This window comes from Protopterus annectens, chromosome 10.part0 (assembly GCF_019279795.1).
Source record: "Protopterus annectens isolate FY-2018-M chromosome 10.part0, PAN1.0, whole genome shotgun sequence".
Taxonomy (NCBI): Eukaryota; Metazoa; Chordata; order Ceratodontiformes; family Protopteridae; genus Protopterus; species Protopterus annectens.
In genome coordinates, this window is record NC_056744.1 from 205765846 (window position 1) to 205837934 (window position 72089).

Here is a 72089-nt window from a genome sequence, read left to right on the forward strand (position 1 = left end):
TTTCATATTATGTTGGAAATAGGAAAATGTACAGTTGCACCAATCGGTCAAACTGTGTTTAGACAGGGTGATTTTGAAATTAAATGAATCTGTGGCCTAAATGATACCAGCTGTTAGAATGCATTGCTGTCAGCTATTCTGCATACTTATGCTACCACAACATGAACGGTCACTAATTCCACACCATAAATATATAACGTATAATTTATTCATTATGATGAGCTAATACAGCGCCATAGCAGACTGTACTCATTACTTTTTGCATTGTTGTTGCGGGCATAATTGCACTGAGAAGTGTAAATTCAGTGACAAGTACAGAAATTTCTTTAATTTTCTTATAATTAATGATACAAAAAAAATATATTTTATGTTCATCCAAAGTGACCAGATGAGCGAAATAGCTTATTGTTCTATACAATGCAATAAAAAGAAGTGTCGATGTTGAATTTTATTGTATTGTAGAGCTGGTAATTTTTTTTCAGCTTTGCCTCCCTAGGCAGAAATCTGGTGAATTGATACTGGAATGTTGAAATCACACAACACAGAGTAGGCCCTTACACTCCAGACCATTACCAAATTAATAAAATACAAAAACTGAACATTGTACATGGTATATTGTGTATCGCTTAGTTTGTTGCTCATCATGCATCAGTGATACTGAGAGCTATGCAGTTGGCAGGGTAACCTTTAGCAGGGTCTCCCAAGGTGGAAAGGTGACAGGTGAGGAGCCTGATTAAGACAAACCATCCATACTGGACAGCAGTGGTATGAGATAGTGCTGGCCATGGGGATCAGATTTTTGAGACAATAGCAACAATGTTAATGTTATCCATGGAAGAAACATCTGCTAATGTAGTTCTATATCTTGCTATGAAAAATCTGTAAATGGACAGTACCATTATAATGAATTGTATTATAGTGTTGCAAAAAATGCTCCTCGGGTTGAAAAAGACACTCAACAAGCTACAGGGGAAAGGCATTATAATCTTCAGAGTAAAGTCATTGTATAGGATGCACTTGAATCAAAGCCTTCAGTACATCTAACTGCTAATACTGCTGTGAAGGAAATAAGAGCTAGTAGTTACAAAGGTGTTTTACATATTATGACATGGAATACATGAAATACGAATTGGGGAAAGCTGGTTGTAGTTAAGGGTGACATTAAATGAAATGAATGCAACATGGATGACAGCAACACAAAACCTAGGAGCAAAGAAGAAAGTCAAACAGTTTGAAACTATGGACTTGGTAATAGTAACGGTGCCAGTGAGCATTTCACAGAATTTTATAAGACAATAAAATTATTTGTGTTAAACAACTTCTTTCAGCTGCATAAGTAGCTGCTGCACACAGGAACTTTATCATGTTCATTGTATAGAAATCAAACTTACTATGTTTGTGAAAGTAAACTGTAGAAAAGCTCAGTAAAGTCAATAAAAAGAAAACCTGGGTCAGACGGTAATACAAATCACCTGGTATTTTAATATATCTCTCAACCTGTCAGACCAAGAAATCTGGACAGAGTCAGAGCCATAAATAATGGGGGAACAAAGGCCCCAAATTTGGGGCAGATTTTAAATATTGCTCCTATAAACTTAGTTGCTAGAATAACAGGGTTTGTATTATTATATATTTTCGCATGGGTTTCCTCCCACATCCTAAAGACATGCAGTAGGTGGATTGGACACTATAAATTGGCCCTAGGTGTGAGTATGTGCATGTGTGTGCCTTCTGTGGAAGGTTGGGCGCGAGGCTGGCAACTCGACACCGTAAAACTCCACTGCCAATCATGAGCAGACAGATGATCCGCTGTGGCGACCCCTAACCGGGAAAAGCCAAAAGAAGAAGAAGAAGAAGTATTATTATGTATTTTCTGAAGGATATAAAGTCTTAAATTCAAATGTCTTTAGTTATTTATTATTATTCAGTGACATGACTTTAATGATGGTAATCTTCAGTGATTTTCCAGAAAAACACACATCTCTTAAAGAACAGACCAACAATTTGAGGCAAAAATCTGAACATTCTGCAAAAATCTGGACAGTTGAGAGGTATATCAGGTAATGGTATCCAAAATCAAGTTAAAAATGAAAAAGCGTATGCCAGCCAGGTCCCTAAGAAGTTTCAGTCTGAGAACATACCACGAGCATTCACACCCTCCTTGTGAGACTGATTTGCTGCATTAAATACATGTGTACAAAAAGAATTATTGGAAACATTATATCAAGAAATTTGTTTTTGAAGAAAAGTGAAAATTAAAAAGGGTCAAAATGATTAACTAATAACATACAATACTGCTAAGTAATCTAGAAACTGAAGCCAGAAGAGAGAGGGTGCAGTTTTTGAATTTTACTGAAATTTCCAATGCATCACAAAACAAGTGAAATAGAATTATTACAATGATGTGCACAATTAGATAAAACTGGAATCTAGTAGAGGATGAACATCAATTTTCTTAGAACCATAAGAACCAAAGAGGAAATTCAATCGTCAATTAGAATTTTAAAGAAACCAATGGATCTCTGTTGAATGATGGTGAAAATTTTAAGAAAATGTAGAATTCAATACTGAGCCATTATACAGTAAAATTCAAACAGATCAACAACTGTTTCAACCTCTACCTTATGAGCCAGGATTCATAATGCTGGATGAAGAAGAAGAAGCAACATTACAAGTTCTACTAAAGAACAAAACACCAGGCATTGATAGGATGCAGCTGATAACAATACTTACAAAGCTCTGCCAGGAAGTGTGGAAGCCAGAATCTTGGAAATTATCACTGAGTTAACACTGATCCTATATGCTAACTATATTCTTCTCAAGATTATTGAATGGAGGTTACATCTATATTGGTAATGGGTTGCAGAAGTACAAGCAGCTCTTTAGAAACATCAAGGAGCAGGAAAAGAGAGACATTGATGTAGATGTAAGATAGAGCTTTAAAAATACAAAAGAATATCAGGAGGTTACCTACATGTTTCATTGATAATAACTAGGCCTTTAACTGCACTCACCATGAAAAGCTCTGTGCTGCACTTAACACCTGATAGTTGCAATGTATCACATCAACCAAGAATTAGCAGCTGAAACAGAATGAAGAGAATTGGTAAACATGCATGTCAAGGCTAAATACTGTCCCCCGTACCTATCTAATTTATGCACTGAACAAGCCATCACAGAAGCAGGATGATGTGAAGAAAACTAAGGTGTGAAACAATAGGGGGAGAGCTATCAATAACAAGTACCACATTACTGGCAGAAAGACAAATATCATGACAGCTGATAAAATTAATATACTTATTCTTGATAGGGAATAAGCAGAAATAATAAGCAAATTTTGCTTGCTTGGTTCAATAGTAAAATGAAAAGCATCTATGTATGGGAAACCAAAAATTGACCCTAGGACTTCCCCCTGTACTACTAATGGACAGAGGCAGCTCCTAAATGCTTTATCCCATACATGGGTCTCCTCAGGTTATCTATGGTATAATCCCAGTTATTCTCATTAGGGGTAGCATATAATTATCATCCATGGGATGGGTAAGGCCAATCTCTAACCAAAGGGGATAGCTTAATTAGAGCACACAAAGGGAAACTGGCTAAGCTTAAAATGGCCTGCAAGGGCAGTTAGCCTAGTACTTACCTATGAACTTATAAGCAGTCAGAAAATCAGATGACAAATTGCTCTTGGTCAAATATCCTTGAAGAATTAGATAAAAGATTTCAGTGCAGAAATCTACATTCTCATATCAAGACTTGGCTCATCCAAACAATGGTATTTTAGTACAATCATATGGATGTAAAAGTTGGACAATGAAGAAGCAGGATAAGAATTTATGTGTTTGAATTATTGCATTGTTTACAGAATGTTCGATACACCATGGCCTGCCTGAAAAACAAATCCGCCGGTATTGGAGGAGATAAAAACCTATGTATTCCGTGGGAGATCTTATGACAAGACTTTCATTTTCATTTGTTGCACATTCATCTGAAGAGAAAGGTCATTATACAAAAAGTCCTGCTCAGTAAGATAAAGGTCACTGCTAATAGTAGGAAAGAGGTTGTTTGATAGCTTGCTTTAATAATTACAGAAATGAATGCTCTTCTATAAGTAGTTTTATGGCCAAATGCTAAACACATTTCTGGGCAACTACCAGCTGGGTGACCATGAGTCCACACTGACTTGATGGGATTTAATTAAAAACAATTTTGCTTCAGTATATGGTATCCTCATTGATGTAATACATGGTATGCATACTTTAGTATACTTTTTTTTTTGCTTTTTGAATAAGAGTTACCTTCTAATTTGCTTGATTCACTTGGTGCTGTGAAATTAGTTCACTGATCCTATTTTGGGTTTACTGTGTTATTGCTAGGTAACTGTGGACTAAATAATAGAAAACAGAAATGTGCTGAGATTAGGTAATTAATTACCTGTTTTAACTAGTGTGTCTTATCTGCTTTTTCCATATCTCATACTAACAACATTATTTATCCTATGCAACTTTATTGAAATTTCCAATCCATCGTGAAACAAGACAAAGAGAATTACTACAATGATACATGCAAGGAGATAAAATTGGAATATTGTACAACATGAATAAGATCAGTTTCCCTAAAACTATAAAAGCTAAAGAGGAAATTCAATCCTCAAATTAGAATTTTAAACTTATTTGGCAGTTTTGATTTTACAGCTTTCTCAATAAGGCTGCTGCAGGTATTCCACATCTCCTGTGAAACAATATTTTCTTATTTCACTCTTAAGTGGGCTACCTTATATATTTAAAAGTTCTGAGTCAGAGCTGTCTGCCCAATATGTGGGATGTAGTGTGAATGGTAACTTGTATGCTATACTTAGATATACATGACTTAATAATGGTTGCTTCTAAACTGCACATCTCAATATGTGCTCAGTGAACACCAGACTGTACAAAGGACCACACCCAACAGAAAAATCACTGTGTACTATTCATTCTGTCAACGTACTAAGCACAAATATGAAGATGGTACACAAGTCCTCAGGAGGACTACTACATTGCCCAGCAGGATAGCATGCAACAGTGCATGTCGTTGCCTCTGAAGCCACTGGGTTACCTGACCATGCTTAACTTTTCAAGAACTCCACAACAATGACATTGTGCACTGGTACTATGTAGATAGGGACACCATGCCAAGAACTGTATGAGCCTCATCTACAGCCCCCTGGGAGTCATGGAGACCCTGTCCCAGTGGACACTAAGGTACAAGTGTCCTATCCCAGTGGACACTAAGGTATGTGTCTTTACATATATTAGCTTAAGGGACCTTTCAGTGATCTATTGGTGACACAGTGTGGGGTATCTCAGGCATCTGCCTCACAAATACTCCATCAGTTTCTCGGTGGCATTCTTCAGCATGTAGGAGAGCATATGTAGTTCCCACATACCATAAAGGAGAGAGGCAATACTGTGCAGGATTTCCTTGATATAGCCATTTCCCTGAGGTACTTGGGGCCATAGACTCTACCCACACCCACATTGAAATAACTGAACTGGGAAGAATGTAAGTGAATCGTACAATTGCCAGGTAGTCTATAATGTACAAGATATCATCTACAATGTGCAAGTATGCCACCCAGGCACTTATCATGAGTCCCATATATGGCACATATGTGACCTGTACCAATGTTTTGAGAGGATTGACTTCCTTGGGGACATCTTATTGTGATGCCAGCTATACCCTGAAACCCTGGCTAATAACACCCATAAGAAATTCATAAAATAAAACATAACAGGGGTACAAGCAAGCATGCCTAGTAACAGAAAAGGAACATTATTGAGCATGTGTTTGGGTTTCTGAAGGCACAGTTTCACTATCTGAATTTTTCCAGTGGTACCCTGCAGTATGACTCTGGCACATGTACAAAAATGCTGTGTTACACAAGATTATACTTTGCAGTAAGTTATCACAGGTTGGGCACTTGTACCAGCAGCAGTTAACAGCACACTGGGCAGCAGAGACTGAATCAGATGAGGAGTTAGTGGAGGAGCCAGCAGCAGGGGATGACCATGCCAGACAGAGGTGAGTGTAGTATGCTGTAACACTGGCAAAAAGACAGTCATCTACAAAGAGCTTCAGATCATAGTAGGCATGAGTAAACCAGATAAATTACAGTAAAAGTGATGCATGCAAAGGCAACTCCAGGCTGTGCTTACCCTTGCACATGTTGGCCATGCTGTGTATCAGACATATGCAACCCATTTAACAGTATTCACAGGGCAAGGCATAGGTGGGGAAGGACGCACACGTGTGTCTTCCACCGGGAAATGTGTGAGTGCTAGATACTATTAAATTGAACTATGTCATTTTGTGTGTTACCTTTTAGCGTGTTGGGGGTGGTGCTTAATGCAAAATACTTTGTGAAAGACCATTGTCACTAGAAGTATAATTAACATACTAGGGATGTGTCAGTGTGAGTTTGTGTCTGCTGTGATACAGTCTCAGCAGTATTTGCAGGACTGTGGCTTGTTGCACTGGACAGGTCCAGACCATGCATGGTAGAGTTTTGAGCATCCCATACACACAGTCACCCATGACAGCTGGCTCTACCAGGAGTTGCACTGGTTGTACCAGTACCATGATCCTGGCTAGAAGTAGGCATACTAAATGACCATGATTGAAATCTGTTATGAGACGTACCCCTAGTGTGATAGTCACAACCATGGAGAAGTCCTTTCCAGGGTGTAGTCACCTCCACAGCAGATGCAGACATGGAAGCAGCATGATCTAGGTCATCCATACCATTGATGGTTTCCATCTGTGGAGAAAGCAGTGGAATGCACTCCAATCAGTCATCTCGAACACACTGCATTATCCTTACTATCTCTGCCATGGTTGTGGTGATACTATCCTGTGTATCCACAATGACCTTACACATATGCTGAGTTGTGGCCTCTGACAAACCAACTTTGGGGAAGGGTGGTAGCCATGTTGCCAGCAATCACCATTACCCATCCCTCCTGTATGTATGTATCTTTCCACTCAGGGCTAATGGGGCAGATTCTGACACATGTCTACTGGGAGTATCACACTTCCCTGACTGCTAGTGTCCCCAAAACCCATCCTCCCTGTGTGGCATTTGTCTAGTGGCTGTCCACAGGCAAAGAGGCTGTGTTGATGGTCTCTGTTGGGGATGCGGTGGTCAAATTCCCTGTGTCCAGCATGCACTCTGTACTCCTTGAGTATGTCAGCTCATCCCTGCTATCATTATCAGAGGCTGCATATCCTCTGTCAACAGGCAGTATTGGGTCCAAAGTGCTGATTCTGGATAAAAAGTCACCTGTGAATACACCAAAGCACAATATCCTGTGCAAGTATAACCCAGAATCAGAAGTATACATGAAATGGAGGTGTATAAATCTTAACATGAAAAAAATATATATTTTAATTGCACACATTGTACAAATGCCTGTGCATGGGAAATCTCTGATGCTCCTGTATATCATAAATCAGACAGCTTTAATAAGTTGGACAGTGACTTAAACAGGAAGAAGTCTGCATACATGACGCATCTCCAATAGATAGCCTTGTTGGTCACTCAGGCTTTTCTCTAACATCCATCACTGCACTGTGAAACCACTTGAAATTATCACTGCCTTTGACAGATGCCAGAAACAACTCCATCTCTGTGAGACTGGATCACTTGACAGACCAGTGCCCATCTATCTACCTTCCAGAGACAAGTGGGCAGCTCTTACTTCATTATTACATGTTATGCCAGTGGCCCAGGAGGTGTTCCATTTCATAACTATGGTTCTAGCCAATGGCTGCATTAATGTCAACCCCCAGCCTGATAGGTTCAGTCAGCAGCATTCGGGTAAAAGAGCCAATGGTCATGCAGACTGAGGGTCTGGAGTAGCACCTCATTCTCTGCATCAGAGAATTTTGGTTTCCATGTTGTCTTTTTACCAGGGCTTACAGTGAGTTTCTGATTTCCCATTTTATAGGCATTGCTCTATATGTCTAGAAAATAGTGGAATTAACATGCTGTTCATGAGCAACCCTGAAAACTCCTTACACCGCCAGTCTCCCCATTTGGAGGCATAGTATGCTTTTTGTGCCTAATAGTTATATATCTGTATCCCCACTCTAATAGCAGGCACATATGTTTATTGAGCAAATGATACAATACCCAAAAATTGCATGTAACCAAGTTGAAATGACTGTGTTTTTTTTTCTCAGTGTTAAAGTATTGAACAACTTATGTCAAATGATATCAACAAATACAAAAGCAGTTAAAAGCAGTTTTATACTTAACAAAATATTCTTGTAAAATATGGCCCTTACCTTATACAAGCAAAGCCTAACTTTCTCCTAACAATTACTCTCAGGTGCAGCTGTTGCAGGCTCAGAAGTTGCTGCTCTATGACTTCTTCCTTAGTGAGATAGTTCCCCATGCATTCCCTCGCACTTATATCACACATATTCAGCTGGATGGGTATGATAATTACACTAATTAGAACTCAGCTCACTACTGTTTCTGAATTGCTCAAGTTGTGTATCAAGAAAACCTACTAAACTCATACTCAGTTGTGCTCAATGCTGAGCCCATGCCTGGTTCCCTGCGAGCAGCCCTGTACATACGTAGTCTACATCATTCCTCAAGGGTGAGATTTGTAATTCCATACATCACCTCATGGAAACTGAGTCACTGCAGTGCCCACTTTCTTAACTGTATAAACAGGACTACCATGTTTTACATCTTAAAGTCCCATCATGAGCCATTCTATTACAGTACCTATAAGAGGCCAACCCACTATCTGCCACACAAATGAGCTGGCCATCTATACCCATTGTTATGTGACAGATGGTATGGATGAGATTCCCTCTAAGCATGAATTTTTTGACATTTTGCCCTACAATTCTTCATGTGGAGACATCATGGCTGAAGAAAGAGAGGATAGATCTCCTTTAAGAGTATAGAGGTGATGTTTGGAGGAGCCAAAAATCTTTTTCCACCTCTTCCATAAGGACTACAGTGAAAGGCTCCTGCAGGAGGGCTATTAAGGGCCTCAGTATCAGATTGGAGTCTGGAATAGTTTATCTTGGGCTGTCTCCCATGCCACACTGGCATGTTAAGCATGGGACAGAGTGCTGTCCCATTATAGTGACATGAGGTGATGCAATCCAGGCATTCTAGGTGCATGAGAGGAAAAAGCCAGACAGCAGGCACCACCTATGTATTGTAAGCTGAAATTATGTCAGCTACACATGCAACCTGACAGTGCATACCATGTGCAGATCGTACATATTATTTGCCTCTCTATAGCCCCTCAAGAGATTGCAGAGAATAGGCAATTGTGTGTGTGTGTGTGTGTGTGTGTGTGTGTGTGTGTGTGTGTGTGTGTGTGTGTGTGTGTGTGTGTGTGTGTGTTTGAAAAAGTAGCTACTGATAAAGATAGCTGCTCTCACACTGTAATAATGCTTGGAGGGGATCAAGTTCCCCGCCCCCATGTCTGTTCTGATATAATTTTTGATGTGTCTCTCTTATTACAGTAACTACAAGATTGGACATGAAAAATACTTATGAGTGACATTTCCTTTTGGGTGGATATTTGGGTCGCACAAACTCTTTGTCAAAATACTTTTCCTTTGCTTATCCTACCCATTTTTATCTCTTTTCTATACTGCCATTTCCACCCTTCAAGTTGGTTAAAATAAATAAATACACCTCACTCATGGCCATTTAAGGATTCCAAATCCCTTCTTGCTTGTACTGTGCATGGGGTGTCATATGAGCACCATCTATGTGCAGGGACAACCAAGGAGCACCGGTGCACTCATCTTGTAGCAAGGATCTAGGCTGCCATAATTCACACCTCCATCTAATATGTGCAATCACTATCATATAGTACTTATACTGTTCTCTTTCATCAATTGGCGCAGATGAAATTGGGCATGATTGCAAATTTTGAAGTATTTATCTTACTAAACTATTACAGTGCTAACTATAGCTTGGGAGGAGTAGTATTGATTCCAAAGGTGGTGTCCTGAGGAGCTAAAAATATTCTTTCACCTCCTCCACCAGAATTACAGTCCAAGACTGCTTGATAAGCAGTACTAAAGAAAAAAATACAAGTCAGAGGAATGCAACAGCATAGTACAAAATGTTATACATGCTAGAGGCATACCTTGTAATAGTGAACAATGCCACCACTATTATAGCAATCTAAAACATAAAAATACCAATCTCCTGAGCCAATGAGAGACCAACTTGAGAAAGCAGCCACCATGTATGTATTGTAAATACATCATGGCTTAAACCTCAACATGCAAGCAGCTAATGTCTGACATGCAATGCTTAGGGGACTCACGTTTCTTTCTCCACAGCTCGTGAACAGATTGAAGAAAATGTGCAGTTACACAGCAGGAAGCTTGATATGATAGTAGATCCGTCATTTTGCCATATCAGTAATCAGGTTAGGTACTTTATTCCCCAGGGCTGTCACATTATCAGATGTACAGAGTAGTCGTTAATTTTTAGATATGTATGAGTTGCCAGCAGGGTCATAGACCTCACATAAATCGTTGCCATCCAAACAGATATGTTGTACACTGTCAAGTTGTTTAGGATCTATCCTATAATGCTAAGTAGGTTAAATGCTACACTTATAGTTTACTGCATGTGCAGCAGGTGTGTTAGGAAATACAACTGCCAATACAGGAAGTGATGAGCATAAAAGGAGAAAGATGTCACACTTTGCTATATATAGTACTGGCACTTAGGTGGTACATTCAGTATTGAATGAGAACAGTATAGGGTTGATTACATAGATAATACTGTTTGTAGGCTTTGATGCATTAAGACATATAGTTTGACATGTTGAGATGCTGCTGCTCTCATGTAATGCTCTCAGTAGGTTTAGTTTCCTACTTAGTTGAGTCTTTGTTCTCCAAGGGTGCATCAAAAGCATTACTGTGCATTTCAGTGGAAGTTTTTTAGACTGCGGCTGTAGCTCAACATGTAAATGAAGCTCAACATGTAAATGAAGCTCAAGTTACATATGGTAAATGTTGTGGGTTTGAGTTTCCTAGGAGTTGCATATTGTTGTCTCTTTCAGTCTACAAGTGTATGACATACCCTATTAATTTGTGTTTTCCTGTAGACTACTCTCAGGCTGATGTATCTCAGTATATAAATTATGTGCTTTTTAGACTGCAGGTTCAATCAATAATAAATAATAAGTAAATAGTAATTCAACAGGCTGACAAAGGAGGTGGAATTGTGGTGATGAACACAGACTATTATGTTAATGTGATGAACCACCAACTTAAAACAGATGAATATAAACAGATTGACCAACTAGTAATTAATTGGATCACAACTGAGGTCTCAGGAAAACTACAGTAGATGTTTTCTTTAGGATGTATTGATGATGAATTATATAAATATTTACATACAATAGACTTCAAAATTCCATTTATCTATGGAATCCCTAAATTACACAAATCCACCACTGTGCCTGCATTAAGGACCATAGTGTTATCTCATGGATGGTTCGCAGAGCCCATCTCAAAATACTTAGATTCTGAACTCAAGAAACATCTTTCAGCAGCATATATTCTTGTAAAAGACTCTCAAGATATTCACCAACTGTCAGAGTGTTCCTCTTCAAACAGTTATAAGGATTTTGTCTTTTCCACCTTAGTAGACTCTTTATTTACAGTGATTCCTACATTCATCGGTTGAGTCATTTATGACATCTGTAAGTGGATTGCTTTTATTCTCCCCTTGTTCTGTCCTCTATGGCTTTGCACTCCTTCCTGATGAATGTATGTGGTTCAAATTATCCCCATGCACAATAATAAAAAACTTAGAAGGGGATTTCTGTGTCTATAATTTCTCTAATTGCAACATCAGTGTAAATTGTTGTAATCTCTTCAAAAAATGTCTCACTTTCATTCCTAATAAGGGAGCAGGCCTTGCCTCAGCCCTTATGGATTTGAAACTATACACAAGAAAGCTCAACTTCAAATTTTTATTTTGTAATGTTGATGTGGTTATAACCCCCCTACATATATCCAGTACTTTTAACCCACCAATCCATCCTGCAATTCAATGCTATGAAATAATTTGTGAACTGGCTATTAGGAATATGGTTAAGAACTGCAAAATAGGAAACACTTCGGTGAGTAATGCTGATAATTTATCAACATATAAAAAAGGGAAGTTACATGAAGTATGGTACAATAATAATATCAGAATTATGAAGCCCCAATAAGGAGGGGCGGGCTCATAGTTATGGATAAATGTGACTATGTAAAAAAGATGGAAGAAGGACTTGGGGATGGCACTTATGAAAAGGTTTCATTAAATGAGCTTAATACAGCCTATAGAAACATTTGCATTAACTTGAAAGATCATCTTATTTATGGACAGTGTCAATTGAGGATTACTACTGAGTGTAAACAAACCAATTACACCAACTATTTTGGGAGTGCCCAAGCTCCATAAGAATATTTGTCAACCACCTTTTCACCTCATAGCTGATGCTAGAGGTTCAATCACACATTCCATCGCAAAATATCTGGATATTAAACTTAAAAGATTCATTCATCTAGAACCTTACATTTGCCATGATTCATGGGAATTCCTATGAAAAACTAGCAAAATCCCATTTGATGAATCATTCAATTTTATTACTATTGATGTTAAAGACTTGCACTCTTCTATTCCACATGGACTGGGTATCGAAAGGTTCTGTGCATATCTGTTGGACAAAAGAGTGGAGCAGAATGAAATTAATCTGTATGAAAACTTACTCAAACTAGTCTTAAAAACAACTTTATCACTTTTGGGAAGAAAATTTTCCTACAAGTGGAAGGGGTGGCCATGGGCTCAGCATATGGGGGCTGTTTGCCAATACAGTAATGATGCAATGGAAGAAAAAAAATTGTTCAATTCTGAATTTTAAGGGGAATGCAAGTTCTATACTAGATATCTGGATGACATCTTTATATTGCAGGGAGGTGCTAAGCAGCTAAGCAGCCACTTTTTGACATATTTAAACAACACAGCAACATTTTCGCAATTCACTTCCCAAGTCCATGATACTAGTATTTCATATCTGGACATATGGCTTATGAAAGACTCCATGAAGAAATCTTTTATTTCTAAGATCCATCATAAAGAAACCTATTCAAACAACTTTTTCCACTTTTCCATTGCCCACCCTACATGCCCAGAAGAAAGCAGTGGTAAAGGGAAAATTTGTCCAAGCCGCATGTATGATTAAAAATGAACAAGACTTTTGGGATGAATGTCTTCTTTTGAGAAGTATGTTTCTGAAATGAGGATATCCTTTTTCTTTTTAAATGAGATTATTATGGAAGTTTTGAATAAATGGAAGGCAAAACATTTTTTCCTATTTTGAATACCCTGAATCAAGTGACTTTGAATGGACTACCTATGAATACACAATTAATGGGAACTCAACCAACAGAGAACAGAGGTCATTTAAGATCTTTTATAACAACATTTTCTGTTGACAGTTAATCAGTTTTGGACATTCTTACAAAGAACTGGATAATACTAACGAATGATAGTAATATCTGTGAACATGTTGGTTCAGTACCTAAAACTGTCTTGAGGAAAGGCAAAATTTTAAAATACCTCTTTGAAAGTAAATTAAAGAATGGCAATCCTAATCATGGTATGAATAAATGTGGGGGTTGCCCTTACTGTAAATTAATCTAGGAAGGAAATGAGTTTAAAATTAATGACACATTTCTCAGATTAAAAGGCTGTTTCAACTGTAATTGCAATAGGGTCATATATTATCTCTGTAATCATTAACAGATAACTAGTCTCTATAATCATTAGCAGATCAATCTCAGAACAAAAGGTACCACTTCTCTGGAAAATCTGCTACATCATACCAATTCACAAAGGGGGCAACTCCACTGATCTAACAAACTACCACCCTATTACTTTCCCCACTGGCTAAAATTCTGCAAAAATGTATCCATACCCAGGTCCTAACACATCTCCTCTTCAACAATCTTCTTGCCGAAACTCAACATGGATTCCACCCCAACCATAGCACTACCACTGCACTCATCAATTTTAGTAACCTAGTAAATTGCAATGCAACAATGGCCAACTAGTGTCTGCAGTTTTCCTTGACTTATCAAAGGCGTTTGATACAGTCTCCCATACAAAGCTAATAACATCACTCTCAGAATTAAAAGTAACTACCCCCACTTTATTATGGTTTCAAGACTATCTCTCCGAATGCCAGCAAGCTGTTCAGTGGAAAAACTCCCTTTACCCCCTACTTCCAGTAAAACTAGGAGTACCCCAAGGATCAATCCTAGGACCCCTACTTTTCACTATCTTTACAAATAATCTTCAAAAAGCCACCCCTCTGGCAAAAAAAAAAATATGCTGATGACTCTACCTTAATCTGCTCTGTCCCACCCTCCAAAAACTTCAAATCAAGACCAAAGAAGCCTTTGGAGCCATTGAAACTTGGCTTACAAACTATCAGCTAATACTAAATCCTACAAATACCCAACTTGTGCTCTTTCATACTTCCAAAGCAGCAGCACCTACTACCCATTCTCTATTTCTGCATCCAATAATACCCTTATCTCCCCCATCATACAAACCAAATTACTAGGGGTCATTATTGACAATAATATGAAATTTGGCAAACACATAACTCATACAATAAACAAAATCAACAAAAAAAACTAGGTACTCTTTACAGATGTAAAAACTTCCTAACCAACAACAGTAAAGTTACTCTAGCTTGTACCCATTTTCTCTCTACCTTACTGTATGCTTTTCCTGTCCTAATTAATCTAAACAAGAATGATTTAAACAATCTATCAGTATGCAACAACAAAATAGCTAAATTCACCACAAATTCCTCCTAACACACCCACCACTGTCAGGCCCTAAAACAGCTTTCCTGGTTGCATCTCCCTAACACCTTAGCTCTTAACTAACTTCTTCTTCTAGCTCAGCAAATACTATACCAACCTGACAAAACTCCAGCCTTACAAGACCTGATAACCCTCTACTCCAATAACCTCAAACTTACATCCACTAAAGGCACTAATCGCAATCTCCAAAAGCCATTGCAGCTCTGGGGACTCCCTGTATTCTAGCAACATTGCCAAGACTTGGAACTCCCTACCACTACAAACCGGGTTATACCCTAACAAAACTGTCTTCAAAAAACATCTTATTTCCCACTTAAATAACTCCTGGACATGTAACTTCCTAGCACCTAGCTGATATATTCTAACTCTTTTCCCCTACCCACTATCCAACCACTTTAAAGCTCCCACAGATGCACTATATATTGTCACACGTTACTTACCAACTCACTGTCGCCTACTCCCTACTGTCCCATCTATACCCACTAATTCTCCCCTAGACTAAGTTGAAAAGCTTTTCCTTAAAATGTCAATGCATCTCATATGAACTTGTCTATATTCTTTTCCTTTTTTAGTTTTTCTTTCTTGTCTTATCTTCAGTACAGCTTCAAGATTATCTTTACTAAAGATATTGTATGAACAACCACCATATGTTACTACCTGCTATACTTTTAATTGTATGTCTATATCTCTATGCTTATGTAAATATCTTATGCAATCATATGTTATTATCTGCTATATTGTTATAAGTGAATGTGTAAACCACAATGCTCATGCAAATGTCTTTGTATAGTATATTAGCAATTGTTCTGCAGCCTTTCTCCCTGAGCCTCCACTGAAAACGGACAGCTCTATCCAGTCGGACCTCCTCAGTAAACAAATGTAAAAATAAATAAATAAAATAAATAAATAAATATTTTGCCATATGCTCTACCTGTCCTTGTTTCTATATAGGAAAAACAGAGACAAGACTTTGTGACAGGATTTATGAGTACATATACAACATCAGAACAAAAAGACTTAACAGTGCACTGCAGAACATTTAGTGCACACTTTCATTTTTTTGTCGTAGATCAGATTGAACTGGATGAAAGAAACAAACCATGGACTTTACATTTAGAAAAAAACAGAATTACAATGTCAACTGAGACTTAATGCAAGAAATTGGCCCAGTTTGAATGAGCAAATTTCAGTTATTTTCCTATTAAAACTAAAAGCATTGGATAGATAAAAACCTGAGCTTACAAGCATAAACAATAATAAGTAAGCTTGTTTGTTACTCTGGTCCTTTCTCCTTATACAATTGGTCAACTTGGAAACCTATGATGATTAAGTATTTCCTGGTTAAATTTGGTTACCGTCTAGAGGGGCTCGACAGTCATGTGACTGCTTTGACAAAGTTGATTGGACTATAAAAAAGTATCGGATTTTGAAATGTACCATCTGAAGAAGTTTTCAAGTGAAGACAAAAGCACTTACTGGTGGCTTTATATTTAGATATTCATGTTTTTTTTATTAGGACTTTCTTTTGCTGAGCATTTTAGTCATTAATAAAGTAAGTTTTTAATGTTAAAGATTCTCTGGCCATTTCCTGCACATACTTGGTGTTCTTCTGACTTAGGATGTTTGTGTCATTGGGGCATCTGTGATAGCTCTCAATTTGCAGTCATCTGTGAACTTGATTAGCCAAAGTCCCTTGACATTAGCTTTTACCTCTGAGAAGGAGATGCCAAATAGGAATGGTCCCAGAGTGGAGCCCTGAGGTACCCGCTGGTGACTAGTTCTCTTAGTGTAGGTAGTATCACCAATCCTAACTTCTTGTGTCCTGTCTGTGAGCCAGGTGGCAATCAAGTGAGTTATGTAGGAGTTTATACCCAATTCAGTGAGTTTGACAACTATACCCAAGAGGGGTATTGTATCAAACACCTTAGCCAGGTCTAGGTAGGTGGTATGCATTCTTTCCCCCCCCATCCATTGCCTTGGTGGCCTTCTCAAAGAAATCCACCAGGCTCAGTATGCATGATCTTCCCTTGACAAAGCCAGCTTCGGTTGAGTCCTGTTTCTGAAGGTTTTGTATGTCTTTGTTGATCATTTTCACGATAATTTGTTCCATTGCTTTGCACATTAGACTAGTCAAACTGATAGGCCTATAGTTCCTGGGTTCAGTTGATGGCCTCCCCTTGTGAAGTAGGATAACCATTGCATTCTAACGGTACAAAGCCTGTCTTGAGGCTATAGTTGAAAAGTGACACACGTGGTCCTGATAGGTCATGTTTTCAGCTATTTAGGGAGCATCTTGGGATATTGTAGTGGTCCACTGACACTGTGTTTCTGGCCTTAGTGAGTGCTACCAGGACCTTCTTACTGTTAACAATTGGGAGATTATGCTTGTAGGTATTTCATGGAGGGAGGCAGATAGGGGAGTGGTGGTAACATTTGGGCTGAATTTGTCAGCCAGCAAATTCACTATGTTGCTCTGCTTAGTGAAGGTGGCACTATTGACTGCTGATGCCTGCTTCCTTTGAGGTTTCAGACATAGTAGAAGTAGAATGCCGTATGGTTGTCTTTAGCCTGGGAGGCTGTCTTGACCTCATAACTGGCCTTGTTGGACTTAATTAGTCCTCTTACTTTTCTATTTAGTTTAATTAGAGAGCTCCTATCACTATGGGAGTTGCTCTTCCTGATTTTAGCCACAACTTTTTTTCCCTTTTGTTATATACCCTGTTAAGGTTAAGATTTTACCAGTGTGGTTTGTTTTAGAGTTTTATGGGGGCTTACTTCTAGTGGATACAGCAACCTTTATACAGCCATTTACATGATTGTACAGGATCTCTGTGAACAATTCAGTATAAGAGCATAATTTGCTGTGAACTTGGGGTTGGGAGACACTGAAGTTTGATAAACTATCACTTAATTTGGTATAGCTTGCTTTGGAATACTGTCACAGGGTTTGCTGGGGTTACCAAGCTGATTTTTATTTTGAAGGAGATAGCTTTAGTCCAACCTCACCGGTAAGGATGTGACATGTGGTAGAGGTACAGGTCTCTACCTATATTGATGAGTAACAGGTCCAATATGTTTGAATCTCTGGTGGGTATGTGCTCTGGTCAAGGGTAGTTGTGTTAATAAAGACCAGGAATTATGGTGCTTGTGGGTATGATGCAGTGTATGTTTCCTAGTCTATAGAGGGGTAGTTAAAGTCTCCTATGAATAAGGTATTTGCTTTAATGGTGAATTTCCAATATCCGGATATTCTGTTCTTCTGTTGGAGCTTTTACAGTTTAATGGTGAATTTCTCCATTAGGTCTAAGTATAATCTATGGGATTCTAGGGTCATAAAGGCTGACCTTTATCTTGCTTGATGTGGTATGGGACTTTGTGTTTGGTGATTTGCATGGGGATAAATTCCTGGACATTGTCCTGTTTAACCAGCATAGAGGTATGTTTGTTGCTAGTATAGATTGAGGCTACTCCACTTTTTGTCCCAGTCTGTGCAGCTGATGTTTGAAATGTATGGAAGGCACTGAAGCCTTTCACTGCTAGAGTACTTTCTGTGGATTTAAATCATGTCTTGGTAACAGCACAGATGTCGATATTCTCCAGGTTGAGGAGAGCTTGTAGGATGTGAAGTTTCTTGTTTAGGCTTCTTGCATTGAGCAGTAACACCGTTAGATTTATTTGGGTTTTTGTTTGCCTTTTCGGTACATTTATCAATTTGTCATTGCCTAAAAAAAGGTTCTAAGGGGTGGATAAAGTTTTATCCAATATTCAGAAGCCTATGTGAGACAGGTACAGACCATCCTTTGTAAAGAAACATGGTCTGTTACCCATGTCCTCCCATGCTGACAACTATTGAATCCCCTGGAAAGACAGCAGAAATTAAGCCATTTATTGAAGTAAGTCATATTTTGTTCATGCTGTGACATCACTCTTGGTGAAGGTAGAACGCTGCTTAATGCATGGCACATACTTGCCTGAGACACATTCAGAGAGATCGACAATGTCTCTCTTCATATAGTCCACTGAAGTGTAGCAGTATTTGTGAAGTTTGTTGTTGCTTTTGGTGAGTGCTTTAGAGATTCCTGAGGATAGACATTACCGTTTATAGGCTTAGGAAGTCTTTGACGTTTGAGAAGAGTCCTTTTTAGTGCCTCAGCATAGGTTGGTCTACGTGTGTGGTGGACACTATGTGTGGTGGATGTTGTGTATGTTTTCTTGCCAACCTTGTTTGTATGTGAGATTTTTGCCTCTCTCTTGTTTATGTGCATCTCACACATACTGTGTTTTTTTAAGGATTAAATGATTGTCTGTGAACATGAAACAATTACTACATTGTTTCATAATGCCCATATCTACCAAGCTGGCTATGGAGACCTTTGGGAATTGCATATCTATGTTGACCTGAGTAGGTAATGGACTGGGTTATACAGAGGTCTCCTTGGGTGGCCTCTGTGGTTTGGTACTAAATTAGGTTAGATTATGCTAAGATTTGATAGCAGGGCTGTTTAATGTGCAAACTAGCTGCTCTGTGCTTGTCTCCACACAATGGCTTTGCTTTAGCCACCCTAAGTTACAGGTTTCAGTTCTAAGGGAAGTTTTACAGGTAAAACTTACTTTCTGCGTGTTTGTGCTGTCATTCATGTGTATGTATGTACAGTGCACTACTAACCGCTTAATGTAATAACACCAAGGAAGATTGCTTGGAAATGTAATGCTACAACAAAATTTAAACTACCTTGACAAGGCCATTTCAAATATTAGGGGGGGGGGTTAGAATGATTTAAAGGCAAAATCAACCATTAAAGCAAAAACAAAGCAGTAGTACTCCAAATAATTAACTTAAGTGAAAAACAATAAAATAAATCTCTTATCTGCCAAGGACAGAGCAGGATTAACTTAGGACCATGTCAGAATGTGGCTAGGGTGCCAAGCAGGTGGGAGCTCTGGGACAATGAGAAATAGATAATTTGTAGTAAGAGAAGTATACCCAAGTGCATTACTGGTTTGCTGGGTGGGCACTTAATATTATGGATGTATAGAAAACAATGGGCAGAATGTACTTAAATAGGTTACAAAACAGACAGCAATGAAAGAAAAGAGGGAGGGACTTTGGAAGTCAGATTACCATAAGGGGCAGAAGCCAAAGATACAGCTTTTTAATAATACAACAAGAAAAGAGTAGGAGAGCTGGGGAAAAAATCAAACAGGAGCTTAAATCTCATAGTTACAATTTCAGAAGCCTTTAGCATAATAACTCAGTGGGGCTGGGACAGACTCCAAGAACATGAGGAAACCACTAGCAAAGTAAACAGAAAGGCATAGTAATGCAATTTTATTTAGGTATGTATAGTTATAAAATGTTCTTAAGCATAAATCCTGGAGCAGAATTCACAATTCTGCAACTATTACAAACTCATCACAGATTAAGGCACCAGATTGCTGTAATATGACTTTAAGCAGGTATATACTGTTTAAAAATGAACTGAAGCTCATACTCTGTAGCAGAATTCACAGTACTGCCACTACTGTAAACCTACAACAGAATAAGGCACTGGAACATGTAGAAATGTAGCAGTAATTCTATAATAAATGACTAAATGAGGCTCAAATCCAGCAGCAGATCACAGTCCTACCACAGCTATGAAATAAGCTACAAGACTGTCTAGACTGGGTGCAAAATACAAAAAAATACTACCTTTTACAGGTATTTCTACTTTTGGAAATAGAAGTTCAGTATAATGTATAAACAATGTTAAAATCTTGCAATAAATAATCTTCACACAACTAGAAATAAAGCTACAAGACTAAGTTCCCAGAAAAAATCTAAAAAGGCTAACAATAGACAAAAAAGAAGAGAAGTACAAAGAAGTATAACCATACAGGTCACTACAAGTACAACTTAAATATTTAAGCAGAATTTAAATTTAAAACATAGTTTTTCTTTTCTTTTGATGAAAAGCTTGTATCTCACACCTCAGTGTCTTAAACAAAAGACCTAGGTGGATGTAGTTCCTTGCTAAATATATCAGACTTGCTAGAGAGAGAGCCAATCAATTAACACCAATGCTGAAGCTCAAGCCCTGTGGTTAGAATTTCATAAACTTTTAGCTTAATGCCTCAGTGGGGGCTGGGCAGACTCAAAGAACTGGATAGACTCCCCCTAGGCTAAATTCAGACCATATTTCAAACCTACTTCACTAAGCAAATTCACTATCAGTGTCACATCTCAGGCCACATCATATAAGTGCATCTGTGCAGTTATCCATCTCTCAATATATAACCCGATTTACTTTGCCATAGTAGTACTATGCATCATGTAAATATATACACAGTCTTCTCATCTTTCTCACTTTTCTATCCATCTCATATTCCATTACTTGCTTATTCTGTCCTCTGATAATACTTGTTTTTTTGTTTGTAAACTTGAGTGTATTTGTATTACTGTACCTGTATTTATACACATACAATGCCAAATGTCTATCCACTTCTTATGCTGCATTTGTACCTGTATATCTCCAGTTCATGTACTAACTGATTATTGCAACCAAAGCTGGGACTAAAATTGATCAGTTTGAATAATGCTATATCTCAGTAAACATACATACATTTATGCATACATGCACACATACATACATACATAAATTAATCTTGATTTTATTACTTTAATATCTTCAGGATATAATCACTTTGTTAAGCTTAAGTTTTTTCCTTTTATTTTCATTTGGTCCAAATTCAAAATAATGACTGTTTTATTTAGCATTCAAATTATATTTCATAATTAAAGGTACATAGTTGCTTTCAGCCCTAATATCTATTTGCATGCCATATTTTCATCTATTTTGCAAGTAAACTAAACTGGTTACTTTATTTCCTGTTATGTATTGGCCTTTTACGTTTTCAGCTATTTCATTATTTCTTATGAAATAATTTATTATCAAGCATTTTATATTAGATAAAAATATAGGTTATATTACTGCATTGAATATTATCATTTGATATTTTCTAAAATTATCAATAATTACAGTCCATTTTTATTTAGCCTAGAATCTGTAGAAGGTCTTGTCCACCACTTTGTAACAATATTTGTATAATTATTATGTAAACCAGATATGACATTAAAATCTCTATAGATAATTACTCAACATTTTTCTCCCAGTTTGATATTTCAACTTTACTTAAGTTTCTCCACTCTTGTCTTGTTTATGCTTCATTATTTTTCTACAAAAAAATATAATTGTCAGTAGTCTATATGTTTATATCTTTGTATCTTCTAATTTGCTTACTTATCAGGTTTAAGTTAATTAAAAAGAGACGCTTGGCCTTACTACCAAAATGCTTATAGTCTTAGATTATTAAAGTATCTAAATTTGTGATCCAGGCTTAATGTAAACTTAGTATGTCAAATAATTATATATACTCATGAAAATCATTCTCCTTTAATCCCACAAAATTCTATGTAAGTATTTTTATTATGTCAGTTTGGTGTGATTCATATTTTATGTTTAGTCACAATGGTGTGATTCATATTTTATGTTTAGTCACACATCTGTCTAATGAAGCTGAATGCTTCCATTGAATTATCTGTATTCCTGCTTCATCATAGTAGTTCTCTTCTAATAGCTTCCAAAAGTAAGTAAAAAATCCACTGTTTCTCCATACAGATTCATTAAAAAAATCACAAACATTTGGAAGGCAGGAACTGTAGGAAGAACTACTTAAAATGGAATTGCATTTTAAATAAATCATTCACTTCTTTATGAAAACAACCCAGTTTAGTACTTTTGTCACTTAAATAATAACTTTAGAAATAAGTTCAAACTCACACCACATTTATCTATCTATCTAATTGCAGAAGTATGTGTGTGTTTGCCTTTTTGGCTTTTCCCGGTTAGGGGTCGCCACAGCGGAACTCCGGTCTGCTAATGATTGTCAGTCGATTTTTATGATGCCGAGTTGCCAGCCCAACGCCCTACCTTCAACGAAGGTACGCCCATTCACGCATGTCTTTCGGAGGCCACTCGACCACGGGGAGGATATGCAGAGTCCACACAGAAGGCACTCCAGCCGAGAATCGAACAGGAGAACCTCTTGCTGTGAGGCAACAACGCTACCGCTGTACCACCACGGCTTTTTTTTTTCATATACGTACATATACATATATTATATTATTATTGGTTGACAATGCACAAATGAGTGATAAAAACAGAACAATGACACACGTGACATACAAAATGAGTAAATCACAAAAACATTGACAACTTCTCGCCCAATTAGAAAACCCAGATCAAGCATCATCCGAATAATGGTTCTGTTAGAGAAAGAGGTTTCAGTAACATAATGAGTATGGTTAGGGTTAGGCTTAGGGTTACCACACATGAGTAAGGTGGGCAGGAGGGAGCTTCACTTACAATATATTACCTATTTTTTATATTAATTCCTTCAGTTGTATTTTCTTTCCTGAGGTTTACATTATTCCTTATCTTTTTATTTTATATCTTTGGTTGTATTTACATTCTCACTCTTTTATATACCACTCTACTTTTTCTTTCATATTACCTTAATTTATTTTAAATCCTCCATAATGTTCTCTATTTTTTATTTCACATTTCTATTTCTATATTATTTATTATAAGTTAAAATTAATTTATGGGCCACTCTTGGTTGTTTTACATTATTTAACAAAGTCAGTAGGAAGGAACTAGCCTATTTGCTTGTGGCAATAAGTAATTTGTTTTCCCTGAGTAAATCCTAGATATTTGGAAAAATCCATGGAACTTCAGAGTGCTAGAATGACCACTATCTGTTCTCAGAGCATTTGGAATGCTGAAAGATGAAAATATTTTATCTAGTACTGAAATTACTGTTTTAACAGACGTGGAATTATTTTTCTAAGCAAGTTGACCAAACAGCAAATTATCCAGCCAATCTTTTTAAAATGGTGGATTGCCTTTCCAGTCCTGGTTGTCTAGACATAAGGCTTTCTTTTTCTGCTAAAGAATCTAAACTGGCTGCTAAATATGTCCTACTAAAAACCTCTCTATTAAAGCTTTGTAGCTACACTTATTTTTCCTTTTATTCCTATATTGGTCAAAGAAAAGAATCTTTTTCTTATATCTGGGAAAAGTTTGCCATTCCTGACATTGATGACTAGAACAATATGAATTCCAGCAGATGTAATGCTACTTGATCTTTGGATACATGCCCAACTCAGTTTGCGGTGGCATCCCTACTGGTCATTGGTCCATTCATTTTTGTGATTGTCACCACCTCTCTTAGGTTTGGTGTGTTTCCTTCATGCTTGAAAGAAGCATTGGTGGCCACAATTCCTAAAATGCCTGGAGTGGATTCCAATGATTCTGATAGCTAATCAACAATCTCTAACCTCCCTTTTTCATGGAAGGTCCTGGAGAAAGATGTTTACCTTAAGCTGGAGTGATTTTTATCAGATTGGCAATCCTGTTTCCATTCCACTCCAGTTTTAGGGCAAGACATAGTACTTAGACAGCTTACTAGTGTACTGAATGATTCCCTAGTTGCAAGAGACAAAGGTTACTATTCTAATCTATTCTATTGTGGTCCTTTTTGATCTCTCATTGGCATTCAGTTTATTGGACAATTCTATCCTTTTAGACAGATTAAAGCATCACTGTGGCTCTTCTGGTGCCGTCCTGAATTGGTTGGCTTCTTATTTGTCAGGATGCACTCAGAGGGTTGTGTCAAGTGTGAAGTGCTTCACCTAACCTTTGGATTCTGGTCTTCCACAAGGCTCGATTCTTGGTCCACTGTTATTTACCATCCATTTACTGCTACTAGGAGACAGTCTTCATTTGAGACGTATGCAATATCATTGCTATGCTAAAGACACACAGCTATACCTCTTATTCCCTCAGGATTCTATGTCATGCCTCAATAATTTTTTTTTTACGACCTGGTACTTATCCATGACTAGATTGCAAATAATAGGCTTAAAATCAGTACTTCTAAAACTATAGCATGGTTATTCATGCTATTTTGAGAAACTCTTCCCTTCCAGTTTTGATGCCAGGCATACAGTATCATGGCAACAAACTGAAATTTGTGTTTAAGGTGCATGATCTTGGCATAGTCCTTGATAACCTGCTGAAACTTAAAGATCATATCTCAGCGGTTGTCAAATCATCCTTTTTCCATATTTGGAATATTTTCTTGATCAAGCATCTTATTCCTCCCAGTGACCTTCTCAATGTGGTTCATGCTTTGATTTCTTCTTGCTTAGACTACTGCACCTCTTTACTTGTTGGTCTTCCTGAATCAGAGATTGCACGTTTGAAACTTATTCAAAATTCTGCTGCAAATCTATCTGGTGTTCTAAAACATTATCACATTACTCAATTTGGTACCATTTACACTGACTCCCTACAAGATTTCTTATTATGTACAATATCCTCCTCATCTCTCTCTTTATTACATTGTGCCACCTTATTTGTAAGAACTTTTACACACATATTTCTTCCCATTCACTTTGTTCCAGTTCACAAAATCTTCTATGTTTGTTCTTCTTTCAGCTTTTCCCGGTTAGGGGTCGCCACAGCAGAACTCCAATCTGCTAATAATTGGCAGTAGATTTTTACGGTGCCAAGGTGCCAGCCCGACATCCAACCTTCAACGAAGGCATGTCCATTCACGCATGTTTTTTGAACGCCACTCGACCACAGGGAGGACATGCAGACACTGCACAGAAGGTGCTCCAGCCGAGAATCGAATGGGAGAACCTCTTGCTGTGAGGCAACAATGCTACCGCTGCACCACCACGGCTTCTTGCATACCAGTGTATAATTTGGATTCTTCCGGTTATTGTTCATTCAGTTGCCAAGGACCTATCCTATGGAATCACCTTCCATGCTGGCTTTGGGAAATTCCCACAATTATAGGATTTAAGAGTGTACTCAAAATATACTAGTTCAAAGTTGCTTACTTTTGATTATGCATGTTTCTTCTGTTCTTGTGCTTGTTATATTGTTTTTGGTAAGTACCGTGTTTGGGTTCAAGTGCTTAAATAAATTTAAACTTCAGCTTGAACTTGGAACTAATCAGTTTTGTTACACATTACTTTCTGAAGTTGTTATTGACATTGTATATAATCTCCAGTCTGCAGATGACTACAGGAATCCATACTCATCCCAGACCATCATGCTTTTGGAAGTGGAGGAATGCTATCTGGCTATACAGTTTAAGTGACACATTTTGCATGTAATACAGTTTTACAGAATATTTTCTGTGTATTAGCAGGGGACAGTGAACCCTATATTTTCTTGGAAGTCAATTACTTGGTTAAAAACTATTTTGTTGAATTTTTACTGGAGTTTTCCCTTTTCCTAAATATGGTGTAATCTTGGAGTTTTTATATTAAGTAAGGTGGTGTAGGTGCAGCGAATAGTGTTGCCACCTCACAGCAAGAGGTTCCCATATTTGATTCTCAGCTGGGGTGTCTTCTGTGTGGAGTCTGCATGTCCTCCCTGTGTTCACGTAGGCTTCCTCCAGGTGCTCCAGTTTCCTCCCACATTCCAAAGACATGCAGGGGGTGGACTGAACACTCTAAACTGGCCATGGGAGTGACTGTGCATGTGAGTGTGGTGTATGGATGAACTACTCGGCAGTGTAAACCTTGGCTCTAGATGACTGCACTAGTGAAGTGACACTTTGACCCCATCTGCAAAAATGGAAAAAAAGGGGTTGTGAATGGATGGATGGTTGGAAGGTGGTGTATAGTGTGCTTCCCCCCATGTGGGATGAAAGGGTTTTTCCCTGCTAAAAATATGTGAAAAACTTTCAACAAAATGGGTTTTCAACTAAATGACCTACACCACTTCTTCTCTAAGTGATACTTTGTTTTTCATTCTCCCCAATCACTGTCATATTTGGCATATTTAAAGTATGTTTTTCAGAACAAGTAGCATGAAAGAACCAAAAACTCTTCTTATGATAAAATATAGTGGTAATTCTTATTTACAGTTCAGAATTTTCATTAATTGTGTGCCACATGATTTGCTATAATTTATTGTTAGCCATGCATTTCTTTGACAGACTTCTTTAACAAGTTGTAACACAGAATTTTCCTTGACTTCTTCTTGATTTATTTCTACTGTAATGGCTTTTGGTGTAGCATTCTTTACATTAAAGTTATACAGTTCTCACATGCCACTAAGTGCTTGCATGTTCTACACAAATGACAATTAAAGTATGTCTAGGCACATCATTTGCAAGTTTCTGTTTCCACATGTTATATATAATCTTGCAACAGTCCCAGCCCCATTCCCTGTTCTGACAGATAGTTTGGATATTATCATATGACTTTTAATGGTTTCCAGTCTCTCTTTTACTTATAGTAAGTCTACACTCTCTCGGTTTTTGAAATACAATACTGCTCTGAGAATATCTTTAAAATTATTTTTGATTGTACCCATAAACAATTAAGACATCACCAAAATGTTTTATATTTGGCATGTCTTGTAATAGTCATTTATTTGCATTATGGAATATTTCTGCAGCAGAAATTATACTAAATTTCATTATTTTATATTGTTTTGATTCATATGTCTTCTGAATGCAGCAATATGTCTACTCTCTGGATATACATCTGACTGACAATACTCTGTTTTTTTTTACAAGAAACATCTTTATTAAATTATCACGTGAGATGCAGGCAAACTTACATTTATATAAATGAAAATAAATCATAGCATCAAAATCTCAGTTGCAAACATATCTTACAGACCATGCCAGCACAACCGTAGCTGCAAACATTATACATCACTTTTAATATATCCAGTCATTGCCAGTCAGCCATTACATAACTCATTCAAATCCTACCTTCTTTTGAACATCATTCCTCCTGTGCATGTAGTGGTTCCACATTTCCCATTTTTCCTGTGTAATTTACTCCTACCCTTTTCTAAAGATCCCAATTCTGGTTGTTTTATCTCAGTTACTATCTTTGTTACTTCTTGTAAAGTTGGCTTAAACATTGATTTCCATTTTCTAGTTATTGATTTTTGGCAGCCATCATAATTAGACTAAGCAAGGCCTTACTATGTCTAAGCAATTCCAATTCTGTAATAGATTAAAAAATTGGAAATAAAGGGGTGCCACTCAGGAATCATGGCACCCCATTATTGGGACCCCAAAACTCAGTAAAAACCGAGTAATTCGGGACGGTTGGGAGGTATGATTCTGTATCATAGTTCAAAAAAAATAATTTCCCTAATCACTCCAATTTGCTCACCCAGCATATCTGTTATCAGAGACATCATAAATAAACACTGGAATATACTTATGGCCAATGAACAACTTAGAGTGGTTTTAGGAGAAGAATGTCAATTCTCATACAGGAAAGGAAAAACATTGGGTTCCCTACTATCCCACTACAAACATATAGGTAGTGGGGGAGCTACTCATAAACAACTTACCATCACGGGACATGAACTGTTGGGCACCTTCCCGTGTGGCCATTGTGGATCCTGTAAACAGATCACTAAGTCCAAGCATTTTTCTAGTCGTAACACTAGTAAGGTATTTGATTGTAAAATCTTTGGCAACTGTAGTAGTGATTGGGTTGTTTACTTGGCCTCATGTCATTGTGGGGCATTTTATGTGGGACAGACATCTAGGCCACTTAGGACACGCATAAATGAACATCGGAGTGACATCAAAAATAAAAGGGAAACAAATGCCTTATATCGGCATGTGCTAAAACATCAACAAGCACAATTCATGTTTATGATTATAGACAAAATTGTTGGGGATCGTAGTAATACACAAGGTTGGCATGGTATATTGAATCACAAGGAGAGATATTGGATTATTGGTCTGGGTACATTATTCCAGCCTGGACTCAATGACCATTTATAACTATAATTGTATGGTGAATGGTATTCGTTTAGTACCAATTCAACAATTTAGGTATGTGGTTTACTATGTCTGCCTGTAATTTAGGATTAGTTACCAAAAATTTTTGAGGATTCCAGCTAGCACAATTATATCATAATTTTCACATATGATTGCTCAGATGGAAGTTAACGTTCCTACTTATTTAATATGGACAACTGCCCTTGAATTCATTGAGTTTGTTTCACATACTTTTACTGTGTAAACAATATTGTTCAATATCAGCCTTATAGATGTTATACTTTTTCCCTTAATGTTGTTTAATGTCATTTATCTAATGCAACAAATACAATTCTTTCAGGTTCTGACATACTATTAGCTCATTAATAATATATATTACATTATATATTTATTATATTTTTCATAGGACAGGATTATAGCCTTGGTCCTTTGCATTTTGTCTCTTCATTTTTTATTTAAATACATTCATGTATTATTCATGAGCCTAGGTTTTTTACCAATGCTTATTGGTGACTTTAGAGTATAAATTTGTTTATTCAATTAAACTATATATATTTGTTACTCTTACACTGAAGAAGGCATGTTTATGCCGAAACCGGTCTGTTTATTTGGGAATTAAAGTCTGAATTTCCACCATCGGTCTCTGGCTGGTTTAATTTTATACAACTGCAACTTGCTGGCCAACTGTGTTTATTTGAGGTATGATTCTGTATTATAGTTCAAAAAAAAAAATATTTCCCTAATCACTCCAATTTGCTCACCCAGCATGTCTGACAGAGCAGTCTGCAGGGAACCTTTAAAGTCAGCCAACTCATTACACTCCTAGAAAATATGTTCCAGTTACCTTTTTCTTCCCCATCAAATCTCTAACATTTACTTCCTACCCGAGGATAGATTATTTGGAGCCTGCTTGGGGCATAAAATATACATGTAAACACCTCAAAGCAAAGATCCTAAATCTTCTAGATTTTGTTGCATATTTGGGAGCCACATATATGGCCCTATTGTTTCTTTGTGAATTGCTTATCCAGTCTCTTTTCCCAATTCTTCCTAACCTCTTCTGATTGATTCTCATAGTTATCATGCAATATTTTATATACTCTACTATTCCTTTCTTAATGGCAACGTCTGTTCTAGATTCTACTAACAACTCTGCCAGTGCTGGTCTTTTATTTAGGATCCCCCTATTTCTTTCTCTTTGCCTGTACTATGATATCAATCCTTGATATGGGAGGCAATCTACAATACTCTGGTTTTGAATTTGTTTGGTGAAACACAATCATTCCATATCATCAGCTACCTAAGTTAAAAAAAAGTCTTTTGACAACTGCAACATTTTCCTGCCATTATGCACATATATTTGGACTTAATTTGGATTCACCATCACATGTATTTAAGGGCTTGTTTGCTTGTTATAAAGGTCAGTTTTATTCATGATCCATTACAATAAATATAATATAAGCTGCTGCAGGAGTATACATGAATGATGATAAATGTTCGAGAATCCAATCTTACAAGGAAGCAGAACAGCAAGGAAAGCATTTTTTCAGCAGTTATTATATAAATGCACATACAATTGCAAATGCATTAACAGGGATAATTCTGAAAATAGTAATATGATTAAATGATTGTAGTGTAGCACTGTCATTTAGATGTGTGATACAGAAAGAAATGAAGGCTTTAGAAGGAAGTATTTAAAGAAGGCTGCCCATATATAAAACCAGGGATATTATTTCAGTTCTTTGATGCAGTTATAAAGATTTTATGGCTACTACACATTAAAGGTGTAAAGCAAGCTTAGGAGAAGATGCAGTGAAAGAGTGAAGGATTCTTGAGATTTTAAAATGAAGAATATTCTTAGAAACTGACAGTGGTTCATATTTAAAACTTTATAAATAAGAGTTGAAATAGGTATTTGACCTTATAGCTGATGGATCAGTGAGTTTTCTCTTGGGAAATGCAGTGTTGCTATCTGGATGCAGATTTACATATGCATTTACCAATTTTGTTAACAGCCATATGAGGAATGTCTGCTCTGGATGTTTCACACACACACACACACACACACACACACACACACACACACACACACACACACACACACACACACACACACACACACACACACACACACACATTGGCTTGCATGTATACATATATAGGGTAGCCATTTGAAATGCTGGGACCTGCTAGAGTGAATCCCGAAATGAGAAGACTGAATGGCTGAAAGAATGGACTTACATATACTAATTCCAAGAAGCTATTTCTCAAAATATTCCTTTTTTGCTGAGGTATGGTGAGATTGGAGTTGGTATATATAAGTTTATGGGATGTGGGATTTGATCTTCTTTGGGTTTTCTGTCTTTTTTTTTACTTACAGTAGGTCTTTAGCTTTGATCTTAAAGAATGTGTAAAATTTGTCCAAAAACCAAATAAAAAGATTACCAGCATAAAGGATCTTGCTTTAATGGGAAAGGTTAGAACTAATGAAATTAATAAAGGTGTAACACAGAAGAGGCCTCAAGGCTGGCTACAGTAGTGAGTCCTTCAGTTTGATCCTTTAAGTTCTTTCGCTACATTAGCTATGTAATCACTTAAAAACTTTGAGGAGACTATCATGAGCTTTAATTTAAGTAAGAAAAATAATAAAAAGCCTTAGTCAAGACAACAAAATTTGCCACTAGTTTAGAAGAGACATATTATAATTTCTTTTAATTATTTAAACTGCAGATACTTTTGTTTTATTTTTGAAGATGGTAAAATTATTGTTCTTAAAATGTTTTGTAATAATTTTAAAGTTTTCTCCTTGTAAATCTGCTGAAAATGTGCTTCTACCCAGTCGGACTTTCCTGGTAATCAAGTATCAAAAAGTAAATAATAAATTAAATACATTTTTATGTACAAATCTATGACAAATAAGATGAAAAAGATATTGGGCAAAAGGAGTGATGAATGCCCATGTTTCCTACTTGGGCATGCATAAATAACTGATGGCTTCTAAAAGCTAAAAAGAGCAAAAACTTCTAGTGAGATATTAATGAGGTGATGGATAAGAATGTTAATTAAAGTATATGGTGCAGTCAGGAACTTTGGAAAGAGCATGTTTGACTCTGGTTGTCAATTGGGGGGAAATGCTTTTTAGCCAGTGGGTGACTGTGAGAAAGCCCTATTTTAAGATAAAATAAAAAATAATGTCAAATGTCTTCTGTGATAGGTTTTCTGCTTCAGTAGAGCTTAGTGGATTATTTAGGAAGAATAAATGTAAGTCATGAGCCTTTATGGGCCATTTTAAGTTTAGCCAAATTTCCAATTATAAATATAAGAATCAAACCCTGTACCCTGTGTCTATGAGGTAAACACCTTAACAATAATGACAAACACATTTCATAATGAGCATAGTTGTTTAATTACTTCACATTGATGGTATGAACTCACCATTACACACACACATTGACTGCTGTGATATTATAACCCCTGTACCTATGTAATCTAGAGGTCACAGTACTTAATGCAAGTGCCACTGTAGAAGCCTTTACTTTATGAGGAATATCAGTGTTTTGCTTGTTTTTCCATTGAAATTATTTAATACATACCACAAATATTTTATACTTTTTATAGGAGAGACTTTCTCTAACTTATATTAACAGTCTTAATCTGTTTGATTATTTATTTATTTGTTTATTTTTTGCACTGGTTTCCTGTAGAATGGTAGTAATCCAGGATGTTTTAAGGGAATTATAAGACCTTTTTTTAAAGAAATGATTAGTGTCAGTTGTAATCCATGAAGCATGCTGAGCTAAAATTCTCTGAGAATTTACAGAATAGGATATGCTTATGTACTAGAAGCAGAACATTCAGAACGTGAAGCAATTGGAGTGCATGGCTAAGATGCCAAGCAGTTAACAGCTTAAAAAATCTTCTCTGCCTCAATACAATTATTTTGACAGGATTAAATATATAAAAATCAAAGTTTCAGTCTTTAAAGCATCAATATTTGGATAATAAACAAGAAGTGAAGAAAATACAGCAGAAAAAATGACTCCTGAAGACTTTTTATTTGTGTAATCCTGTCAGAAGTATTTCTGCAATTTCAGTCAATTGCAGTCACTAGTCACCAAAAAGCTTCCTCACAAGAAAATGGCATGAAAAAAGAACTTCAGGCTCCAGTATGCAGGAAATATCAGTAAAGACAGATAAATTGGAGAGTAAAATGGACTCAATAAAACAAGAAAACAAGAAACAAATTGATTTACTTAATGAAATAATTAAGAAGCATTCTGATCAGATTATTTCCATTGATGAGTCATTAAGTGATGTGGACAGCAGGGTGAATAAAAATGAAAAACAAGTTGATTTCCTGTTGAAGCAAAACTCTACTGTTAGAAAAAAAATGGATGATTTAGAAAGCAGATCTGGAAGGAACAATGTAAAAATATATGGTGTTCCAAAGAAAGAAGAAAGAAACAATATGTTACTTTTTTGGACAATTGGCTCCCAAAATTGTTGAATCGACCTGAGTCACTTTCTTATGGTATAGAAAGGGCACATTGGTTCCTTTCTAATAATTCTTCAATTAAAAACCCCACTTACACCAACGTCAATAATAATTAAGCTCATTTCAACACTAGATAAGGATTTGGTTCTTAGAACAGCATGTCCAAACTCACCAGTTACCTATAATGATAAAACCATTAGATTTGATAATGACTATACTTCTTCAGTCATCTCTAGAAGAAAAGCCTGTGTTCCACTAATTAAAAGTCTAAAAAAATCCAACATAAAGACTCAAATTTTATTTCCAGCCAGAATCAAAATATTTCTTGTGGAGGGAGAGAAAATCTTTAACACCCTTAATGATGCTCTTGATTTTGTTTAGAAAAATAAACTCTTAGACAAACAAGAAGAAATAGACTGGTCTAGAATAAGTTTAAAGAGACATTCAGTCAGAGATTGGTGGTCAACAAAAGAAAATAATAAGAAACTAAAAGGAAAGTAAAAAAAAAATATTTATGTATGCTCTTTGCGGACTTATAATAATGCTGCTTAAGTTATTCCCACAGTTAAGTACAGATTACCTTAATAATTAAAAGAACATAAGGCAATCAAGGTAATATTCCTTTCTTATTATAAAACAATATTTTGAACAGCAGCATTATTAAATGAGAAAGATAATAGCATGTTTTCATAATAACTGATAAAGAACTGAAAATAATTCATAGACTGCCATGTTTTAATGAGGTCTATAATAACCTAAATAATATTATTTAGTTTAAAAAAAACAAAGTATCTTAAGTGTCTTTTGATATGCTACTGTTTTTCAGATGTACAAAGAGAGAAATGGTGAAGATTTTTATATTGTAAATGCAAAGCTATTTGTCATTACCTCTCTCTTTTGAACACTAAATCTTGAAGAGAGATTCTGAATAAATGGCTTTTTAATGTTTTTATTGGCTTCTGCATTGCTAATGAACTAAATAAGTAGTAGTTGCAATTTAAATATATGCTTCTATGATATATATTATTTATATAACTGTATCAGCACCACCAGTGTCTCTATATTTCATTTCTTAATGTATATACACTCATTTACTTCCACTAATTTAATCTGCGTAGCTTACATCTTTAGTGATTGTGAGCACACTTTTTAAATTACCTCAGCAGCCTTAAATGTTTCTTGCCTCAGTTTTTGATTTTTCGTCTGTTGGAGAAAAGGAATCGATCCATGAGCCACTCACTGCTGAATCAGAAGACCTGTGACTGTCCAAATGGTAGGAGAAATCTATGTTTAGATGACCTTTGAACCCCAACGGAAGTCCCAGCTTAGAACGCTGAAATGGAACAAAAGGATAGCATATTTTAAGTCTATGCTTGCACCTCCTAAGGACCTGTAGTATTTTATAATAACCTAGATGCAAGTGTTTTACATTATTTTAATGTATGTTGCAGAATGTTACAAAATGTTGATATAGCACATAAAAGATGCTACTAGCTTTGACTGAACGGCAAGTCACTGATTCAATGCATGACCGCTGTAGCACTGAACAGGACATATTAGAGATGAAATCTGCTACAAGATAAGGATTCAGGTTATAAATATGTTTTATTTGTAAAGATGCAGATTGAGAAGTGAGGCACTTCTGTCGGAGTAGTTTTTTTTTTTTTTGTTTGAGGCTCTGGCATGTACAATAGTGGGCAGAGGGTTACATCAGAGATACATCAGCTATATATGTCCTCATTTGTAATGTAGTGTGGCAGTCCCACAAATAATTTCTAAAATGTGACAATCTGATGTGGGACAGTGATGGTCACTGTGTCTGCTATTCGATGTTTTGAATATTATGTTCATATGATAACATGCATTGCTTGTAGGTGGACAGTGTTTCCTCAAGGTTTCTGGGATGAGGGGCTTTTGGTGTGGCCACCGTCTGAGCTCTATGGGAGTGGTCCTTTGAAGAAGTTCCCTCTTTTTTTTTCTTCTCAGTTACATCACTTCCCAGGGAATCTTTTCTATATTCTTGCATTGCGAGTAGATAGCCTTGGAAGAGGGCGGCCACTTTTGTCCTCACACTTTGGGACTGTTTGAGCCAATTGAAGTATTATTTTCTAGTTTGACAGAACCTTATAGGCCTATGGCATTGCTTTCTTTTGGGACTTTTAGTCCCCTTCTGGTGAGAGGGTGCTGGTGATTCTGAGAGTTAGGGTGTCCCTTAGGGGCCTCACTTCTGATTATTCTTGGACAGGTAGCCTTTGAATCATATTAGAGTATTGCAGAGAGGAATGTTTGATTATAGTTTCATAATATTATTTAATGTGGAGGTAATCAAATGAGTGTGTTGTCTTATTAAATTCTTAGACCAGATAGGTAAATCAGTACCTCCTGAAAGTTTTATAATGCCTCCATACTGCCAAATGGATGATCTGAATGAAATATTTAGGTATTTTATAAACCCAAAGGCCATAATCAAAGTCATATCTTCATCATATTCAGCTGTACAGATGCTTTCATCATATTTAGCTGTACTAATGTCACACATACACCCAAACACACACACACACACACACACACACACACACACACACACACACACACACATATATATATATATATATATATATATATATATATATATATGTCTCACCAAAAACGAATAACTAGCACTCTACCCAACAAAGCTTCTTCAATAATAACCTGCATATAGGCAAAAAATGAGTCTGGAAACACTTTTGAGTGAGCTAAATAGCTCCGTAATATTTTTACTGTTGCATCACCTCACAGCAGTGGAACAAGTGAAACAAAAAATGCGGACAACAATACAGACCGGTATCCAGTTTCGCCATCTGGCGTCCTCAGTGTGTAATAGCACAACATCGCTCTTCAGTTATATACAGAACCAAATGAGATTGGAACTTAAGTTAAAGAGACAAAGTGCATTGCAGTTTACTCAAAATACTAAATATTAAATATGCTTATTCGTATATAGAAAAACAATAACAAACAACCACAATTTTCCTATATTATAGTATAATAAACACATATAACATGTATTTTAATATACATCCTATATATACTAATAAATATAAAAATAAAAAAGAAAAGACATATAAACCACATAATTATCTTCATATTCACCTTTCATAATTCCAAAAATAATTTCTAAAAATAATTATTATAAATCATTATAAATCATGAAGAGTCAAGGACATTAAGGATAATAATTAATCCCCAGTACCCATTCAAACTGGGTTGATATAAGGCTCCCAAATTGGTAATCCACAATCTTTCTTTTTTGTCCAATATCTTATGTTTGGTATTATCAGATAGGTATAACCCCACAACCATGTCAATTCCTAAAAATACAAAATGGGTGGTATCATGTTCAAGTTTGGTTTTAAATAGGGCACTTCTAGGTCTTTTACAATTAATGTCACTCAAATGAGTTGTAATTCTAGTCTTAAAAGACATAGAAGTCTGACCTACATAGAAAGAACCACATTGGCATATAGCCATGTATATCACCCATTCTGTTTGACATGTAATCAGATGTCTAATTTCAAATACTCTGGGTGTATTTACTGAGGTAAAACATTTAGCTTTCGAAATAACCTTACAATATACACAGTTGCTACAATAGGTGCTTCCCTTAGGCCCATCTTGTCTATGATCAAAACCCTTGTCCATTTTTTTGTATCAAGACAAAAATTCACCAATGTTTTTACCATGTCTGTAGCTAAAGGAACATACATCATCAAGATACTGATCTAACAAATCATCTGATTTTAAGATGTGCCAGTGTCTGTTAATGACCTCTTTAATCTTAAATATATTGATACCATAAGTGGTCACAAATCTAATTTTTGGAACATCATGAGTACTTGTACTGGTATCATTTGTTCATGTAGTGTACAGCAATGGTTCCCTTTTAAACTGCATGGCCCTATCACATATAGAATTAATATGGGCTTTTTGATAACCCCTATCAATAAACTTATCTTTCATTAAATGTGCCTCATTTATATAATTCTCATCAATACTACAAGTGCGGCGCAGTCTCTGGAACTGGGCCATCGGTATGTTAATAATTGTATGTCTAGGATGACAACTGCTGGCTTCAAGAAGGGCATTTTTAGCGAAGGGTTTGCTGTATAATGTTGTTACCATAGTACCATCCAACACTTTCGTCATGTTTACATCAAAAAAGTCAATAGTACATGGTTCAATTCTATCAATGAACTTCATACCGAACTCGTTAGAGTTCAGATATTTAACAAAAATATGCCAATCTTCCAAAGTTCCAGTCCATATTCCCCAGCAATCATCCAGAAAACGGCACAACATATTTAGATGTTTAGTATGTACATTCTGATCTTCATAAATCAAACCACATTCAATGTAGCCCATAAAAGATCAGCATAGATAGGGGCAAATACAGTACCCATTGCTGTACCACTTAACTGCAAATAGCAGACATTTCCAAAATAGAACACATTGTGTTCTAGTACCAACCTCACCATCATAACCAAAAATTCACAATATTCGTCAGTGTATTTCCTATATTCCTTAAGCCAGTACCTAACTGCCAAAATACCACCTGCATGTGGGATATTGGTATACAGTGATTGTATGTCTAAGGTACACAAATAGGAATTGACTGGAACCTGTAGATTATCCATCAATTGGAGGAACTCATTAGTGTCATTCAATCTGGCTCTTACCAAAACTAGTAGAGGCTTTAACTTGTATTCCAAATATTTAGAAATAGACTCGGTCAAAGAGCCCCTACCAAAAACTATAGGTCTACCAGGTGGGGAGTCTATCGTCTTTTGGATCTTAGGTAGACTATAAAAATTCTGACATTTGGGGTCAGCCACCAAAAGTTCTTTGTATAAACCATCAGTAATAACTTTTTGTTCTTTATAAAAAGAAAGTATCCCATCTATCTTTCTTTTAAATTCTTTAGTGGGATCATGGGTTAATTTACAATAGAACTTGGTTTCACTTAATTGTCTCACTATTTCATTAGTATATTTCACAGTATTCCAAATGATGATAGCTCCCGTAAGCCCCGTGGAGCTATCTTAGCCCTAAATATGCTTTCAGCAATTTAATATGCCACATTGCAGATCGAAATTTTTTAGAACACAAAGTCAAATCTTTAAATGCACGTTCCATTTCAGTATCGGTACTCACCTCAGGTGAAATGAGTTTTAGGTGAAGTGATATGTACTCATATATATATATATATATATATATATATATATATATATATATATATATATATATAGAGAGAGAGAGAGAGAGAGGTCCCCTTCAGTAGATTGAACTTTTAAATGTTCGAAGACAATATGGTCAAGACCATAACCTCGAACATTTTTAAAATGGAGTTCCGCATACAGACCGGAACTGGAAGATTTCCCATTTCTGCAATGTAGTGCGATCTCGGAGTTGGTATATTTAAGTAAGGGTGGTGTGGTGCGATAAGTCCCCCATGTGGGGAGTTCAGGGGGCATAGCCCCTCTGCTACAACAGTTTAAATTTTTTTTGTTTTTTTTCTTTTTTTACTTCAGTGTTCGAGCTATTACAAGTTCAAACATATGGTCTCAACCATATTTGGTTCGAACTTGTAATATGTTCAATCTATTGAAGTAGATATAATACTTAGCTTTATTATGAGTGCTCATGTAAGTGGATGGTTCATTTTTATTAACCTTAATTTATAGGTAATAAAATAATATGTAAGGAATGTCTTATTGATATATAAAAAAAGATATTTATATTGCTTAGAAATTTTTCATAGTAAATTCATTTATGAGATTATAGTGAGAATATTTCATAAACGTTAGTGAATATAAAGTTCTCTTATGAAAGCTATAGAAAATATATACAGTGTGCAATTGGGAGGCATGAATAAATAATATTTAAATTATCTTTGTGATTATTTAGATCTAAACATAGCTTGCGTATTGACGTTAGTCTTTGAAAGTGATTACACATTTGACTAATTTAAATTTATAGATTTACTTTCAAGTAATTTAAATATACATAGATGCACAATTTGAATTTTATTTATAAATATTCTATCATATTACTCATTTTAGCTTCATTGCAAAGGCTTATTAATTAAGATGTCATTGTTTTGAGTTATTATAGATAAATATATACTTTGCATTTCTGCTTAAACAAAACTTTAATAATCAATATAGGTAAAAGCTATTAGAAATAATATATAGTACTGAAATAATTTTTAGAAGTAAAGTAGAAAAGTAGATAGAGATTTTGTGAAGAGAGTGGGTGATTTGAATGATTTCATCATCAAATCAGGAATGTTGTATTCCATGGCAGAGGTTGTAAAATATTTGTTAGATTGTTAATACTACATTCCATGTTTGAGGTTGTAAATAGTTTTGCTACTTTGTTAATATTTTATTATTTGACCATAACAAAGGATTTCAAATTCAGTATTTGTCTGATTTTAGTAATGCTTTATATCATTTTGCTAGACTTGACTAAGTTTAGAAATGACAGTGTTTACATTTATTTCATTAAGTATAAATGGACTAAATGTTCCAATGAAAAGAAGAGTGGTTTATTTAATTATCTTAGAATCAACAAAGCTGGTATAGTGTTTCTTCTATAATCATATTTAATAAAGAAAAACATTGACAATATATCATGTGAACATTATTCAGTATTGGTTGACTTGCATTATAATACCAAAAGGAGAGGCACTGTGATATTAGGGAAGAAAATATTAACTATACCTAAAGTGATTGATTTTTATACTGATAAGAATGGTATGGTGGCTTTAGTTGTACTTGAAATAGATTAAAAAAGTTTACTTTTGTTAATATATGCTGGATACCTGGAACTGGATCTAAAGAAACAAAAAAATCTAGCTCATATAACTATACATGCAAAAGGCAAAATATTAGTGGCAGGGGATTTTAATTGCATACTTTCAGAAAATGACACCTCTAATGATAAGAAAGAAAATTATTGCTACAGTTAAACAGTTAAATACTTTTACTAGTTTGATGGCTCATAGAGATATTTATAATGTAAAGTTGGCAAATACTCTAAATTATACCCATTATTCTTATAGATTTGATACTCAAACAAATATTGATAAAGTTTTTACTTCTAGTGGACTATACTTGAAAACAGAAGCTATATCTATAACATCTTGTCCTTTGTCTGACCACAATGCCATTACTTTCAAAATTAATTTAAAATCAAGCAAACTAATATATTGGGAAAGAATACTGGCATATTTAATTAAACTCAAATAATTTAAAGAATGGTTTCTTAAATAACTAGTATATTTTATGGATGTTAATAACAATGGTGAAGTTTCTAGTACCATCTTATGGGATACATTAAAATCTTTCATGTATGGTAGAATAGAAAGTTGATATTTATTGAAAAAAGGAATGAGACAATGAATTAAAAGTACTTCAAACAAATATTGATAGTTTAAAGTTAAAATTAAAATCCTGTGATGATACACTAAATCAAAAATACATGGAAATATTAAAACATAAGATTGAAATAAACTTAGAGAAGCTCAAATTGCAAGCTTACAAGTAAACCAAAAATACACATTGAATAGCAAAATTGCTAAATAATATGAATCATATTAAAGAAATCATATATTTAGTAAATGGAAAGCCTAAAAAAGCATCAAGTATTAAAGATATTTGGAAGTATTCAGAGGGTATTATGATGCAATGAGTAATAAAGATCTAATACTAGATAATATTGATAACACTGATAATTTATTAAACGATCATATTATACATAAAGTTACAGGGGAACAAAAGGATATGCTGGACAGACCTATTACCATTAAGGAATTAAAAGAGCAAATAAAAAGTTTAAAAAACAACAAAGCCCCTGGCTTATATAGTTTAATATCAGAGACATTTAAAATAATTCCAAATAAAATAATTCCAAATCAGGTACTAATAACTTTTATAAATGGTTTTGATGAAGTCAAGAATTCTTTGATTATTCTGCCTTCTTGGAAATACTCTTTTGATTTCCCAAATTTTAAAACAAGATAAAGACCCTAAGTTATGCTCCTTGTATTGATCCATTTTATTGCTAAATGTTGAGTATTACATTTTCATCACTATTATAACTAAAAGATTAAATAATATAAACCCTAGTTTAATTAGTAATGATCATACTAGACTCATATTAGGTAGAAAAGTGCATGAAAATATTATAAGACTTATCTCTTTAATGGACTAATAATAATAATAATAATAATAAAGAGTTGTTGATTCTATCCTTATACATTGATAAGGCCTTTGATGTAATAAATTGGCTATATCTACAAAAAAACTTTAAAGACTTATAATTTTTCATTAAAATGTATAGATCTAATAATGAAATTACATAATAATACTTTTTTCTTTGCTAAAATTGGTTCCTTTCTTTCCCGCTTATTTAAAGTGTCAAGGGGAAACAAAACAAGGATGCAAACTATCACCATTACTTTTTGCCATATCTATAGAACCATTTGCCACATTTATTAGGAACAATAAAGGAATAATAAGCTTTTCAGTTAATGACTTTTGTAATTCTAAGATCCAGTTATTTGCAGATGATGTGCTATTAACTATTGGTAACATCAAATCTTCAACAGAGAGTATTGTCAACTCAATAAACTACTTTGAAATAATTTCAGGATTAAAATTTAATCATAGCAAAATGGAAATACTGCTAATAAATAGAAAAGCAGCATCTAAATTAAAAAATACAATAAATTTAACTGGGAAAATAAACAACTTAAATATTTAGGAATAAATATTAAAACAAATTGGAGAGAAACAGTGGCATTGAATTATAAAAACCTTGCTAACAATATCTCAAACCTCTTTGACAGTTGGAATAAAATATGTTTTACAATGGAGGATAGACTAATTTTAATAAAAAAAAGAAAAGACCGTACTACCAAAAAGGGAGGAGGGGTTGCAATCCTCTACAAAACAGAACTACAAATCAGCACCATAGACCTTGACCCACCTTTAGACAACCGAGCTGAAATACTTATCACTAAACTTCAGGTCAACTCTTGTAAAGCTATAAATGTCATATGTTTATACCTGTCTCCGGGAAACAATATTAATACCCTTGAAAAATATCCTAAATTGGCTTTCTATCACTGTCCCACAAGAAACCATAATTTTAGGAGACTTTAGCATTGATTGGCAGTCCTGTAATAATATACACCCTTCCACCCATGTTAACTTATACGGCTTTACACAAACTATTAACTCCTCTACCAGAACTCACAAACCTAACAACAAAGACTAATAATCCTCTACATACCTACAAAGTAGAGACCCTCCCAGATGATCTAAGTGACCACTCCCTAACCTATTTTATTAGATCTAAAACCAACCTCACTCATCCCAACATTGCCAGAACTGTACGCAAAAAAGCAATTTAACCCTGAACTATTCCAGACAGAACTTAAACAATGTAATTGGTCACCACTAAAATACCTTCCACTTGATGAAGCTGTAGCCTATTTTAACACCACATTCTTAACCATCCTGAACCACCATGCCCCATTACGCTCTATTAGATGCAAAGTTAAACCAGCACCCTGGCTCTCTAATACTACTAGGCAAAAAATCCATCTGAGAAACAAATCCTGGATAAAATGGCGTTCTACTAAAAACCCATCAGATTACCTAACATTTAGACAACTAAGAAATCATACTAAAAAAGCCATTGTGCTAGATAAAAAGAACTTCTACCTCCAAATACAGCAAACCTATCAAAAGAAACCTCAAAAGTTTTGGAACAGCATTAACAAACTTCTTCACCCAGTACAATCTATCACACCTAACCCATCCTATTCACACTGACAACTCCTTTAATTCTTTCTTTACCAATGCCGTCCAGTCTCTTGCTAGCCATCTATCGCCAGACACCTCAAATCTGCCAAACTCATCTTTAAATCCTCCTCCATCTTTTCAATTACAACCAGTGTCTACTTCTAGTATATGCTCTCTTCTACTAAAACTAAAACCTACCACCCCTTCAGCTGACCAACTCCCAGCAGAATACCTTCAAATAGGAGCTAAATCCATTGCCTACCCTATATCCATTCTTATCAACAGAACCATAAGTGAAGGAAATATCCCATCCATATGGAAAATTTCTTACATTATTCCACTACACAAAGGTAGGAACTCTAACGATTTCTCTAACTTTCATCCTATAGCTTTGCTATCTCCTCTGGCAAAAATTATGGAAAAGTGTATCCAGAAGCAACTTCTTAACCACCTTCTCCAAAATAACATGCTTGCCAATTGTCAACATGGTTTCAGACCTTACCATAGTACCACCACTGCCCTGCTATCATTTACAGATTGTATTAACAAGAATAGTAACAAAGGCATTCTATCCTCTGCAGTATTCATTGATTTATCCAAAGCTGGTTAATCACCAACTGCTCTTACATATAATGATATCTCTATCACTTGACCCCTTAACCATTAACTGGTTCAAATCCTACCTTGAAAACAGAAAACAAGCGGTACTCTGGCACAATAATCTTTCTAATCTCCTACCTATCTCCCTTGGTGTCCCTGAAGGCTCCATATTAGGTCCACTCCTATTTTCCATCTATATTAATGACCTTCAGTCAGCAATTCCATATACTACCTGCATTCAGTATGCAGATGACGCCACTATTATCTGCTCAGCCACTTCTCAAACTGAACTGCAGACCCTTACCCAGAATGCATTTAATACTGTTGAACAATGGTTTACAAACCATTGCCTCCTCCTAAACCCAAAGAAAACTAAACTGCTACTCTTCTCACCAACTCGTAAATCCACCCCCACACATTTTACACTTACATCTAACAATGGTACTGTTATCTCTCCAGACCTAACTACCAAACTCCTAGGAATAACTATAGATAATAATCTCAACTATGACATGCATATTAACAGTACAATAAAAACAGTCAACAAGAAACTTGGATCCCTCTATAGAATTAAACCCTTTCTTACACCCGCAGCCAGGACTGCTACAGCCAGAACTCATCTCATCTCCACTCTACTCTATGCTTCACCCATTTATACAAATCTTTCTAAAACCAACATTAACAAACTGACAGTATCCTATAACAATATTGCCAGATTTGCTACTGCCTTTCCTTTCAGAACTCATCACTGTCTTAATCTTAAACAACTTGATTGGTTAGAGTTTCTACACCATCTACACTTTTCACAGCTTACTATTGCCCACAAAACCCTGTATCAACCCACCAATACTCCTATACTCTCAAACCTACTTACCCCCTACCATAATCCTAAAAAACAAACTACTGTTTAACATTTGCAGATCCAACAATTTAGCAGGTGACTCCCTTTTCTCTAATACCATCGGTAAGCTATGGAATCTACTACCCACTGAACTCACAACTCTCTGCTCTCATATACTTTTTAAAAAGAAACTAAAGCTTCATCTCAAGTCACACTGGTTATGTTCCTGTACTATTCCTGACTAACTGTTGATACTTCTCACTTATAACTACCTGCATCATCCTAAGCCTTCCCTATAAAATCTGCTTATCATGAAACTTTTGAGTGAATTCTTTATATATACTTGCATATTACATCCTCTCATGAATATTCCCTTATTGTTTACTGCTCCAGTCATGCTCAATGGTAGTAAGGCAGTTAACATTTCATATCTTAAAAAACGTTTTTCTTATTTATACGTCTGTTCTACTCAATACTATTTTCTATATTGTTTTTGGTATACAACTTTATTGGTACTTCTTCCTTGATTGAATTTTCCATCTGTTCTCTGTAAACTTTTTCAAGATTGTACTTTATATATGTTTTTTATTGTTTATTGTTTTTTGTTTGATATTCTTGGAGCTTTTCTCCCCGGGCCTCTACTGAAAATGGACATGTATCCAGCTAGACTAGCCCGGTCAACAAATGTAAAATAAAATAAAAATAAATAAATAAAATAATAAAAATTATAATCTTACCAAAGATTTTCCCCCGGATTTACTAAACTTCTGTGCAGGACTAGCTTATTCCTGCATGGAAGCGCCCATTTAGGAGCAGGATGGCAGCACACCATGCATATTAATAAGACGCGCTGCCCGAGCTGCTAGGTTTACATGGAGTGTAAGAGTGCAGGGGGTGTGTTTGAAAGCAGAAGTCTCAGAATAAACATGCCCCTGCAATGTAGAACAGCAGAAAGGGGTAAGAAATGAGAGAGACTGCTCATAGGTGTCCGCATATCCCCACCAACAGTCCTCCATGTGTACAACAGCAACAGTACATATAAATAAAATGAAGAAACCCTTTTATTTTTTTTTAATCTGATTGAAGCTAACCATAGGTGCACAGGTGTGCCCATCACTTAGCTACTGTTAAAGCAGATTAAAAGGCTGAAGAGGATAACAAGGAAGATATATGCAAATGAAGCAGCACAGCAATAGGGTAGTGGGCAGAGCATTCGCCTAATGAGCAGGCATTCCCGGTTCGAATCCCACTGCAGCACATCCTATTTTACATGGCAAAGCATGTTATGACGAATAATTTTGTTGCAGAGCCCACTAAATAACAAATATTTATGAACTGGAGTACTGCAGTAAATGCATATGTGAGGTGTCAGTGTTATAATGAATAAGGCACTAGTAAGCAGGTCTAAGCACAAATAAGCAGTAGTAAGCATATGTAAGCACTAGTAAGCGGCCATAAGCCTGTTTGCATGGCAGTAAGCAATGTCTACACTGGCTAAGCAACTCTAAAGCTAACTCTCTGTAAGCAGATGTAATGGCAGGTTAGCAGTGCTTACCATCACGCAAACCCACTTATAACTGCTCAAAAGTGCCTTAATCACTCTGTAACCAATGGCCCTTGTTCTGCCCATCAACAAAAAACCCACTTATAACTGCTCAAAAGTGCCTTAATCACTCTGTAACCAATGGTCCTTGTTCTGCCCATCAACAAAATAAATGGCCATGCAGGTCTCGAATCCAGGACCCTATACACCATAGTCCCAGTAGTTATTCACCAGGCCATCACAGAAGTACACAAGAAAGAGGTAGTAGTAAACATGTCCTCACCCTAGTATAACCAAACTGAGCCTGTGAAAGGCATCAGTATACAGTCATATGTGCCATAACCCACTACATAACATAAATATGTGAACTGGAGTACAGCAGTAAGCCCAGAAGTGAGGTGTAAGTGTAATAGTGTTGAAGTCCCCAATAAAACACAAGGACCCCACAGAGTGTATGTACACATCAATCATGGATACAAGCATACATATAAGGTGTAATGAATAATAACACAATGCCAAAAAGGAATTATAATGAAGGTCTAATGTAAACAATGCTAAGCATTGCACAGGCCAGCTTAGGAGGTGTGAGCAATGTGTAGACCAGCAAACTCTTTGTGCCCAGTAGTATACCCCTTTAAACAATGCCAACCTTAGGCAAGCAGGATTGCCCATAGCTTAGCCCCTATCAAAACTGGCCAATCATGGAAAAGTGTGGGAAATCAACCCTACATAAACCCAAGAGGCTGTAGCTTCCCCTTGCAGGCACTATGGCAGTAAGGGGAGAAGGAGTGCACTTCCAGGTGCAGCACTGGTGCATCCAGGAGTCCAAAGTCATGGCTGGACTCCTAGTTAAAGACCATGCACAGAGACTACTACAGGGCCAGTACCAGGGCTCCCAATATAAGAAGGAGGCCTGGGACCATCTTGCCAAACTGGTGAGAAGGTCAGGCACCACTATGCTGACCTGAAGCAGCAGAAAGGGGACCTCTTGAAGGAGTGGCTCCAAGAGGTAGAGCATCAGGGGATGTCCCAGCCGAGTGTAAGTATCACCCCAATATGTGTGTAATAAGTGCCAGCTCAGGTATATCATGGATAGGTATGGCTAAATATTCCTCTTATGCAGCTGCAACAGAGCGGGCCGCGAACCAGGAGGCCCACATCAGCTGCCTGGCGCGGTTGCGATGTGAGGCAGGTCAGTAATACTCATGCTTTTACTGTCATAGGAAATAAAAATAAAAATAGCAGTAAATTAATTGCTGGTATAAAACCTGTATTGTTCAAGGCAAGTACTGCATACACTAGAGAATATGGCAGGAAGAGTCTCATATTGTTTGTATGTCAATAAAAGTGTAATATCCTGACAAAGCAGGTCTAACTACTGTACTGCATGTGTATATTCTGGTATCATATGATAATGTAGATTTGCAATCATGTAATAGTATTGCAGTATTAAGCACTGTTACCCACACCATGCATCATAAATCGAATGTGTAGAATGCCGGTATATGACAGGTCTAATCCCCAGAGGGCATTTCGTACAACTGAGAGACACATATACAGTAAACAGGGAAAATGCAGACAGGAAAAACTGAATAGCACATGCAACTGAGATGTTCATAGGTTCATAGGTTCATACTAGGCTATCTGCCCTAGGGCATTTATAAGCCTAGCCAGAGTGTGTATGGCTTTCGCCACCCATATTAAATTAATTTTGCTATGCCCTTTTTCAAGGTTAGTATACTGTGCCTCTGTCTAACAGTGACACAGACGTGATACCCGGGGTAAACCTACGATCTCCCATCCACTCATCAAGATTCCTCTTGAAGAGTGTCAATGAGGGACTCTGCCTAACCTGGACTGGGATTTTATTCCAAAGTGAAGGGAGCCTCTGGGTTATGAATCTGTCCCTCCAGCATGTCCTATTTATTTCAGTGCTGAGGTTCAAGTCCCTCAAGCGTGTAGCTCAATGGGATTTGGATTTTCTGAGGTGCAGCATGTTTATTAATTCTGGGTTGGACATGGCTTTATACGTCAGGCACAGATCGCCTCTGAGCAGGCGGTATGCCACTGAGTAGAGCTGGAGTTTCTTTAACCGGGCAGCATATGGCATCTGTTTGAGCCCCTTGATCCTCTTGGTGAGGTACTTTTGGGGTCTTTCCAGTTGCTGCAGGTGTCTGGTAAGGTACATCCCAAAAGGGGCATTGTACTCAATTATGGGCCTGATGAGGGATGAGTAAAGAGGCACGATGACCTCCCCTGATCTAGATGTGAATCCCTTCATGATTAGGTGGGCTATATAAAATGTTTTTCTAACCACTTTGGCCACGTGGTTGTCAAATGAGAGATTGCTATCAACTTGGGTCCCCAGGTCCCTAATTGCTTCTGTACTTAATGGATTACCACCTATGTGGTAATTTGTGGGCACTTTGTTTTTGCCAAAGGGATGACTATACACTTTTTGGCATTTGGCTTGAGGCCATGGCTCTGGCACCAGTTGTCTGTTTCTATGAGGCCCTTTTGGGGGATGCTTGTGTCGGCTGGAGAGTCTATTATGGTGCCCAGTTTGCAGTCATCTGCGAACTTGGTCAGCCACAGTCCTTCCATGTTGGCCTGTACCTCCGAGAAATATATACCGAACAAGAGAGGTCCCAGGACTGAGCCTTGTGGGACGCCACTTGTAACTGGTTTGGAGTCTGACATGGCTCCAGCTATTCTAACCATGTGTGTTCTGTCCTTGAGCCAGTTTGCAACCCATCTAGTGACATAGGGGTTTATATTTAAGCTGGTGAGCTTATCTATAATGCCCGAGTGGGGTATTGTATCAAAGGCTTTGCGAGGTCCAGGTAGGCTGTGTGGACCACCTTCCCCTTGTCAATGGCCTTGGTGACTGTTTCAAAGAAATCGACCAGGTTCAAGAGGCAGGATCTGCCCTTAACAAAGCCAAACTGGGTAGGATCCAGTGTCTGCAGGTCCCCAATATCTTTATTTATAAGGTCCATGATGATCCTTTCCATAGCTTTGCAGACCAAGCTAGTGAGACTTATGGGGCGATAGTTTCCAGGATCCATTGAGGCACCACCTTTGTGGAGAGGTACCACTGTTGCTGTACGCCACTCTTTGGGTACGTATCCTGTAGTAAGGCTGAGAGTGAACAGTAGTTTTAGGTTTGGGTTTAGCTCTTCTTGGAGTTCATGTAGGACGCAGCCCGGGACACCGTCTGGTCCCATTAATGCTGTGTTTCTTGCTTTGGAGAGGGCAGCTCTTACCTGAGCATCTGAGATGTCAGGGGGGCAGCACTCTGCTGGGATAGATATTAGCCCTTTTGGTGGGGGGGGGAGAAGTTTGCGCTGAACCTGTCAGCTAGGATGTTGGCAATGTCTGTGGGTTTGGTGTGAACTGTTTTTAGCACACACAGACATGGTTCAAATCCTGCCAGTGGTAGTAGTCTGCATACAGAATCATACCCTGCAACTGCACAGATATGTCCAGAATGTCAATTAAAGTGGCCCATATCTATTGCCTATCTACCTCTCCCCCTGGGAAATCAGTGGGATGATCCCAGATGTATAGACAGCAAACAGGAAATACAACTGATTGACACACATCTATGAACAAACCTGGCACACTAGCAACTCCCCAATACCTTATGTGACTATGAAGCCACGTATGTCCCATTTACACCCTGAATTGTTAAGCTGTGGTCAGAGTGTGCACAGTAACAGAGTGAGATCTATGTGCATAAGAGTAGTGTGGAACCTGCTACTGTGTGTGGGAACATTCAGGTAGTGATAATAAACATTCCCACAGGTCTGTCAGATACCAACACTGTGCCTAGAAATACAAGAATGATTTGCAGTTGCTCTGAATAATGAGGTATTACACATCACTGTCAGCCACACTGTCTTACATCATATAACTTTCTAGGAATTCTGTATAAGAGTGTTGTTATGCAAAGTCAGACTGCATAAGCACAGGGGATTAATAAGACAGAAAGTAGATTGGACATATACAGCAATATCAATATAGCAGGCACAACTGTGATGGACAGTGTTTAAGTTGTAGCAGACACAGCCATGATCTGAATCCTGGGAGTGGAAGTAGACTGCATACAGATACTTACCCCACAACTGTACACATGAGGCCAGAATGTCCAGTATATGTGTCCATATCTGCTGCCTGTCCCCCTGGAAAGTCTGTGGGATGATCCCAGATGAGTAGCCAGCAAGCAGGGAATACTAGTGATTGTCAACCATCATGAGAATGCACCTGTCACTGTAGCAACCCCCTAAACTGTAAGACCAGCATATAAGCAAATTAAAGAGCGACAAGCTAAACAAAATAGACAGAGATGAACATGACTATGATAATGGTGTGGGCTATCCTAAACCTCCTGGTAGCTACAAAAAGTTTAAAGCTACTGTTAGGGAAACAAGAAATACTCCCCACATTCCTCCTAGTCCTTCAGGAAATAACGAAATCTTGCATGAAAGAACAGAAGACATGGTTCTTAACTATGAGGAAGAGCACCCGAGCCCAGGAGGAGGGAAAGGATTAAAAAACAGACCTATTACAACAGCAGACAACATGCCCAAGCGGGGTGACATGCTTTGGGGTTTCAAGGGGCCCGGCCGAAGAACCAGAACTGGAGAACATGAGTACCCTTACAGACTTTTCTAGTGACAATGAAAAAAGTATTCCATTGTCTGCTTTTGATTTTTAAACATAAGTAATGAGGTCGAACAAATTAGAAATATCTGCACTGTGCTTTTAAATCATAAAAAAGATTTTGCTGTTTATAATTACTCTAAATTGGACATAGATGAGACCATAGCTGATTTGCTTTCTAAGGGTATGACCTTTGTGCCAACCAAAAAAATTAAAATTTATTAAAATTAAATGTATTTAAGGAAATTAAATCTGAGTTTATTGTATGAGACGGAATCAGACACAGATGCACATTCTAGGAACATCTTTAGAATTAGTTCTACATACAATCCCCCTTTACATCCTAAACTAGCTGTATATGAAAAAATTATGTGAGTTAGACCTTTATAACCTAAGCAAGAGTTTCCACAAGGGAGTCCATAACCTGGTTAATATTAACCAGGATGAATGTAACAGCTTGTTGTTCTTGCAAATACAGGATGTGAAGGTTATGAAACCGGATAAGGGTGGTGGTGTTGTATTGATGGATGTCGTTACATACTCAAATAAGATGTTAAAGACTTTGGACACAGAGAATTATAGAGAGGTCTCCCTTAATGAACTAAATAAAGCATACAAGAATATTCATGAGCAATTAATATTTTTTTGGAGAGAAGAATTGATATTTCTCTGTATAATTACTTAAATATTACTAGTCCTAGGATTCCAGTGTTTTTTGGCATCCCCAAAATCCACAAGGGCCTCGTTGATCCCCCCATAAGACCCTTGGTGGATGGAAGAGACTCAATCACTATGTCTTGTGCTCAGTATTTGGACCATCAGTTAAAAGGAACTTTACAAAAGGAATCCCAAATATGTAAAGATTCATGGACCTTCTTGGAACAAGTTAATAGAATGGAGTGCAATGAGAATGATATATTGACAACTATTGATGTAAGGGATTTGTATACAGTCATCCCACAGTCCACTGGCCTAGAATGGGTTAGTGACCTACTATTAGAGTACAAAGTTAACCAGGAGAAAATTAAAATAATTTCAGAATTGTTAGAGATAGTCCTAACTAACAACTATTTTTCATTTAATGACAAATATTATTTACAAACAACTGGAGTGGCCATGGGTCAGCTTGTGGGGGGGCATTTGCAAATATGGTCATGGCCCACTGGGAAAGAGTTTTTGTATTCCAGTCCCATTACTACCCTTACATCAAAATGTATCATAGGTACCAAGATGACATCAACCTAATTTGGAAGGGGTCTTCTGAAATGTTAGAAGAATTTTTACAATATCTTAACACTACATACTCTTTCCTACAATTCACTTGGGTTATTAATTTAGATCACATGAACTATTTGGATGTTCATTTGTTTAAAGGCAAGTCCAATGAAAGGTATGCTACCAGAATATATAGAAACGAAACATACTCAAACTCTTTTCTGCACTATACTAGTTGCCACCTGAAACATCAGAAGAGGTCTGTGGTTAAGGGACAGCTTGTTCGAGCTGCCCACATGATCTCGGGGGAGGAAGATTTTAAATCAGAGTGTGCAAACTTGAAATCTATGTTTCTCATGAGAGCAGATTTACTTAATGAACTTATAACTGAGGTTAAAGAAAAAAGAATAACATGTCATTTTAAACCCATTTTAGGTGCCCATATTCCAGATAACAACCTGGCAGGTGGAGACATTAGAATATCACTTGAGCAAGAAATTCCTTTCCTTAAATCCTTGATCATCACATACAGTTCTGATTCTCTCAGTTTAAGATGGATTTTTAACAAGAATTGACAAGGTTTTGGTTTAAATACAATGTTTTTAAATAGTGTATTTTAACACACATTCAACAATATGAATTGTGAGACTAAAGGGTTAATTTTCAAGTCAGGTTTGTGCTAGTTGTTTCCCTGTGCCCAATTAGATGCATCTGTGTATTATTTAAATGCTTGTCTTGCCCTACGGCTTTGTCTGAAGAAGTTTACTCCGTTTTAAACGAAAGCGCTTACATGTTTTATATTTTTTCTACATTAAAAACTTTTGTTTTATATCATCGTGCTTTGGATTTTGTGCTTGTTGGAACCTGATCTGCCAGACTTTTTACTTTTTGTGGTTTGCTTTTGCCTTTTGGTTCTACCATAATGAATTATTCCAACATTGTTGGCATGGTGCCATCAACGTACCTGCATGCTGTTCTTATTACCACTGTGGTCCCATATATGCATGTGTTTTGTCTGCTATGCAATTGTTCCATATCTGGTGTCTGCGTTAATGGGAATATCCATGCATGCTGTTATACCTAACCTTGGAATGTGTTGACTATTACTAACCCATATATGATGATGAAATCTAAACACTATAGCATGTTTGGGACAGCCGGTCCCAGCGGACCCACCTGTTCCATTTCAACTGGCCGAGGCACCGGGCATCAGCATATCTGGGGCCCAACCCTGGACCTCCCTGCCCATTGGTCTTGCACCACCTTAGGGTGGAACTGCCTCAGGAGATGGGGCCCACCCCCTGAGAGTGGGCATGGACAGACACCTGTCACCCATCACCAAGTTGGTGTTGTGGTGCATAGAGTGATCAACAAGTAGTTTGGTGATCTTCTATGCCAGCTCGAGGGCCATGTGTCACGATTAGAGAATCAGCCTGGCTCTGCGTCTCAGCCCCCAGCGCAGCCACCTTTGGGGCTATGAAGGTGCAGTGGTGACTGCCCATGGGTGGGGACCTCAGTCCCATTGTTACCACTAGGGGGCTTGTAGGCTTCCGATATCCCAACTTCCCTCCCCATCCAGGTGTTTGCCCCCCAAATGTATCATATACCACCCCTGTATGCATCTTGTATGTTTTGTCTGTTAACCTACCTAACCTGCCTCCCCAAATATACCTACTACCCCTCCCCAACATCCCACTCTCACCTGATAAAAAAGGTCAGTCTGATACCACAAAAAATGTCGCCCTATACATATTTATTATTTATTTATTTTATTTCCAGTTTAATGACCAGGGAGGTCCACTAGGCTCAAGGAGTTCATTTTCAGTGGAGGCCAGGGGAGAAAAGCTCCATAATACACAGTAACAATAGGCAAAAAAGTAATATTACATAGTAAAACTTAGTTGGGTACAATCAAAAAAATAGTGGAACATGCATTACATGCATACATATATACTAGAATAGGGACAAGTTGTACAGAGGATTGGTTGCAGTGATGTGCAAGGTTATACATAACGATTGTAATACATTTGGATGTAGTTATTCATTTGAATGTAGTTATAAACTGTCATTTGTAAATACAGTTTGCATTGAGGGGATGAGTATAGGTGGAAAGTACATTATTTGAAAAGTATAGACTTGAGACAGACAGTTAAGAACTAGAAAAGGTGGGGTGCATACATCACCAAATAGGATGTGAGGTGTGGATGTTTTTAGTTAAGTAGCATCAAACTTTATGAATTGCTAGTAGAGAGAATCACCCCCAGACAGGGAAAAGAGAGAACAGTTAGTAAACTATTTACAGTATATACATTTAAGATATAGATGTTACATTATGTTATATTCAGAGTGAGGCTACTGTTTTAGGTAATCAGTATGGAGTAGATTAGCTTGTAGTAGGGACATTAGCAGGCTAGATGGGTTGAGTGCAATTGCATTTCCAGTTTTGGGTGAGATGGGAATGGAGCTGAGTTTTGATGTTTTCAAAGTTTTCTGAAGTTGTAAGGGAGGGAGGGAGGGAGGGAATTCCATGTTTTTGCTAGGGAAAATGATAAGAGAAGTTGACCAGCAGGAAGGTTTGGTTTGTATACAGAAAGTAAATTTTGGTGGGCAGATCTTAGAGTTCGGTGAAGGGTGTATGATGGTAAGATGTTAGTTAGAGTTGGGCATCTGGTGGGTTTAAAAATTAGTTTGTGGGCTGTAGTGAGTTGGGGGTAGTTAAGGTAGTTGGAAAGTTCTAGCCAATTTAGCTGGCAGAGAGATGTACAGTGGTGGGAGGAGTATTTGGATTTAGTAGCGAATTTAGAGATTTTGTTGTAACAGATTTCCAGTTTGGAAGAGATAGAACAGGATAGGTTAGAAGAGGAGCACCGTACAAAAGTGACAGTAGTAAGTAGGTAGTGGCAAGTGTTTGTCTTGTAGAAGGAGAGAGAAAGTGGGAGTTTCTGTAAAGCATGCCAAGTTTCTGATGTATTTTTTTAATATTTAGCTGAATATGAGTATCAGATTTTAGGTGGTCATCAATGGTAACCCCAAGAAGTTTAGCAGCGGGAACAACTTCTATGGAAGAGTTAGCAAGGCTGATAATTTTGAAAGAGTTTTTGCTGAGAGTGATGGATTTAGAGGGAGAGAAAAGTAGGATCTTAGATTTGTTGGCACTTAGAGAGAGGTGGTTTTGATGCATCCAGTTCTCAGTAGTTGAGAAGGCGATTTGAGTTTTTGTTTGGGACTCTGGGAGGTTAGAAGCAGAGCAGACTAGAGGTGAGTCATCCGTGTGTTGTACTATCTTAGTGTTTGGAATGGCTGCATGGAAATCATTAATGAATATCACTTCTCAGCCTTTTGGCTAAGATCAAGTGAAATCATTAATGAATATATTAAAGAGCACTGGACCAAGTAAGGATCCTTGGGATACCCCAGGTGGGGTGGGAATTAAGGCTGAAGTGCCAGTTTGCCACTTCACTGCCTGAGATCTGTTAGAGAGATAGCTACTGAACCAGGTTAGGGTATTTTGAGAGAAAGGTGTTTTAGGAGATGGGAATGGGAGACAGTGTCAAATGCCTTGGAGAGATCAAGAAGGACAATTTCTCCAGAGTCACGGGCATGGTTTACTATGTCTAGGTAAGAGACAAGAGTGGTTATTGTATTATGGCCAGGACGGAAACCATGTTGTATAGGGGTGAACAGTTGATTATTGGTGAGGAAAGGCATGAGTTTGAGGTGGATGCATTTTTCAAGAATTTTTGAGATTGGGGAGAGAATGGCTATAGGTCAGAAATTTGAGATGTTATTATTTTTGCCACCTTTGTGGAGGGGTAGGATAAAGGCAGAACACCACAGTTTGGGAACATAAGATTCCTGTATGGATCTATTAATGAGGATGCTGATAGGGACTGCGATACCATCAGCTGCTAGTTTTAGGAATAGTGAGGGGATATTGTCAGGGGCGTTGGAGCATGGCTTAAGTTTGGAGAGGAGTTTTTTTATGTATGAGATGGAGATGGGCTTGAGTTGAAATGTAGGAAGATTGTTGGGGATGGAAGGTTTGGTAAAGGTTAGGGAAGAGGGTTTGAGGGGATGGGAGGGGTCATGATTTGGGAAGGTCTTGGTGAGTTCTGCTATAGTATTACTAAAGAAGAAATTGACTAGAGTGGCTATTTATGGGTCAGCTTTGCTGGTGTCAGGACAAGGATTTAGTTTGGTCCCTGGGTTTGGAAGAGAGTTGATGGAGTTCCAGAATTGTTTAGGGTTTTTGGAATGATTAGTCTGCAGTTTAGTATAGTAGGATTTTTTATCTTTTATAATCTGTTTTTTGGCTGGGTTGCAGAGTTGCTTATATTTCAGGATGGTGTCAGAGTCTTTATTGTGGTGGTAAAGTTTCCAGGTTTTGTCTCTTTGTTGCACAAGTGTTTTACTATCTTTAGTTAGCCATGGGGCAGAGTTGGGTTTTATACATTTTATTCTTGGTGGAGCTTGGGAGTTCAGGGTATTTAAGAAGGTTGAGTTAAAGAAGTCTATGGCCTTGTCTAGTTGAAGAGTCTTTAGGCTGTCCCAGTTTATATGTTTGAGAGAGTTGGAAAAAGTTGTGGGGTTAAAGTTTGTGAGGTTTCGAGTCTGGATGTATTGGTGTTGGTGAGGAATGGAGGGGATTGCTCTATGGATGAAGGCTGGAAAGTGGTCACTCAGGATGCCTGTATGTGAGATTTTATTTGGTTGGGAGACTAGCATCCAGCCAAGGATGGGGCCTGGGGGATTGTTTTTATTGGGTCTGGTAATGTTATTTGTGAGTTGTGTGAAGTTAAATAGATTGATAGATATGGAGGGAGTTTTGGAATTAATTTTGTTCCAGTCAATGGTCACATCCCCTAATATATATGTTTCAAGTGTAATATTGGTTGAGGCCCATAGAAGTATTTCTTCAAGTGTATTGTCATTGTTACCAGGGGGGATGTAGAAGGCCATAATGCAAATGTTTTTATGGTCATTCATTTTGAGTAGTCCTATGACTAGTTCAGCATTATTGAACTGAGGAATGGGTTTGGGTAGAGAGTTATAGAGAGTAGACTAGAGTAAATTAAGGCTATTTCTCCTCTTTTCTTATTTTGGCAGTCATGTATGTGTGCTTGAAACCTAGGAGGTAGGATCTGATTGTCAGGAATGTAGGGTTTTAGCCATATCTCAGAGACTGCTACTATATCTGGTAAGTATGGTTTAGCCAAGCCTGGAAGTGGCCTATTTTATTTCTCAAGCTTTGGGTATTAATGGTAAGTAGTTTGAGATATCTATGGGTAATAGTATGGGTTGTGTTTGGGGGATTGTGGCTGGTGCTACTCTGTGGTCCTGGGTTGGGATGTATGTCTCCTGATAAGTAGAGTTTGACAAAGGAAAATGTGAGCAGGAGCTTGGGTTTGCTCCTTGAGTTTTGTGGGGAAAGCAATATTGCTTTGAGTGTGCTGTGTTTCAATGAGGAGGATGTAATCTTTGTTTGTAAAAGTGATGTGGGTTTGGTTGAATAAGAGAAGAGGATAAGGTGTGAAAGTGGGATTGTACAGGGTGAGGGTGGGAGCTGGTAGTAGAGGTGGGAGATGGGAAAGAGAGAGGGTTTGGAAGAGGAATAAGAGGTTGCATGGAATAGAGGGATTAGAAGAAGTAAGAAGATAGAGTGGCTGTGAATGGTTAATGGAAGTGGAGAGAGCATGGTTAATTAGGGAGGTATGAGTAGGTAGTATGGTGGAAGTCAGTATGTGAGAGAGTAAGAGGGAGGGGTATAGTTATGTGTAAAGGGTGTGATGGATCAGGCTGAGTGGTTGGATAATCAGTGGAGGATGAGTGGGGGAGTGGATGATTAGAGTAGAGAGTGGATTGGATGAGAGAGAAGGGGTGGAGAGTAGGGGTGGGAATAAAGGTAGGAGTAGTGGGGGTGGGTGGAAATTGGGGGCAGGGTAGGGGAGCGGAATGACCCCACAGGGTGAAAGGAGTGGGTTAGAGCAAAGAAGACTTGGCCAGTAGCATAAATCAATCAGTGAAGCAGAAATCAATCAGTGAAGCAGAGAGCAGTGCTTAAGGTAAGGGGGCACTGGGTCACAATGTATCCAAGGTAGAAAGAAGCAGAGAAATACACAGGGGATTGGAGCTTAACAGGAAAGTGGAGGTTGTTAGGGAAGAAAGCTATGCTTACTAGGGGAGAGGAGTAATTGGTAGTGAGTAAAGGCTGCCACCTAGTAGCCAAACAGCTTAGTTTTGATGTGAAGGCACAAGCATTCCAGAGGGAGGGATGGAGCCTAGAGAGCTTGGAGGGAGATGGTAGGCTGCTAGCAGGCGCACACTGGGTAAAATAACAACCATAAGGGATTAAATGATTTACACATATAGGGTACATACAATAAGGGATTAAAATTATTTACACATATAGGGTACATACAAGCTATTTGTAGTTCTTGAGAGGCAGCAGAATAGTCACAGGAGGCACTACTGGGTCCCCTTGGTAGTTATTTCAAGAGTCTTAGTTGGATCTTTTTGGGTAGGACGCCAGGGTACCATGTGGAACAGAGTGGGTGTTGAGATGTAATTATTGAGATCTGTAGAAGGAACAATAAGTAGTTATAGACAGGAGTGTAACAAATCATTCAGTAACCTGTAAAATACTTTAGTTAGAATGTTTAGATATACTAGTAAGCAAACTAGGGGGGAGAGGAGAGAGGGTGTGTGTAAGCAGGAACCTGAGAATAAGAGTGTAAAAAACAAATTGTTTTATTCTTCTATAAATAAAAGGGGAAAGAGATATATAGTCCAGAGGTACAATTCAGAGTAAATGCACACTAAAACATTCCATAAAACAGTAATTCACAACCCAAATAGGGAGGGACAGAGCAGTAAGAGTCCACATTAAATCAGAAAATTAAAAACAGCCATCCTGCACTTAGGAGTCAGCAAATATCATTAAGCAAATTGATCAGGTTTCTAATACAAAAGGCAAATACTGCTGAGAACAGAGTTAAAGCAGATGGAGCACATCCAGCACTTCTAAAATATGCTACAATTACATCTATACACATACAGTAGGGTGGCAGTACATACAAAATGCAATCACTCAAATATGAGCAACCGCTGGTTAAGACCCTTTTATTGGTTGCAGCAGACAAAACTGTAGTCATAGAATAGGCTAGCAGTAACACGCTACACGTTACAAAAGTCAGGCAGTTGCAGCACTAATAGTTATGCAGGCAGTAATATAGAAATGCTTCAAACATCTGTGGCCCATGTTCTGAAACGCGTTCCTTATAATACAGTGGCTTTATTACATACAGCCAGTTAGTTTTGAAACTACTATAAAAGGTTTTATTTTTAAATATTGTTTATGATGAGGTTTATTTTCTTTTAATTTTACTCTAAAAATACTAAGTACGACTGCCTTCAGGTATTAGTATGGCTGCCTTCAGTTAAAAATGGTGGGGAAGCAGTTACAGATAACAGCAAGCTATGGTAATAAAAGTATAGCAGATATATTATTCCTTTACTAAATGCTTAACTAATACGGCTGCTTTCAGGTATAACAGAAGGGGAGCAGCTACAGATAATGATGGGCCTACCAAGCATGAATGTATATGGCAATTAGTCAACTGTGAGTCAATTCCACACAGTTGGCTCTGGGCAGACCAAATAGGAAGCACCAAAAGCTGCAGGACACGCTGTATGCCTATAATAGCTATAATATAGCTGTCCGTTTCGCACATGTGTCCACTGGGCACATGTAATCTGGTCTAATTGGCATCACAGCTTATTATTGTTGTCCTCACCCCTCTCCCTGGGATTTGAGTGTCCAAATCTACCTCCAAATTCAGTGTATATGCACAGCTGTTGCTGTAGAAGAAATGAGCAGCTATGGACCTTCTATACACCCTTCCTGCACATCCCTAGCTATTTTACCTAATGTCTTTCCCTCTTTGTGCCCCTTTTTCACCTCTTTCCTATCAACCCTTTTTTCTTTTCTTTTAAAAAAATTAGTGCAGGAGTAAGCGGGAGTAAGCACTTTTAAGCAGCAGTAAGTAGGCTAAGCCTGTTTGTGCAGGGGTAAGCACTGCCTACACAAATTAAGCAATTTAAAAGCTGAGTGTAAGAAACTGTAACTGGAAGTTAGCAGTGCTTACCTCCATGCAAACCTGCGCAAACCCACTTACAACTGCTTTAAAGTGCCTTAATCACCCTGTATCCAATGGCTCGTGTTCTGCCCAGCAACAAAATAAGCAGCCTCTGCAAGGCTCAAACCCAGGACGCTGCACACCATAGACAAAGTGATTTACCACTAAGCTATGAAAGATATACATAAATCTGATGTTTTCAGAAACATATCATCCATCCCAGTCATGTAATAATACAGAGAATGTATACCAACATCTAGATTTATGTGTGTGTGTGTGTAACTATATTAATATCCAAACAGATACAACATATCTATATATTTAGAAATATATACATATATATGAACACATATACATGCAAATGCCTACATCGACACATATATGTGTCTACACCTATATGTCTACATATACACAGCACATTACATATATGTACGCAGATATATATATATATATATATATATATATATATATATATATATATATATATATATATATATATATATATATATATATATATGTAGATATATACATAGTTATATTTTTATATATATATATATATATATATATATATATATATATATATATATATATATATATATATATATATCTGTATAGGTATATATAGCCATACATCTGTAGATAGCAATGGTAGATTAACAAAAACAAATATGTCCACATGCACCGTTAATGGGTTGAGAGGCCCAAAACAATATATGCATACCCCCCACAGCCAAACACATTTGCCCTGCAGTACAAGTGTTGCAGATCCCATAACCAGGATCTGACATGACATGGGCACAAGATGTTAACAGTCCTACATCCCACCTGTATGATGTCATGCTGGTATTGGTAACATATCATGCAGTACAGTCTGCCTCCCATAGGAAATGTAAAATGTGGAAGCTATCAACATCCCCAGGATACATATACACAGACACAGATATGCAGATACAGATATACATATATATATATATATATATATATATATATATATATATATATATATATATATACACATATATATGGATATACATGTGACTACACATACACATGCAGAGATATGTACAGTAAGATACATATGTAGAAGGTGCATACAATATGGAACAGCCACTACAGTTAACACCTGAACAACTGGACACTGTAAGGGCCACCCATACAAATGACAATCGTTGCCTGCAACATATACCCACAGAGAGATCATAGGAAAAAACACCACACACAGGTTTGCAGAAATGGAAAACCTTTATTTGTGTACTATTACAGTTCTATACGGCATGTATTTTAGCTGTTCAGACACTGACATCCATATAAACATCCCCAGGATACATATACACAGACCTACTCCCCAGCTATTTCTTGAAACTCACAGCAGATTCTATTGCTATGGAAGACTCCACTCACATAAACAGATCAATTGTTGAAAACTATGTGCCCAAACTCCGGAAATTATCCTATGTTACACCCATACATAAAGGCGGGACTTCCACTGAACTTAATAACTACATGCCCATTGCTTTACTCTTCCCCCTGGCCAAAATCCTAGAAAAATGCATCCATACCCAGATGCTAAACTATCTCCTAGACAACAACATCCTGTCACCTACTCAGCATGGTTTCAGACCTGCCCATAGTGCCACTACAGCCCTCCTCTGCTTCACAGACACAGTAAACCGTTTCAAAAATGAAGGCTTACAAGTATCAACTCTTTTTTTGGATATGTCCAAAGCATTTGACACAGTCTCACACCAAATCCTGCTAAACAAACTAAACCAATATCATCTATCATATTCGACTCTTACCTGGTTCCAAAGCTACTTAACTGACAGGTACCAAGCTGTGAAATGGGAAAATTCTCTCTCTCCTCAGCTGCCCTTAGGTATAGGAGTCCCACAGGGTTATATCCTAGGACCACTACTATTTACAGTCTTCACAAATGACCTCCATACCTCCACACAGCATGCATCTATAATTCAGTATGCAGATGACACTACCTTAATCTGTGCTACACAAAATATTCCCACCCTCCTGCAAACAACTCAACTAGCATTCTCTGACGTTGAAAACCACCTTACCAAAGTCCAACTTTTCCTCAATCCAAAGAAAACTCAGCTTATGATTATAACCAGTTCTAACAAAAACACTAACAGTCAATTCACTATCTACTCCACAAATGCTACTCCAATTGCTCCAGTGGCACAGGCTAAGCTATTGGGAATAACCATAGACTCCCACCTAAGATTTGATAGTCATCTCAACTTAACTATTAAAAAGTACATGCCAAACTGGGGTCACTCTACCGTATCAAACCATTTCTTACCAACAACACAAGATCAGCCATTGCTCACTCCCAACTTCTATCCACCCTACTCTATGCATCTCCCATTCTGACTAATCTCAACAAAACTGAACTAATCAAAATGGAAGCCTGCTATAACAGAACTGCCCGCTTTGCTGCAAATTGCTCATAGAAAACTCATCACTGTACTGCTTTGAGACAGCTCCACTGGCTTGAACTGCCCAACCTCCTAACCTACAATCAGCTCTGCCTCTGTCATTCTATCTATTACCTCCCCAATAAGTGTCCTGCCCTCAAAAACCTAGCACAACATCACTCAACCAAAAGGCCTCTTAGATCATCAAGCAAACTACTACTAGAAGTCACCAACAGCTACAATAGCTTTGGAGATGCACTATATAGTAGTTCTGTGGCTAGAAAATGGAACTCTGTCCCTACTAGGATTCAAAACACATCATCCAAAGCCTCCTTTAAAGACTTCATCAGACAACATCTCAAGCAAAGTTGGCAGTGCTATGATTGCTCCTCAGGCTAGTGAAAGTGGATAACATATACATACTAAATCTAGAGCACATGATAATAGTTTTCAGTCTTACTCACAAACACTGGCTAATCTACAGTGTATGTACTGTACCTGTGTACTATGTATGTATTCTACCTATGTTCCAAATTTCAGCTGTACACCACAAATCTATTAATTACCTTTATTTTTAAAATTCATATTTTTTTGTTTGTTCTCTCCACTGTAACTGTTTATGTGCTGCATACCACTATAAAACCATGTCTCTTGTAATTTGTGCATATACTGATCATGTCTAAATAACTAAATGTGTCTGTAATTTGTCTTTGTGGAGCTTTTCTCCCCGGGCCTCTGCTGAAAAAGGGCCTTTTCAGCTCAGTCAGACACCCCCGGTTAACAAATGTAAAATAAATAAATAAATAAACAGAGTAATACAACTGTGAAACAGTTATACTGATACAGTAGTCAGGAAACGTTCACAACTTTCACTGTCCAGGCCAAGCCCTTCAAATTGTACAATAGTAAAGACAGACTGGGCCACAGGATACCAAACAATGAACAGTCTGTAATGCAGGTGTATAGTTCAGCAGCCTCTAGCTGCACTCTATACAAAATCACTAGGTGGTAAAGACGTCAGCTGACCAAATGGGATGTAACTGTTACATAATAAGGCATAACTGACACCATCACAAGCACACTGACAAATAGAACAGTCTGTATGGCAGGAGGCAGTAGGCCTGCATTAACCCAATTTATGTAAGTAATGTAAATATAGGTGAAGTATACAGTATTGTACATCCAGATACCTTAAGGCAGCTCACTCTTGATACCCCCACATTTTGTAACAGCCTAGGTAATTTATGGTGCATCCCCCCTAGTCTCAATAATACAGGGCCCTATACCACTGTTACATAGGCCTCTGGAGTGCATAAGGGCACACATGTATTGTGTAGGTGAAGCCCACACATATATGGCCCCAGCCCCACCATATGTGTGTGGGTTATAACAGCAGTGGACTGATGGCAGCAATGCCAGTGTGATATACTCACAGCCCACTACAGAACAACCCCTGACAGCATGTCATATGTGCAAAGCTTGGTATGTAGGTGGAGGACAGGGACTGGAACACAGGCACATATGTGGAAAACTGTTGCCATACACTAAGCAAGTCACTGGTGTTACAGGATAGTCTGCAACATACCCTTATTCAGGGAATTGAGGTTAGAAACATAAATGGATGTAGCCTTGTACTGATAGCACTCAACACACACACTGCCAGTGAAATATCTGACACAGGACCTGTGTGATGGACAGACAAAACATGATAGGCACACCTCTGACCACCAAGAGGATAGGCCCATGGTTGAGATCTATGCAGACAGACTGCATGCCAAGGTAAACTAGTATGTACACGCACACACCCTGTAACACCAGTACTATACAAAGCATAACACAACTCTACTCACACTCTGTCTGTAGTTCTGGAACCTCCTACAAATATGTAGCTGGCCTGAGTGTGTTTGTTCTCCTATAAGAGGTATTGCTACCTGCTGTCTGTAACACTGATACCCACATAAAGGAAGGATGTCCATCACACAGGAAAGGTAAAGGGACCACTCCCACATGATGTAGGGATTTATAGTAGGTAGTTGCCATGACAATGGTAATTGGAAGTACTATACAGCAAGCTGCATGCAGTTAGCAAGTGTAGGGCACTGATTGGTGCAGAGGCCATCACCTGATCAAGTGCATCACCTACTAATGCCAGGCTGCAATCTACTCAAAGCAGCTCAATAAATTCACTGGAAAGAGAGGGGGAGGGAGAGAGAGAGCAAAAAGAAAAAAACAGCTCATCAAACTAGCAGCTGAAGATGCAGGCATTTAGTTAACTGCCATTCATAAAGACATCATTCCCACAACAGGTATGCGAAGTATATGTATATGTATTAGAATGCAGTACCTGGTCCATCATAATGGGATAGATGATGTGGAATGAGTTATATGTGCCATCAGGTGTTGTTGTGATGATGTTCAACTGAATAACTGCTATGAACAAAAGTGTCTGTCCCTGTGGGTAGTGGGCCATAGCTGTTAACTGTGCAGGTCAGCATGGACAGAAAAGATGTAAGCCATCATAGTGTGTGTTGTGTAATGGGAAGTATGTATATGACATGGCCAATAGCTGGTGGTGTACGTAATGCCATTATGATGGACATGTGGGAGCCATGGTCCACCACTGGCAGGATACTCAGGTGAATCTGTAATGTAGCATGCCAGAATGCCATAGGTGTGTAATAGGGTTAACTGCAATTAGGTCCCACATATACCCCATTAAAGTCAGGCCACGTCCATCTATGGCATCTGTCTGTGTTGTAGTAAGACAGAACAGTGCAGCTGTGCACGAAGGTGTTGTGAGATTGTGGAGCTGATGTCTGAATGTACCCCACATATAGGTATGCATATGTGTACATGTGTCACATATATAATATATAAGGATATATATGTATATCAGCATATATGTCCAGAAATCTACATATACGCATGTGTAGACTTATATATGTGCACATATATATATATGACATCACTTATATCTACACATATATAGATATATTACTTTATGCACATGTCCACATATGTACAAACACACACACAATCATATATGTATGTAAAGACATGTCCCCTATATTACTACCACAGTGACGTGTGCTATGTGTGAGGCAGCAGCACATATAACAATACACACAGATATCTACAGCTGGCAGTGTGTGCACCATGGATGGGTATGTCACATGTTAGTCCCTTGTTGGCACCACACTGCCCCCGTCTGTGAAGTATGCAATGGGAATATGGAGAAGTATGGAAGGTACACATGTGGAGGTGGTCAGGATTGGTAGATATAGAGGACAGTCTACAGAGGTGGTATGTGACACATGTGGTGGGTAAACACCGTAGATAGTGCATGTGGTCTGTGATGTGGATGCCCCATGGTCCCCAATATGGGCACAATGGGAACAAGCCTCCCACCCACTGCCACTCACAACAGCAGTCCACGTCCTGAAGGTGCCTGGTATGAAGGCTGAACAGGAGGAGCATGTTGGCCATGTGAATGTGTACTTGGTGCCTCAGACCAATGTAACACATCCCTCATGTGTCTGTGGAGCCCGGTATGGAACAGACCCTAGACCTGAGCTCAGGGGGCAGGAACATGTCTGTGTGTGCCTGGGGGGGGGCAACATCCCCAGGGTGGTTCCACCTGATGGTATTGCTGTAACAATACATGAGGAGGTCTCAGGTTGGGACACACATGTGATGTAGCACATGATGGACCAGGTACTGCATATCATGGGCAGATGGGTGTGGAGCAGTGGATCAGCTGGCCATTAGAACATATACATGTTATTGTGTCACTGTTATAGAACATTTGTTGGTAGTAATGGTCTACACAATCCTGGTACATGTCTAACAGCATGCATAGATATCCTCAATAGCACAGACTGTCAGATGTGCAGCAATCTCAGAGCAGCCATACCACTGGCATATACGTAACCATAGTGGCTCTAACAATGGCATGCAGGTGAATAGTCTGTAACAGGCCAGCAATGTTAGTGTCCACACAGGGGACATGGCTACAATCACATAGCAGAATGTGTGTTACACTACAAAATCTGTCCAAACGGTAGTTAAGCTCTAGCCATACCTAACGAGTTGTGTGTACAGTCTGTTGAAGCTGATATGGTAGGGATGTGACAGAGATGTGTTTTACAAACTATGGTAACCTTGCTGTATGAGTTGCTCAGACCTGTTTCCATCTGTATGTCTTTCAGGCAAGATGTCACACTGCAGGTTACCTGTGTATTCTACGGATGAAAATGAGGTCATCATCAACCACCTGGTACAGCACTACAAGGTGCTCTTTGGCAGGACAGCCCTTGAGCAGCAGGAGTAGACCACCCTGTGGAACGATCTAGTCCACAGGGTCAAGATGTCGGCCTGCATAACCGCAGTTATGAGCAAGTCCGGCATCATTGCAGTGACCTGCTTCACAATGCCTGTCAGCATGCTGCTGCAGTCCGGGGGGATCACCTTGTCATGGGGTGGGGCCATGCCATCCACCCCCCTGACACGTGTGGAGGAGGTTTTGGCCAGCCTCATGGCACCTGCCTGTCTGGACCAACAACCACTGGACCACTTCATGGAGGTGGGTATCACCTACACACCAGCCGAGGAGCATGCAAGTAAGGACACAGGACACATCAGTAGACCACTGTTGTGTAAATATCCCCAGTGGTACAGGCAGATCATGCATATCTGACATGTCACAGATATATTGTGTTGCTGCATTGTAGTGATAAACAGATGTCCAGATGTGGTAGTATGGTTGGAATTTACCATTGATGTATGGTAGTACTGCACCCAGCCTGTAGCAGTGCCACAGGTGTGGCCACTGACATTGCATCCCTCACCCTCTTATGTAGGTCCCTCCGGGATAATAACAAGGCAGCAGTCTGTAGCTGATGAGTATGTTTCGGTAGATGCATGCCAACACACTGGGCATGTAATGGTGATGGTATATTCCATGCACACATCTAACACACCTACCTTGAATGCATGCTGTACATGTGTATGTATTGTTGCTGTGAAATGCATGGTCTCACAGGGGTGACCATGATGTGGTATTGGAAGGGTATGTCACACACCTGCATGATAACTAACATCCTGCCATTGTGGAATGTGTCCACAGGGAGTAACATAATGTTGGTAGGCATGGCTTACAGTAGTGACATGTTCTGAACAACACCCATATACAGTGCAACACCAGTGTATATACCTGTAGGACAATGCCAACTGCTGCAGAGATACACTATGGCATAAGGCATTACAGTAGTCCACATTATCAGCTGAATCTAGGCTGCAACATGTGGTTTTCAATGTATGGGACACTGAAAAGTGACACAAATGTGTAGGACTTACCTGTCATGCATCTGCATAAAAGCTGAGGGAGGGTCTCAGCATGACACACCAGTGCACTGCAGCAGGGATTCTAAGGATAATAGGACTGGCTCTATCTGCATATAGTCAGGTTCAGGACCTGTGACAGCCATAACCCTACCTGCACTGCAATAGTGATGGCATTGTGTGAACACCATGGGATGTGCACATGAGTAGACCTTGCAACCATGCAGAATAGGGGGACATATGTAGGGTAGACTGACTATACACCAGCAAATGCAGAAGGCCCGTGCTGGTATACCCCTGCCATGAGCAGTGACTGCTGTAGTACACACAAAGGTGTGATAAACCATCATGATAAGGGTGTGCACACATATGCCCACATGGTGTGTATGCATTGTGGTCAGCAGCCACACACCTAACACAATCTGTAGACACTGCATGTGAAAGTACAGGACATATGTCACATACCAGGCTTGTGTACTGCTATGGTCATACATGGTCTGTTGATGTTGACAGCTGTAAATCAGGCATAAGGCATTTACCATTGATAACAGTCCACATATCATCCCAGGTATGTGTTACTCAAAAACATAGGGACTGTGAAAAGTAAAACTGAAATAAATGACACAGTACTACACATTCCACAATGGGTTGTACAACTGTGGGTTGTGGTGCACAGTACATGACAGGGTGCAGAACAGGTGCACAGCAATACTGTGTACATGGGTGCAGTGGCATCCAGGGGAAGGGGCATCACCTAGTGACACAGCACATGCATCACACACATGTGTACTGTTGCTAGCATGGCTTGACTATAGCTGAACTGTATGCTGTTTTGTACCATATGTTCTGCATGTTCACAGATGGGTAATTGGAGGACTGTGTGTACAATCATTGTGCAGCCTCACCTCTGTGTGTGTGTGTGTGTGTGTGTGTGTGTGTGTGTCTGCATCCTTGTGGTTAGTTTGCCTGCAGGGTCACTCTGGTGAAGTGGTGGGAGGTAGATGCATGTATGATGCGTGTGTGCATGTGTGTGTTTGTGTATGTGGCCATGTATGCACATGTGTGATTCTGGGGTGTTCATATGGCTGTAACCCCCTTTGGGACCATGCAGTACATAGACTTGGACTGCCACATTACACACTAGGAATACCTGTCATGTGTGTAATCACAGGACAGCAAATGATACAATATGGTATGTAGCATGGAACAGGCATCCAGAGGGAAGGTAGACTCCAGGTACACACTTACTATCACAGTCAGCAGAGAGGTCACCAACAACCCACGTATGCAGCTCTACAGATGCATTGGGGAAGTAATAGTCAACACCAGGGAGTGTATCCAAATATTACAGGTGTCACATGATGGGCTGATGGAGCAGCATAAACATGACACAGTAGTGGGAGGTATTATGGATACAACATTATAGCCCACACATATAGGGGCCATGCACCTCATTTCCGGCCATACAGAGGGTGCATACTGACTGACAGCAGTGAGGCCATGTAAATCCACTACACAGGTTAGGCAGGTAGAGTAGCAACAGGCCTTGTGCTGTGGCCACTTATGTGGGCATTTAGAGGATTGTGATGTTAATGAGTGGTATCAATGTGTGTATGTTAACAAGTGTGATGCAGGATGGGGTAATACATGGACATATATGTGGAACTGTCTGTAAAGTCATGGACAGGTAGGTATTATGGAGTTTTGTGTGTGTGTGTGTGTGTGTGTGTGTGTGTGTGTGTGTGTGTGTGTGTGTGTGTGTGTGCGTGTGTGTGCGTGTGTGTGCGTGTGTGTGTGTGTACTGTTAGGCAATATAGGCAATGCTGTACAGGTTTTAAAGTGCGTTTATTGTTTTCCCACACAGGTTGCGAGGTGGGTCTCTTCTGCATGCAATCTGATGTAGGTGTCCATACAGACACTGATGATGATGATGATGATAATAATGTGGAGGCACAGGTGGGGTTGTCAGGGGCCAACACTGCACAAACATTTGACATCCCCCTTTTAGCCACCCCACCCTCGCACACAGTTTCAGTGCCTATACACACACCATCACCATTGGCCATAGCAGAGAGACAGCTGGCGTTCAGTGGCAGTGCACAGGAAAGTGTGGTAACCATACCTACTGTGTCTGGTCGCAGCAGGCATGGCAGGATGTCTGGCAGGCTGCCACATAGGCAGATGTCCCAGGGTGCTCGTGGTAGGGCCACTGGACATCATACCCCTGGCAGAGGAGACATAGCTGCTACCAGCAGAAGCATGTTTCAGGCTGTAATGGCAGTGCAGGCACATATTGAGCATTACACCAGACAGGGCCTTAGGCTGCAGAGGGCTGTTCTCGCATCTGTAAGCGACAAACTCCATGAACTGTCAGTTGCCATCCGTGCTTCTACTGAGTGAGTGGATAAATGTCATAATGAGATGATGGCTCTCATTAGCTCTGGTGTGTTCATGCTTCAACACCTGTGTAGAGCAGCCACATGACAGAACTGTGTGCATGCATACTCACACACTATGCAAACACACCTAGGGCAATCCCATACCTACAAACCACCACATCATTTCAGCCAGCTTCCCAGAGTACACCCCTCACCCACACACTGTGTCAAATGTATTGCCCAGCCTCGGCCTCTGGCAAACCAACACCACACCCTGTGCATATGATGATACCTGTGCCCCATCCCTGTCATCCTTACCATCGATGCAGGGACAGGTTGATATGGTTCTGATGCACATGGTGACTGTACAACAGTGTACCACAGTCCTTCAGTGTAACATGTTGTAGGGAGTAGGGTGTGAGGTATATTTGGCAGGTAATGTAGTCTTCCAGCAATTATGCCTTATAGCTGTTAGTAACACTGGTTGGTTGTGGTCTCTAAAATGTTATCCATGTGTGTTGTAGGTGTACATGTGTCAGCACGAGGATGGTCCGCAGTCATATTGCACAATGGGGTATGTCACTGTGCTGACACCATGGCTGTGACATATCTGGGGTACAGTTGAACACATTTCACAGGTTACTATACCAGTTATTGCCTGTGCCACATGGGCAGATGGCCCGCTGAGGCATGTATAGCCTGCAACCTGATGTAGGCCCATCCACATACATGCACACTGTTACTTGCCAACACTGGGACTAGACCCCTATATAGCAATGTTGTGATACTGATGTGTGTGGCTTACATTGCACACACCACACAGCATTTAGGGTGAGGTGTGTCCCAGGTTACATGGTACATGCAGAACATCCCCCAGCATGTACAGTATGCTAATGGGGGATGTAATGGGTGCATTTGGATGATACGTAGTGTGGCATACCATCATATATACATTTGCAGACACATAACAGCCAGACACACATCTGAAATACCAGGGCCTATCGCTGCTAACTACATTGACCATGTCCCCAATGTGTTACAGGTAGGCTGCACACATCACATGCATAACTGGCTTGGATTGTGGTAACAGTTACCTGTATGATTGATGGTGACAGTGGTAACCATAATGTAGTACATGGCACATATACCTGGTGTACCTTGGTGTAATAACAGTGTACACAGCACCCACATATCCCAGCTGGATACCTGCCATCTGCACCATCTGTACAGGGACTGACAGTCATCAGATTGGCAGGTAGCTTTGCAGTAGCATGAGAGTGTTGACAGACCAGTAAGGGGTATATACTGTGACACAGCTCACACACCAGGGATACAACATGGAGGCCGCAGTGTCCACCTATGCCTGCAGGTGTGCCTGTTGTCAGTACTACATTTAGCACTCTGCTCTTGCCTAGGTAAGCACTGTCAACAGTAGTATTGCCATGATACACTACATGCCAGTGTGACAGCACATACCCTGGGCTACTACACCTGTATGTAACACATTCACATGGATAACAGTGCTGTACAGGCCTCATATACATATGTGTCCCACACATGGCACTCACACCCCTTGCTACTGTAATGACAGCACATAGGCGCATGTATTGTACATGGCATTACATACACTTATTACAGATTATCAGACTGGGTGGTGTGACCTGGTTACCAGGGCTAAGCCATGCTTAGCAAGTATCAACATTGCTGCAATATAACAGATGAGCTGATTTGCACACTGGTAAGTAAAGCCTACACTGTGTAAGTGCCCGTATGTTTGCCCAT